At 50.5% G+C, this 55,991-nt stretch overlaps 1 protein-coding gene across 1 annotated transcript; it reads left to right on the top strand.

The window, feature by feature from the left end:
• The first annotated feature begins 5,289 nt into the window (after nucleotides 1–5,289).
• Nucleotides 5,290–55,625, top strand: MEGF9 (multiple EGF like domains 9). The gene is made up of 8 exons (XM_041406697.1): nucleotides 5,290–5,323; nucleotides 6,432–6,629; nucleotides 29,287–29,479; nucleotides 42,022–42,161; nucleotides 45,482–45,625; nucleotides 46,522–46,794; nucleotides 50,366–54,293; nucleotides 54,680–55,625. The coding sequence occupies exons 1-7, from the start codon at nucleotides 5,290–5,292 to the stop codon at nucleotides 50,818–50,820; spliced, it is 1,437 nt and encodes a 478-aa protein (XP_041262631.1). The 3' UTR covers nucleotides 50,821–54,293; nucleotides 54,680–55,625.
• Nucleotides 55,626–55,991: the final 366 nt, after the last annotated feature.

The raw sequence follows: 55,991 nt of genomic DNA, 5'->3' as shown, positions 1-55,991 counted from the left end.
CAGAGCTTTAGGGTGGGTAATAGCAGGAGATTTGTGAAAAGGATCTGGAAGAAAAGCCTCTTTTCAAAGGAATTGTATAATCTCTGGTAGCTCAGTGTTTCACGCTCAAGGATTGCCTTCAGGATCTGCCATCAGAGGAGAGGATTTGCTGCTCTCTTCTGTAGATGAGCACTACAGAAACCTTCCCACACCGCTTTTCTAAATCTTCTTTGAAGGGATGCTCCTCTCCTCCTAGCGAGTGGCAGGGCTGTGCCTGTTTTGTGACACACATTTGCAGAAATATTCAGGAATAAAAAGGGGAGCAGAAATCACCTGCCATGGAGGGATGTCCCTCCAAATCCCAGTGTCCCCAGAGCCAGGGGCTGGGGAGAGGGATCCAGAGCGATGCTGGGAGAGGAAATATGCCCCACTTGTAGATCTGTGGGGTGCTCTCAGCTACAGGCAGAGCTCTTTTGGCAGCAGGAAGGATAGAAAGGGTTTCAGTGGAAATGATCTTTATTGGCAAGTGCAGCTTAGCTGAAATCAACCCATTTTGTGGGAACACATAGGAAACTATTGATGGGAAGAAAAATCAGAACCATTCATTTTGACCTTCAGAGGATCATTTTTTCTTCCAAAGCATTTAATTTCAACAAATTGTTCGGTTTAGTTTTGACATTACCACTCAAATTGATGTCATTTTAATCTTCCATGCGTGTGAGCTGCTGGTTCCTGGCTGTACCCTGGCAGTGCTGGGTACCCACAGCACCTGTCCATGGCACAAAAAAAAGGAATCATCCCCCATCAATCCTTCTGAAAGCCTTCTCCAGCAAATTTGGGATGAACAAGAGGATTTGGAGATGAAAACACCTCTGAAAGCACCACAATTTCCTGTGGAAGAGAAACTGTACTTTCCAAGCACACTGAGTCAGCAGTGCAGAGAGAGCCTTACCCTCCCTGCTCAGCCCTTCTGATCCAGCCTCTCAGAAACAGCAATAAATATATACATTAGGCAATTTATTCCGTGTTTTGCATTTGTAGGACACTTTTGATGTGAAAAGGAGCTTAGCTTTAAATTCGTGTGACCTTGACATGTCTAAAGTTAAGCTGCTCTTTAAATCTGTGTAGAATTGGGACCTGTTAGTGGTCCACACACCCCCACCCTGTCCTGCTGATGTCCCCCTGGCAAGAGAGAGTGGTCTGGCAGCTGACTGCATTGATCTGAGGTGGCAGCAGACCTGTGCCAAGGTAGAGTGGTGGTGGCTGCAGCACACAGCATTTGCAGCCTCGTTCACCAGGTTTGGGACCTCTGCTGCTGTCTGGAAGTTGCAGCAAGGACAACAACTGTTCCCTGTTTCATCCCTGCAGTGCTTTGTGCAGATAAAAAGGTGTGTGAGGCTGCGGGGGGCTCACGGCCAGGCAAAGGCGTGCTCCTTCTCATCCACACCCTGATCCAAGGCTTCTCCTGGGTGGATTTGCAGGGAGCTGGAGGGAGGGATGCTCAGGGCTCACTGCAGTGACAGGGCTCTCCTGGGCTCACCTTTAAAGCAACATCATTATTTCAGGGACATGCACAAGGGCAAACTCCCCGCGAGCACAGTGTGTGAGGGAGCTGGACCCAGTGAAGGAGGAATTTGTCACCTTTGGGTGATGCTGTGGATGCTCTTCCTGCACACTGAGGTGAGGCTCCAGGCCTCTGCCCACCCAGCCCTGCCACCAGCAGCTGTAGGCCTGCAGAGACAACTCCCCGGGCTCCCTTTTTAACTCACTTGCTTTCATTTATATTCAAATCAGAGGATAAATGTAGGCAATGCGTGCGCTCAGCTCAGGCAAGGCTGCTGCTCTAAAGCAACCACAGAGAAGGTGTTTTATTTTTAAAATAGATAAAGCAAGAGATGAAGACAGGGAGTTCTGCACTCTAACTATCACCTTCTTGTTGCTAATGTTGGCCTGGTCATGAAAACAGAAAGATTTGTAAAAAATATTTGTTTTCCAAAACACATGATGTTTACTTGGCTCCAGCAGGGAAAATAAAGCCAAGGCTTCTGCTGGTGCTTTAAGTCAGTTCCTGTGTCTCATGACCAGGTTTGTAGAGATGCACCTGAGGATTTAAAATTCCAATCAGTCTTTATTTGATGATTTAAATAAATGATAAATGTGCATATGGAACAATGAAAATATTCATGGAAGAAGTGCAGCCTAAAGGTTATATTGATCTCCCTTGAATCAGAGCAATGCCTGACAGGGCTCTGCTAAGGGAGTGGAGGGCACCCTGCTCAGGGGCAAGCCCTGCAAAACCCCACTGAGCCAGGCTCTTAAATGAAGGTGGAAAAGTTGCCAGCATTGTGTGTGGCTCAGTCTCCCAGGCTGTGTGCCCTGATAAGGCACATGGGAGCTCACTAACCACCCTCTGCGTTTAGAGCAGAATTTTGCCCTAAAAGATGATCCTGACGTTGTTAAAAGTGACGGTGCCCTTTTGCAGTGTGCTTTAAGCACATGTGTGCTGACACCTCCATGTGTTGGCCAGGCTGGACTCAGCCTTGTGCCTCAGTCCCCACGGCAGAGTTGTGCTGCCTTGTCTTTTCTGGGCTTTGCCCACCCCAGAGCACACAGAACTGTCAAAACCTACTTAATACACATTGACTTAATGGGAGTTGTGCAGCAAAATGCTGCTGGGTGCTTGGAAGGCAAAGTCTGTGCAGAGAATTCATTACTCCTGGATTGCAATTAATGATAATTAAAAAAAAAAAAAAAGAGAGAGAGAGAGAAGGTTTTGTATTGAGAGTTATGCTGGATGTCAGAATTAACATCTCATTGAATTATCAAAGCTTTCAAGTAGTGGGTGGTGGAGAGTGGCTTGGGGCTTGCAAATAGGTCAGAGGAAGAGCTGGTTGCTAAATATCTGATAGAAACTTTCCACTGGGGAAGAAAATCTTGCTGATTTGATGGAATAGGAACAATTCTTGGGAGATTATCTATTCCCTTAAAACTTATGGAAAAAGCAGGCATGGAGGCTGGGCTGCCTGCATGCGACCTGGGCTCCGTGGCTTGCTCCTTGGGGATCCCTCCTGCTCACATATGCATTACTCCCCCTCACACTGCAAAATGAAAACACAAAAAGAAGGGAGGCGTGAATATTTAGTGGCGTGGTGCCAGCCCAGGTCTGCTCTGTGCCTTTGGCAGCTCCAGCTGAACGCCCTTGAAAGCAGCCACTGGTTTTTTGGGCGCTTGTGTTTTTGGGTTCAGCCAGGGATGGTTTGGGTCCGGTGCTCTGGGCTGTGGAGCACTTGCAACTCTGTGTGACATCAACAGGGGGAGCGGCTGGTCCTGTGGAACTGTCCCTGCGCCGGGCATGGGACGAGCCGTCCTCCAGTCCCTCCACCAGCACCCTCCATCCCCTTCATCCAGCATCCTCCATCCCCTTCATCCAGCATCCTCCATCCCCTTCATCCAGCATCCTCCATCCCCTTCATCCAGCATCCTCCATCCCCTTCATCCAGCATCCTCCATCCCCTTCATCCAGCATCCTCCATCCCCTTCATCCAGCATCCTCCATCCCCTTCATCCAGCATCCTCCATCCCCTTCATCCAGCATCCTCCATCCCCTTCATCCAGCATCCTCCATCCCCTTCATCCAGCATCCTCCATCCCCTTCATCCAGCATCCTCCATCCCCTTCATCCAGCATCCTCCATCCCCTTCATCCAGCATCCTCCATCCCCTTCATCCAGCATCCTCCATCCCCTTCATCCAGCATCCTCCATCCCCTTCATCCAGCATCCTCCATCCCCTTCATCCAGCATCCTCCATCCCCTTCATCCAGCATCCTCCATCCCCTTCATCCAGCATCCTCCATCCCCTTCATCCAGCATCCTCCATCCCCTTCATCCAGCATCCTCCATCCCCTTCATCCAGCATCCTCCATCCCCTTCATCCAGCATCCTCCATCCCCTTCATCCAGCATCCTCCATCCCCTTCATCCAGCATCCTCCATCCCCTTCATCCAGCATCCTCCATCCCCTTCATCCAGCATCCTCCATCCCCTTCATCCAGCATCCTCCATCCCCTTCATCCAGCATCCTCCATCCCCTTCATCCAGCATCCTCCATCCCCTTCATCCAGCATCCTCCATCCCCTTCATCCAGCATCCTCCATCCCCTTCATCCAGCATCCTCCATCCCCTTCATCCAGCATCCTCCAACCCCTTCATCCAGCATCCTCCAACGCCTTCATCCAGCATCCTCCATCCTCTTCATCCAGCACCCTCCATCCCCTTCATCCCCTTTTCCCCGTGTCTTCTGGTAGCCTTCTCCTGGCAGCTTGGGGGGCTGGCAGTGGTTTTCACCTAGGTGGAAATTCATGCCTCAGGTTTTCACCTAGGAGGGAATTCATTTTCCACCCCTGCTGCCACTAGGATGTGGCATTACCATGAAGGCTCTGGGTTGTGTGTACCCACAACGTGGCAGAGTCAGTAAATTTTATTGCTGTGGTTCTTTGTACTGATTCTCATAATAAGTCAGCACTGAAATCAGCCAGCTGGGCAGGTGGAGTCTCTGTTTTTGCATGTGATCTCACCTCCAAGGGGTGCCCAGTACTTTTTCATCGGTCCTGCCGGGTTAAAGATGCCCAAGAACCTCTGACACTGCCAGGATCTTCCTGTCTCCCTGCTTTGCTGGGGTGACAGCAGATGATAAAGAGATGAAGGACTGACATGCTTAACCTGCTCCTCCCAAGCAGAGGTGAGAATGTAATATTTTGGGAAGCAGATGAGCAGATCTGGCAGCCTGTGCTGTGTTGGCCCTTGTGGGGAGCAGCCCTGAGCTGAGAGGTGGGCGCAGCATCCATCCTTTGGCTCCTGAGGCTGTGCAACTCCTATTTCAAACTAAGGAATTTCTTTGTTCCAGGCAACTCTTCCCTTAATCTTTCCTCTGCTAGGTTTCTTCATCCTGTTCCCATAGACAACAACCTTGTGTGAACTGCTGGAGGAGACAGTGGCTCAGCAAACCCTCCTGCCTCCCTGCCAGCTGTGTTCCCCCGATCAGAGGGACCCTCTGCTCCCGTGGGGAGTGACAGGCTGGCAGCGATTATGGAAAGCAGATCTCAGAAGGGCTTGTCTCTGTGGGGGAAACGGCACAGCAGAGCTGCTGGGGAATAATAATTATATTATTATGCAGGAATATAGTCCTGTTTATTTCTGAGAAGGGGATGGGTATGGGGGAAGAGCAGTGAGCGATTGCAGAACAATTATCCCATAGCAGCTGTACTGGGCAGCGTTTCCCTTGAAGGCAACTCCTAAATATTGTGCTGGAGAATGACTGGCAGCCTGGACCATGTGGTGGGTGAAGGTGGGGCTGTCCCATCCCAAAAGACAATCCTCAGCATCCATTGTCTCCTGCAGGAACAAGAGATGATGCAAACACTCACCTGGCAGTGCCACACACCTGCGGGCAGGGCCGAGCAGCCAAGAGACACCAAGCTCCCGGTGCCCTGCACCTTCCCGCAGTGGGATGTGCGGGGATGTGGAGGGATGTGTAAGGATGTGCGGGGATGTGCAGGGATGTGCGGGGATGTGTAAGGATGTATAGGGATGTGTAAGGATGTGCAGGGATGTGTAAGGATGTGCGGGGATGTGTAAGGATGTGCGGGGATGTGCAGGGATGTGCGGGGATGTGTAAGGATGTGCGGGGATGTATAGGGATGTGTAGAGATGTGCGGGGATGTGGAGGGATGTGTAAGGATGTGCGGGGATGTGGAGGGATGTGCGGGGATGTGCAGGGATGCTGCTGCTGCTGCCCTGCGGCTCTGCCCGGCCCGCCCAGCTCCTCCAGCACATCCCAGCCTTGCTTCCACGTGCCTTTGTGTTGATCAGAGCGGCGTTTTCCCCCAGCGCCGGACTGGCAGCGCATTCCTGCCTCGCACCACCACGCGTGAGCCGGCGATCACCCACTCGGGCTCCGTGAATTATTAATATCTGTGTCACTGTGCTTCCTCCCCCCGCGGCGCTGCCGATCGCTCCTCCGGGACCGGGGGGTCCGGCCAAGGTCACTGCCGGTGGCGGCCCGGCAGCCTGGGGCCGCAGGTGTCATTGTCCCTGCGGCGGCTCCATCCCCGGCGGAGGAGCAGCACAAAGGGAGCGGCCCCGCCGCGGGCCTGGCGCTGGGCGAGGCGGGCCGGGGATGCAGGTGGCTGCCGGGGGGCCGTGCCGCGGGGCCGTGTCACCCCCCGGCCTGCCGAGCCCTGCAGCGGCACGCAAGGAGCAGCGCTCCTTCCTGAGAGCCGCTTTGTGTCCCGATGCCGTTCACCGGCGCCTTCCTCGTTGTTTCACAAAACTGAAGCCGGGGAGGATGGGGGTAAATTCGATTTTTTTTTAATGAAAATTTTAAACATAACAAAAAGTTAATGCCTTTAAAACCCTGGTTTCTTACAAATCGAGCGCACACACCCCCCCTTAAGAAAGGCAGCCGAGCGCCCGCCCGCCGCCGCTGCCGGGGGCACGGCAGCTCCGGCCCGGTGCCCCTCACGCCCGCGGCACCGCCGCGCCCGCGCGGGGCAGCCCGGCGCCGCCGCCGCCACCGGAGGAGGAGGCGGTGGCGGAGGAGGAGGAAGAGGAGCCGGAGGAGGAGGAGGAGGCTGCGGACGGCGGCCCCGCAGGTGAGCGGCCCGCGCGGGTCCGCGGCGAGGCGGTGTCAGCGGGGCCACCGGCGGGGAGCGGGACGGGGCTGCGCCCCATCCTCCGCGGACAAAGGCGCGGCCGGGGACGGGGCGGCGGCTGCCCGGGCCCCTCCGGCTGCGGCGACCCCCGTGCGGGGCGGGCGAAGGGAGCTCCGCGCTGCGGGACCCCCGGGCATCGCCCGGCCCGGCCTCCCCGCGGGGCCCGGTGCGGGGCTGCCGAGCCCGGGATGCGGTCTGGGGGGGCAGCTGTGCCTAGCCCGTGCCGTGCCGGGGCTGTTAGCGGGGCTGTTAGCGGTGCTTTTCGGGGGCACGGGGCAGGTGTTGGTCCAGGCCACCCGGAGCATCCTTCAGGCAGTGGTCCCTGGCGTGCACTGTGATCCCGGTGGAGGAGATGCAGACAGGTCCTTCCCATCAGTTTCCATCCAGGCAGCATCCAACAGGGTGGGTGCTGGCCTCGGCATCCCCCGATGTGACTTTGTAGGTCGAGTTGCTCCACAACCATCAAGTGTCCCTGGTGTCCTACCTCGACGTGCTGGCAGCAGAGAGAGAGCAGGATTAGTGATGACTTGGTGTCACCAGGGGCTGTGTTTTCCCCGGTGTCAGGAGGTGTATTTGCAGCTCAGTGGGTGCTGGGGTGCTCACATAGTACCTGATGGGTGTGCAAGGGCAGAAATGAGCCCCAGCTTCATCTGTGCTGGGAATGACGTCTCAGTGCAGCCTGTGCGAGGCCTCATCCTGCCCCTGTGGTGGTCGGGGCTTATAGAGAGCTGAGGAAGGTGCTATGGCAACAGGAGTAAGTGGAATTATCATTGTAGGGTGTAAGGAGCAGAGAGGTGAAGGGTGGGTGGGAGGTACTCTCAGGTGAAGCTCCATCTGGGTGTAACACACACTGACAGCACTGGTCACTTGCTGGGAGGTGAAACACTGATGCTCTTCAAAGCTGAGACTTCACTTTACCTATAGATTAAATAGGCATAACTGTGCTGGAGTCCAAGGATGGAGCTTTGTCCACTTATTAACTAGAGAACTTGGCTTCACTCTGCAGCTCCACAGCTATATCTTCAGACACATGCAAATACTATAGCACTGATTCTTTCCTGTTTTATATTTATTTTTTGTCTTTGCCTGGAAGATGTTTAGCTTAAGTGCGTTGAGCTTCCTCTGATGTGAAAGGGATGCAGTCTCTTCTGGTAGTGTTAGCAGTCTGAACAAGGGGATTAATCAACTTTTTTCATTTGGTTAGAAATAAAATCGACTGAAGATCTGGAGTTGCTTGTTTTCCAGACTTTAATTTGCTTTTTTTTTCTGTTGAGTTTTCTCTCTTTGCTTTTCCTGGAAGAAGCAGAATGGCTTAAGATTGGGAATTGCTGATAAAGGTAGGATGAGTTGAGTGTTCTTAAAGCAAAAGCAATTTCTTCTCTTACGCCTGATGAGACAGAATGGACTGAGCAGCTCAGTGCAGCACAGTGTGACCCTCTGAGTGCCAACCAGGGGATCCACATACACATCCCAAGCTTCCTCCAGCACATTTCCCTCTCTGACCCCTGTATTATGTTTGTTTCCATTGGTATCCATTGGCTCTGGGTCTCCCAGCCTGAGCTCCAATGGCTTCATCAAGAACATCCTGCTCCTGCAGGCAGAGTGACAGGTGCATGAGGTGGCTGGTTTAGCAGTGGCTTTGGGATGCTCCCAGATGGAGGATGCTTACATAACATCCTTTATGTCTTCTGCCATTGGAGCTGTCAGGGATGGAAGTCTGGGGAATTTTCTGTCTAATCCCAATGCTCTTACAGGCTGCCCTAACCCCTGTGCTTCAGTTCTCACTTGGGAGAAGGGAGCATCGAGGATGAGCACTCCCCATGCCACCCCTGTGTGTGCTGAGTCTGCATTCTGGAGGCCAGCAGCACCCTTTGAAGTTTTAACGTGCTAATTATTAATGGCTACAGCCACTTAATCACAAAATTGCTCTCTGGTGCCTTTACACTGTGGTGGTGATGGCCAGGGCAGGAGCACATGGGCAGATCATGTCTTCTCCAAGAGGCCAGGTTGTCAGTCCTGAGTGTGACAGGTGGAGATTAGCCCAGGCTGAGGGGGGATTGCTGGTGTGCTCCAGGGCTGGGTGGGTTTTGGGGCACCTGAGGGTGGGCCAGACAGCATCAGGAGCAGATGCTGGGCTTGGCAGCACCCCCTGTGTGACGGGCGAGCCCGGGCTGCTGTTGGGGGTGGAGGGTACAGCCGTGCTCTGTGTGGGAGCTGCTCTCTGTGGGTTTTGTGGGGTTTTCTGTGCTGCCCCATCTGCTGTGAGTTGTGCAGAGGTTTGCTCTCAAAGGCTGTTAAGCACCAAAGCCACAGCAAAGCCAGTGGACATAATGGGCTTAGCTGGAACCCTCCGTTTGCTTTAACTCAAGCATGTTTTCAACATCACTTTTCCAACTCAGTAGGTAATTAATGCATTATGTGCTCTGTTGCATTAATCAAATGGGCCTTTTCTCATGCACATTATTAGGAAGGCTTCCTTAATGTTCATAGCATTATCACTGATAAGAAGTTGGTGTGAGAGGCCTCAGGGCCAGTGGTGTTCAGAGCTACCATTATTTCAGTTCTGATGCACAAACTTTGGTGCATTTCTCATTCTGATTTAAGAAGCACTTCAGTTTTCCTCGAGCTGCCTGCTTGCTCTGTTCTTGTCCTCCTCCTTTTCCCAGTTCCACGATGTTTATTTTTCTTTCCAAGCCTGTGATCATGTTAAAATCCTGGATTTTGCTTCTAAGGGAAGTAAATTGCTAATCCTAATGTTTGTGGAGACAAGCTTAACGTGTCCCCCGCCTTATCACCAAAGCCTTCAGCACCCACCGTTGAGACTCTGCCACTTCCTTTTATCCCCAACAGTCTCATTTTAAGCAGGAGCTGGAGCTTTGCTGGGGAATCTGGCTTAGGAATGGCTGCTGCTCGGGTGGATGCTTGTGTTGGAGCAGAGATGCAGCTGCTGTGGCCAGCATGGTCCTGGTTGGACTTTCCCTGCCTACAGAACAAAAATCCTCAATTCCACATGGTTCTTAGGGCAGCGTTGAGTAACGTGGGTCTCTTTGAAGGACATTTTGTTCTGACTCTCCTCCAGCCCCATGCAGAGCAGGTGGGTGGGCTGAATAACCCAAATATCCTCTCACAGCCTTGCTGTGCTGGGTCAGCAGGAGAGCTGCACCCAAACCCGGGTATGGTGTCTTTACTTCTCTCCTCCACGGTGTTTTGTCCTGCCTCACCTGCCTTCCTGGGTCACCAGCTCCCAGAGGTGACTTTGGGTCTGACTCCTCACCTCTGCACCACGTAGGAGGGGACAATGAGCGATTTCTGCTGCAGCCACAGGGCCGGAAATGCAGGTGGCTTGGAGCAGTAACCACGGGAAGGTGTCACACAGAAATGTGTGAAAGCTGAGTCAGTGACTGATGGGTCCCCAGCCAACAGCGTGGGGCCACCTCGGGCTGGGGCTGCTGCTGCTCGATGGAGGAGGTGCAGCCAGAGCCCCTCCATGCGGGGTGGCTGCAGCTTTGTGTGGGATTAGCTGATGGGTTTAGCTTGTGAAGAGGAGCCTGGCAAATCCCTGGGGGCGTTGGGATGACCTGGGTAATTGGCTGGGCACAGGGGAGGTGACAGGCTGAGGAGGGGACTGGTGAGTGCTGGCTTCATCCAGCTGGAGAGGTGGAAGGTTTTGCTTTTGTGCAGGGCGTGTGGAGAAAGGTCTGTGCATCCCGTTCTGGCAGGAGGAATGGTGAGGGCAGGTTTGGGGGCTCCCCACAGCACTTACAGTATTGTTGTAGAGGAAAGACTGGTCCAGGCCATGGAGCCCTCAGCCGGACCCTGCCACACTGGGGCTGTGCCCCTTGAGGGGTTGGCAGCTCTCAAATCCTCCTAGGACAGAAACAGCCGAGCTGTTGAAGGTAGTTTCAGGATCTTGTGCCATCATCCCTTTTGCAGCTCTGGGTGACTCCTCCTCTCCTCTCATGCAGCCATTAGATCCTTTGGAAGAAGTCTTCCCACGTGTGTATGGGTCCACCTGCCTGAACACCCCTGCTCTGCCTCTGACCCTGTGGGCAACAAAGCAGGAGCAGCCAGGGAGGGTGAGCTGGAGCTTTCCTCCTGTTCATTACTTGGGAAGACAGCTTAAGCCTTCCTTGTTTGAGGGCTCAGGATTGTGTTCCATGTGGTTACAGAGATAACTTGTGTTCAAGGTGCTAGCAGGATTTAAATTTATTTAAAGAAATGGAAATGAAGGCATGGATGTGAAAGCTGAGGATAAGGAGGATGGTCTTGTTCCTCAGGATCAGCACGGGAGCAGCCAGGACAGAGAGTGCCTTTTTTTCAGTCAAATAATAAGTTTGTATCTTTGAGCTTTAAATAAAGACATGTTGCCCAGAGCAGAAAATGTCACTCCCTTGCCTTCCTGCCTGCCTCCACGTTCCCATCTGAATCATTCTTGAATCAGATGCCTCCAACTGTCCTGACTCAAGACTGAGATTCTGGGACTTAGCAATGCTCATGAAAATCAGGATATTTCTTGGAGGATCTGTAGAGAATTGAGGGTCTTGTTTGTTAGCTTCTCTCTGCTGGGATTTTGCTTTTTGTTTTTATTTTAAAAACGGTAGCTAAGATTCAGACATATCATCACTGAGGTGCCACTTGGAAAATGGCAGTACCTCTGTGAGGTGATGTTATTTACCTGGCTGCTGTTGGTCGTACCCAAACGTCAACCTGTGGGGAAGCAAAGGTGCTGGAGCACTGAAACAAATGGTCTGAGGTTGTGTGGTGGCAGATGTCCCAGTCCCTGTGCTCCAGGCCCCGCGAGGGTGGCTGGGACAGGTGGGACACTGCTGTAGTGTCACAAAAAAACTCTTGTGACACAGACTGGGGTTTGCACAGGGTACAAAGGTTGTGCCTGTCCAGACAGCTGGGAAATGTGTGGGTAAGTGTGGGACGGGCTTCCTGGACAGTGGCTGGTTCTGCCCTTGGAGAACCTTCCTGGTGGTGATGCCTGTTACCCCTGAGGCACCCTGCCCCTGCCTGCCTGTGGCACAGGGACAGGACTGCTATGGTCAAGGAGTGATGGTGTCGTGGGCTGCACCGAGGTGTGACCCCATCCCCGAGGGGACTGTGGTCCTTGTGCCACTCCAGTGTGGCCCCGCAGGTGGCTGGGATCCTGGGGTCTGCCCACCTGGGTGGCACTGATGGGCATGGAGCCTGTGGCAGTGATGGTGAGCAGTGTGAGGACAGGGACATCCAGCACATCCCATGCCCCACAGCTGTGGGCACAGGAGCACAGAACAAGCTGTTCCTGAGGAGCTGAGGTCCTGGATGCAAAGCTCTGCTGAAGTCGGGGGAAAGACTCCAGAGGGTTTTGACGAGAGCCCTATGAATACCCAGGGCTGAGGCTCTGTGAGCTGGTGACATTTGTGGAGCTAATGCCAGCTGACTGTCAGAGTGCTGCTGATCTGAGGTGCTGGCTGGTGCTTCCAAGAAGCAGCAGAGCTCTTCGTGGTGGTGTGATGCATCTGTCAGCTTTGGGAATAAACCTGTGCCAAGGCCGGGTGCTGAAGGCTGGGATCCTTTTACAGCCGTCTGGCTGGAAGGGAAGGCTCCTTCTGCTTTACCGCTGACAAGCACTTAAAAAAATCAAACAAAGAAATGATGAGGAGCTGGATTTTTGTACAGCACCTTGACTGCACCTGGGACTTCACTGAGCTCTTGGATGAGGATGGAGCAAGGGCTCGGACTTGCTTTAAAGGTCCTGGAAAGCCACAGGCTGTGTTGCCCTGGCAGGTGCTGCATGTCTGAGCTCAACAGGGCTGCCTTGTGCAGCGAGGCATTGCTGGGTGGGAGTGGGCCCGGAGGGGCAGAGTCTGGCACTTTATAATTGGTTGGGGATATTAATATATTTTATGAGCTAAAGGCTAGATTGCAATCCAGCCATCTGCCCTGCCTTGGGGAGTCGTGTGTCTCCAGCACCCCAGGAAAACAGAACCACTTGCAATTGAGTCTCATTAAACTGGCTAAAACCCAGATTTCTGGTTCGCAGGAAATTATTTGCCTTTTTAAAAATTTATTTTGACTTTTGGGTTGTATCAGACTGAAATGGAATGGTTGTTCTTGCTTTGCTTCTGCTCAAGCTTCCAGTGAGCTCAGTGAGTGTCCTGTGCCTTGAGGCTGCCCTATAAAATTGTTGTGCCTGGGGCTAAATCCATCCCCAGTGAGGGGCTGGGGGCTGCTGGGTCCCTGCCAGGGGGTGCCAGGGGAAAATGCTCCCAAAATCACAGCAGGGCTTGTCTGGAAGGGTCTTTTATTGGATTAAAGCTTGTCAGTCTGGAAGCATTTCCAACAAGACATTCTAGACTTGGAATAATTGAACCTCATTTGTCTGGCAGAACATTTTCCCCCCTGTTCAATAGGAAACTTCCCGATGGCGCTGGTGCTGGCTCGCTGCAGCTGCCACTCCTGGAGGAGCAGGGCAGGCTGTCCCTGTCCTGCCGGGGTCACTGACTCCCCCACGGCTCCCATCCCTGCGTGGAGGGATGCAGGGAACATGGTCCAGCTTCTGCATCCCAGCTGCCTGCTGTCCTGGCAGCAGCTTGGCTGTCTCCTCTTGTTTTCTCCGGCGATTTCATAAAGGCAGGGAGCAGGGAGGGGACTGCTGGATCCGCCTGGTTTCCCGGGATTTCGCCTAGCTGCCTGTGAAGAATAGACCCTCCAAACACTGCCGGGGCTGTAATTGCCTGCGCGGCGATTGAGCTGCCCAGAGCGGCTCTTTTGTTGGAGGCTGAATTCCTCCTCTGCCTGCCGCTCATCTGGATCTTCCCATGCACAATTCCCCTCGCCCTCTGTCCCCAAGGTGCAGCGGGGTCGGGGTGCCATGCAGGCTGCCAGCCCCTGGATTTGGCAGAGCTCTGCTCCAGCCCTTCAGGGCTTTCCCTCCTGCCCCGACTCTGGAAGTGATTTTGGAGGTCTCTGCTCCTCATTCACACACGCGGGTCCTATTTCAGTGAATGAGGAGCTTCCCTGGAGCTGCATGAACTAATGCAAAGCCTCAGTTTGGTCTTGTGCTGCTTAAAGCAGGATTTTTCCTTTTTTAAAAAATGTATTCCTGAACACCTGCTGTATGAATTAAAATTTGCCTTGTAAATGTAACCGATTCAGAGTCTGAGCATGAGCGATGGGCGTTTGCTTTTTGCCTGGAAAAAGAAAAAAGCAAAAAACCTTGAAGGTTTTTTTTAATTCTGGCAACTTGGCTTTAAAGCAGAGAAGCCAAGACACTTCTTTTTAAACCATTTTTAATTCAGTTGCCCCCTGTTCTTATAAGTAAGCCCCCAGAAACATGACAAGGCAAGCATCCCTGCTATTTATAGCTCTGCTCCACATGCCTGTTTTAAAAATCGGGCAGCTAAATGGCTCTGCAGCCTTTCAGCAAAAGGCCTAATGACACAGGCATTTTCTATGCATGGATGGGTGGGTGTTTAAAGGCTGTTGGTGCTGAGCCTTCACCCTGAGCAGGCAGGATGGTTTTTGCAGCAGGGAGTTTTTTCCTGGGCAAAGGGGAGCCCCTTGGCACTGCCCCAAGCCTGGAGAAGGGGCTCTGGTGGGCTGCACCCCATGGCTCACCCCTGCTCCAGCCACTGGGGATGCTCCCCGCAGGGTCAGTCCTCCCACCTGTCCCCCACACCTTGATCCTTCTCGGGGTTACTGCTGGAAAAGATACATTGCTATTCCCCAGGTTGTTTGGGTATTTTTAAAATAATTTGTGGAGGCTGAATTAACCTTTCATTATTTATTTTTTTTCTCCTTTGTGGCATCACCTGCCTCTAATGACGAGGCTGCTGGTAACCTTTACCCGTTTAACTGGTCATGCCACTTCTCAGATGAATCTGCTTTATTCCTGGCAAATTATACAGCCACAGTTTTCAGGCAGCTTTACTCTATTTTGACTGACTGGCTGACTATATTAACTGATAGTGCTGCTTGGGCTGCTTTGATCCTGTATTATTTATGGAAATGATGGCACATAACTCTGTGTAGATGATTAATGCTGCGTGTATTTTTAATATGCTAGTTCTCCTGTTTGATCTGTGCTAAATGATTATTCTCTGATGTGTTCCTGGGTTCATTTTGGCTCTTTATGAAAAGGAGATTGAAATGGACTGTTTGTTTTGTTGCCTTTTTTTTTTTCTCTCAGTGGCCTCATCGTGGGCTGCTTTTTCAGCTTTCACAGGTCGTTTTCCCCAGCAGGGCTCTGCCTGCCACATGGAGCACTTACACTTCATTGCTATTAATTTGAGCACTTTGTTGGTGACATTACTCTACATTCATCCCTGTGTGTGCAGTTGTGGGAAATTTTGAGAAGATACAAGGTGGAAAAACAACCTTTTAGGTGATGCTCAATCCTTTCATACAATTGCTGAGTGAGACTGTGACTGCCACCGAATGGAACTCGGGTCCAGCAACACCTGCATGAGAAGAAAACCAGTCTAAAATGTCAGGGATGTAATGAATATTTTCTGTGCCCTGTCACAGGATGGCTGGGACTGGTTGATATTAGGAAGATGACTTTAATTGCCAGGGATGTGTGTGCTCAACCCACAGCTTCCTCTCCTGCAGTGTGAGATGTGGTCGTGGCTGGGGAGGGATCTGTGGGCAAAGCTGATGTTGCATCCCAGGAAATACCCACTGCATCCCATGGCATGTGCAGTGCTGCTGGTGCTGACGTGCAGGAGGGGGGCTGGTGTCCTTCATGCCTCCTCCAAAATCCACCCCCAGATGTGGCTGATGGGTGGAAACCAGGAGCTTGTTCCAGGAGAACCATCTGTGAGCTGGAGGATCAGCATTTCCCCTTCCCAGGGGCCTAGTGGAAGGGAAGGAAGTTGATGTTTTTTTAAAATATATATTTTTTTTCTCTTGTCTTTTGCAATAACTGCTCATTTTTGAAGATGACTTTAATTGCCAGGGATGTGTGTGCTCAACCCACAGCTTCCTCTCCTGCAGTGTGAGATGTGGTCGTGGCTGGGGAGGGATCTGTGGGCAAAGCTGATGTTGCATCCCAGGAAATACCCACTGCATCCCATGGCATGTGCAGTGCTGCTGGTGCTGACGTGCAGGAGGGGGGCTGATGTCCTTCATGCCTCCTCCAAAATCCACCCCCAGATGTGGCTGATGGGTGGAAACCAGGAGCTTGTTCCAGGAGAACCATCTGTGAGCTGGAGGATCAGCATTTCCCCTTCCCAGGGGCCTAGTGGAAGGGAAGGAAGTTGATGATTTTTTAAAATATATATTTTTTTCTCTTGCCTTTTGCAATAACTGCTCATTTTCATGGCACAGGCAAGGGTTGTCTCCAAAGCCCTGCCCTCACCTTCCATGTGGTCAGATCTACCTTCTCCCTGGGCACGCTGTGTTCCAGCAATAGCAGGTTTGTGAGGATGCTTTCATGAGCAGTACTGTAAAGGTGCAAAAGCAATGCTCAAAATCTTCAAATGAAAGCTGTCCTTCCTCTCCTCTGAACAGTCCTTTTTGTCAAAATCAGCAAAACACATATCTTTCTGCAAAAGTTTCCTTTTCCTTTAATGGGCTTTCATTGAAAGCGGTTTAAACTTGATGTTCTGTTCCTTCCCTCCAAATTTTTCAAAGCTCCTTGGGCTATGAAAACTTCAATGATTCCATTTTAATTCCCTCTATTTAAAAAAAAAAAGTATAGGTATATGTATATATATATATATATATTTCTCCTAGGTAAAACTCTTGCCTTTTATCCCGAAGCAAACATCATAGACTTGGTTTTAGGGTGTTCTTTCTCTGCCCCAAAATAGACACTCTCTCTTGAGCAGTTATTTGGGGGGAAAACCAGGATGAATGCACCATGCTGGGCTCTGAGGGAGCAGGCAGGATTTTGGGATTTTTTCCCCTACAAAGCCAGCTGTCTCCCCAAACCACATCTCGATGGCAGAGGGGTGAATAATGGGGCAGAGGCACCCACACCTTCACAGTGCCAGAGGTTTGGAGCATTCCTGGCTGGGGAAGGGACAGGGAGCTTGCACAGTGCCCCAGCTGGCAGTGCCTGTGGGGTGGGAGGAGGGATTGCCACGCAGCCCTTCTGCCCAAACTGCAGCCTGGCCTGTGGGGAGCCGGGCTGGTGCAATAGGAACCCCAGGAGAGCCCAGGGAGGATGTGCTCCAGTGGTTTGTCCAAGCTGGAAGGTGGTTGGAGTTGAAATGGAGCACACTGACCTGTTGGCTCCTGCCTGGGCTGGGTGTTTGCTCACTTGCTGCCAGCTCAGGTGATGTCTCTGCTGGAGCCTCCCCAGCTTTGTGCTCTGCCCTTCCCTGCCATGGCCAGTGGTTTTTTTCCCAGACCCAGTACTTGAGGAAGGATCTGGGGGGGGGGAATTTGCCATGTTTTCCAGCTCCCCACTTCACTTGGACGTGAGTGCTCCCGGCACTCCCTCCCTGTGAACATCCATGTCACGTTGAGATCTGCCCTGTGGGGTTTTCCAGCAGTGCCCCCCGTTCCCAGGCAGGGCTGGGGTGCCCCAGTTTGGGTTTGGGGAGTTGTTGGGCTGCCTGGCTGGCTCAGCGTCCCCTGGGCCACAGGGCCAGCTGGCACAGGGAGCAGATGGGGAGGTGGAGCTGGGTGCTTGGTCAGGTTTCAGGCTATGATAAAGCAAAATGACGTAGAAAACTAAATACCTGTTATTGGAGAAAGGCAAACAGAGCCTTCACCTGCCTCCAGCCTTGCTGCCTTCAAGGGCAGGCTGCACGCCTGGCATGGAGTTCCCTGGAGAAGATGTTCTCTTATTAATGTGCTTGCTTTGTCTTGTTGATAAATCCAAGTTTGCCTCCAGATAATGAATGGCAAACATTTATCTGGTCTTAACTGTTTTATTCTGAGTGTTTTCTTCCTCCTGGAAGTTTACAGTGAGTTGTTGACAGCATGCCCTTTGATGTGGATTAGTGCTGACACCTGGCAGTTGGATCTTCCCATCCTTTTCACATCTTGGTTGTTCCTTTTTAAGGGAGGCTTTTGTACATGTCTAATCCATTTAAAATGAAAGATAAACAATAAATGGACCAGTCTCTGAAGGGACAGTCAGTTGCAGGGGTGGTACTGACTTCCCTGTGGAAGGCAGCTAGCTCTGTTTGGGATGGATGGAATGACAGGAGAGAGCCTTCCCTCCAGCACCTCAGTTTGGTGTCAGGGGATTGCTGGAGCAGTGGCTCTCCCTGCTTTTTGGTTTGCAGACCCCCTAAAAGCTTTCCAGGAGGTGTGTGGGTGGTGAGTTCAAGTTCAGAGACTGGAGAATTTATGCTCTCCTCTCTGCTTCGCCACCCATGGTTTTGTGGTGCCTGTGAGAGGATCCCCTGTGTCCACTGTCAGGATGTATGTGAGCTTTGTACATGAACTTTGCCTCAGGGCTGGCATCTCTCCCACCTGTACATCTGTAATTCCAGGTGATACATTTATATTTTCAGTGGGTGCAGTATTGACCGTGTCAAAGTAGAGTCTCAGGGCTGTGGCAGCTCCCTGGTTTGGTAGGACTTTGGATGCCTCTTTGCAGGTGGGACTCAGATCCTCCTTTCACCTTGTTTCTTTCTGACAACAGAGCTGGTGGAAGAGGAGACGCTGCTCCTCCTCCTGCAATGCCAAAACAGTCATTATGAAGCCCTCAAAAATGAGGAAATGGTCAAGACAGAAATGTCAACAAACCTCTCCTAGCTGACCCATTGGCTGCAGAGGAAGCTCTGTGGTTTTGAGCATTTCTTTGGCTTGGGATCAGGCTTGGTTTTGCCAGCCCCAGACTGAGTGTGCTGCTGTTGCTGAGGGTAATTCCCCCTTGGTGATGCTGGAGGGCTCAGCTCTGGCTCTGCAAATCACCACTTTGCTTTCAGCATCTTGGCTCAGACTTGGTCTCAGCTCAGTGCCTGAGCTGTGGGTGAGATGGGGAGTGCTGCACAGGGAGCCTGAAACCCTTGTGCCTGGCTGCCTCCATCCTTCCCGTCACACTTTTAGGGATTTTGCCTATTTACAGAGAGAGGATTTGGGTGTTCTGTGGGATAGGGCTGTTGTCTGTTGTACTTCCCTGAGTGACCTGGTATTTATTGTGGAGGCTTCAGACAATTGGCTTAAGCTTTAAGTTACTGTTTGTTTGTGGTTGCTGGACTTGTGCTCTTTAATGGAAACATTTCCCTTTGGTAGGAGAGCTATTACTGGAAATAAAAACAGGTAACAAATACTCGTGGCTGAGGCAGGAGCTGGGACAGGATGGAGCTGCAGTGTCCATCCGCAGTGACTAAGGAGAGGGGAATGAAAAGCTGATTTCTGTCCTGACTGGAGTCATCCATGTGCTGCAGGGCTTAGGGCTCCAGGCAGAGGTGAGGGGGAGGCAGGGGCTGGCAGCTGCCCTCAAAGCAGGTGAGCTCTGCCCCTGCTCTCTGTGCAGGGGGGGATTTATGCTCTTTAAATTCACACCATGGCTGCAGTTGCTGGAGGAAGTTTTGGAGTACAGCTGAGCTGCACCATGCTGGCTGCTCCCCTCAGCAGGTCCTCAGCAGATGATACTGGATCTGCTGCAGTCCCTGTTTCCAGAGATAAGTGATGACTTTCTCCATCCAGGTGTCTTTTTCCATGACGTGTTCTGACCCATATCAGTTCCCTGTTTGAAAGCTTGGCTTCTCTTCTATGGATTTGCCAGCAAATTTTGTCTGGCTGCAGTATCTAGGACCCAGTTTGGCAGGTGTTGGGTGAGAACAAAGGTGTGAAACAAGTTCTGAATGTAGGAATTTAAGTCACTCGCTGTGAGCTGGAGGTAAAGGCATCACTGTGTCCTGTACGAAGTATAGCAGGGCAAGTGCAAGGCTGCATTATAAAATAAGGGAATAAAATGTAAGGAGCAGGAAACTTCTCTTCCCAGCTCAGATGACATTTTCCTTGCTCTGTCCCAGCAGCTCTCCCTGCTTGCAGCACGTTGTAACTTACAACTCCTTGTCTGGCAGGAGTTATGGTAACTCCAAACCAGCCCATAGCACTATGTCATCATAACCTTGAAACAGGACCCAAATGGCAAAACCTGCCCGAAACCAGTTGTGATTACTCATGCTCTGTGCTATCCCTTTCCCCCGCTGGGCTTTCTGCTATGGTAATTCCACTTATTAAGCAAGGAGACAAAACACCTTTATTAAACTTGGAACCAGGCTCGGGAGCAATGAGAGGAGCGGGACTCGCTGGCTGCAGGCTGTCAAAGGGTTTTCTTCTCTTGTCTCCCTTCCTCTGCATGGCCTTTAAAAAGTGAGGGAGAGAGGAACAAAGATACTTTGCTGTTTGTGATGAATAAAAGTCTGCGTTTAAATATGTTTGTTTAGAGTAGAGGAGAATTAGGAATGTGTATTGGGAATGAATCCTGGGATTCGTTGGGGCTTTGCTTCATCTCCAAGCTTGAAAATGCAAAGAGCTGAGACGAACTGGGGTCGTAGCTCAGGCTCTGGAAAGCTTCTTTTTATTAACACTTTCAGTTAGTGTTTATTAACACTGTGGATAAAAGGCTCCTTTGTTAAGGGTCTGTCCCTTTGCTGCTCGACTGGAGGAGCTGAATCTTGAAAGGAACTGCCCTGGGCACCTGCTGGAGTTACTGATGAAAGTTTTCATTCCAGATTTTCACCACAGGCTTAGACATAAAATAGCCTGAAACCCTCCAAAGCAAGTCTTCCTTCTCTTTCTCATTAAAAAAAAAAGGTTAAAAAGTTTGTAAAAATGCCTCTTGCTGTCTGTGTGCCAAGCCATGAACCATGGGCCCCTTCCCTGTGTGGAGAGCATTTCATCTCACAGCAGTGTGACATCCCTCCTTGGTCCATCTTCTACCTCTTGTGGGTGTCCAGAGTCTCCCTTTCAGTGCATCTCTCAGCCTGGGGAATGATTAGAGCAGTTCAAAAAATCAGTCCTGCATGCTTGGAGAGAAACCTGGGCCTGATGTTTGTGCTGCCCCTCAAGGAGAAGACCATCCCCAGAGGCTGTGGCAGCCATCCAGGAGCAGCTGCTGCTTCCAGGAGATGCAGAGCAGTGCTCTGCCTCTGCTAGGGGAGGATACACTTCCAAGCATTTTTATATTGAATTATGGGTTGTGCTGTTGCTGTTGGCATCTCCTTGCTTTTGTTCTGTCTTCCCTCCCGGTGTAAGAGTGCTGTAGATGAGGGAGAAAGGAAGGATAACTTCTTACCACGTTAATCCCAGGTTGGGCTGAGCTTTGGTAGCTCTGCCCAAGGTCAGTGAGGCAAAGGTGCAGCTCCCTCCATACACCAGTGAGGACCTGCTTACACTGTGGCTACACCTGGTGTAAAGAAATTGAATTATGACTTCACAACAAACAAATTGCTGCATTTTACAGTGAGATCAGACGTGTGTGTGTGTGACACCTCCCTGGGAAACCTCCCAAGAGACCCCAGCCCTGCAGCTTGTACATGATGTACCTGCGTGGGGGAGGGAGGCTGTCACTGTCCTCACCACTCCCATCTCCTCAGCAGCTGATGGCACTGAAGCAGATGTGTTACCACCTCCTCTGTGTACTCAGCATAAAATGGCTTTCCAGCAGCCTGGACTTGGCCATTCCTTTCTCTTCTCCCGGGCAGTGTGAGCCATGGCTGAGATGACAAACCCTGCTCAGCAGCACCCGTGGAGCTCTCGGGTTGGGTATTCCATGGGAGCTCAGCCCCAGGCTGGCTCTGGAAGGAGAGGGTTGGAGGTCACATCCATCCCTGCCAAAGCTGAAGCTGACACTGGGAGCATTAGGAGTTGATTGCAGGGACTTGGGAGAGGAGGATCTGTTGTATCTGCAGGCAAGGTCTGGAGGGGAGAAGGCTCTGGAAGGCTGCATGCCTTGCAGCAATGGATTTTGGTTTGGAGTAGCTTAATTGTAGACAAATGTGCAGCTCCTGTCTCTGGGCAGATCCATTCCTTGCAGGCTGGACAAAGTTCCTGCTCTGCTGCATCCCTGGAAGTGTGGAATGGCCAGGAATCTGGGCTGTGCTGCTGCACCTGCTCTTGCCTGGGATCTGCCAGCAGCAGCAGGAACAGAAAGTTTTGCTTCTCAGCAATGAGCGTGAGCAGCAAACCCAGCAGTTGCTCATACAAAAGGTTTGACCCTGTTGTCCCTGGTCTTGCCCAGAGGAGTCTCTGGGGCCCTGCTGGGCAGGGTAGGATGTGATCAAGGGGTGTTACCCGAGCTCATCCCCCAGCTCATCTCTGTTTTCTTGCTGGTTATTCACGCAGCACAACTTTACAGCCCAAACACAAACAGTTGGAAGGATGGTTCCTGCTCTGGGTTTTCTCTGAAGAGCCTTAAATCTCCCGTAAATTAACGTGTTCATTCATTAGTTGCAACTCCCCAAAGCACCGAGCAAAGTTTGTGAGTTTAATTACTTTTTGCAGGAATCGGAGCACGCAGAGCCTTCAGCAGATGATTATAGTTCATATTATTCATGCAGCTCTTCATAATCCCTTTCTCTGCTGGGCCATGGTCGATAGAGACTAAAATTGGAATCTGCTCATAAATTCCCAGCCCCATCCCACGTGAGGTGTCTTGATCTTCCAGTGAAAGCATTTTGCTGACAAAACAATTCAGTTTCCTGAGAGGTGCCACGCAAGTGTATCTGTCAGGAGGGTATGAGCTGCCAGGGTTCTGTGTGCTGGTGGGGAGGTGTTTGCCAAAGTTAGTTTTCACCCTGTTTATCTCTAAACCCGGAGTTAGGCTGGCTGTGTCACACAGTGGGTGGTAAAAAATACAGAGATTTTCAAACAGAAACATGGAATATTTATATGGTTGTAGACGTTTGTGGAAATATTAGTGGTGAAAATTTAATCAACTCAAGTAGAATGCCAACAAAACTATTTTTAAATTAATTAAAAGGCTTGGATTTTTTTTTTTAACTGTGGAGGTTTTAATCCTCAAGTATGTATTTGGTCTGTTTGAAGTTACTGTAGTTTCTTGTATCATAAACATTTTAGGGCCACATTCCTCTTTGTGCACAGTCTGCTTCGTAAGAGACCCCGGAGGGTTTGTCTGCCTGTGGAAACTTATTGTTGTATAGGAATGAATAATTCCTCAGCTGCAGCTGTGTAATCCCCCCTGCACAGCTTTTCTGCCCTATTACCTGGATCTTAATGACTCCAGGACCCCTCCTGCTTCTCCTGACATCTCCTTGTCCCATCCATGGGAGCTCCTCAGGTGTTGTGTTCCAGCAGAGCTGTGAGCTGGGGATCTTCCAGTGCAGGAGGATTACTGAGTTAATCAGAATCCATATTTTTCTTTTTTTTCCCCTTGATGTTTACAGGCCTTTATCCTTTAGTCTCCCAAGACAGCTTTACACCTGTGAGTCTGACTTTTGATGCAGGTTTACTGGGGAACGAGCATGTTCAAAGCTCTCTGCACAGGTTCCTGACTTCTTTAGCATCAAAAAGGAGGAAAAAGCAACAAAATTGCTCTGTGTGGAGGAGCTTTCAGGAGCTCCTCAGAAACCACATGCCTGCAGGTTGCATTGCAGGTGCAGGGAAGGAATAAAAATAAGCAGTCCCAGGGAGTGAGCAGCCTCTGCCTTTGGGGAGGGTCTCAGGGTGCTGGTTTGCTCATGGCTGGGGAGGCAGGAGTGATCTCCATCCCTTTGGAAAGGCGGGGGCTGACACAGTTGAGGCTGAGCTGGAGTTTGGCTGAAGCCCCAAACCTGTCTGCTTCAGGCTGATAAAAAGTGCTTGTGCAGCTGCTGGTGACCCCAAAGTTGGGACCTTGGCTTTGTGCTGATTTCCAAGTGATAAGTGAGAGATTTAATCTGATACCATATTCCTCAACAGATGGGTTTAATCCTCTAATGACATTACAAGTGATGTATATGAATTGAGAAATTGTTGTCTTTTCCCCCCTGTTGACCTGTAAAAGCCTTTTATGGAACAACACAAGTGACTCTAACATTCTTAACAGCATTAATGTGAATGAAGTTCTCTTCACCATCAGCCCCTGACTCTGCAGAGCCTGGAGCTTGATGGAGGCTGTGAGTGCCCAGAATGTGGTGCACTCAGTAATAAAGTGAATGCAAAATAACAGAAGACACTCCTATACATATATAAATTTTTTTGGGAATAGGCAGAGATACTCTTCCTACCACTCTGGCTTTGCATTGTAGCCTCAAGTGAGAGTAAATTACAGGTCTGAGCACTCCAGTGCACCTTCGTGATGCAAGAGTTGACTCTTATTTTGTGCTGAGTGCTGTCTGGGTGGGAATGAGCCCTGGGACTTGGCAGAACTCCTCTCTTTGGGAAGCTGCAGTGCATCAGCTCCTCTCTGGCTTGTTCTTGCAGGAGCTCTTAGCCCATGGCAGATGTTCCCTGGCTCCCTGGGGGAGAGCTCAGCCAGGCTGTGCCCTCTTAGATCTGCTGCAGCTGTGGGGAAGGGTTGGAGGCCAAAACATCCTTGCACTGGGATAACAACTCCTGCACTCAGAGCATCAGTGGAGTTGCATCCAAGTGAGGAGTGATGGAGCTGAACCCAAATTCCAGGACTAGACTGGACCACACTGACATGGTGCGTCAGAGACATGGAAGAGATGGGCTGGAGCTTAGGGAATTGTTTGACAAGAGCTGGGTAGGATGGGGCCTTCCCTTTCAACAGCTGGCTCATGCCTGCTGTCACTATGCCATGCTGGAACAGCACTGTCCTGACCCTCATCCCACTGCTGGGGGAGGTTTGGCACATCAGTGCATCACACTGAGGGGATGAAATGTCTTCTCAGGAGGAAGGGAAAGAGCCTCTGAGAGGCAAGGGGGAAGACACAGCAATGGTGCAACACAGCTATGCCTTTGGCTGTAATGAGGAGAAATTCCCAGTGCAAAGAGCAGTGTCTAACTCTTTAAGGGGGATTGGTGTGTTTGGGGGAAGAGCTGGAGCTGCTGCCATCCGAGCGGTGCACACAAAGAGAAAAGAGAACTGCCAGGCTGGCTCAGAGCAAAGCTTCACCCACCCAAGAAAGGCCAGAAGATGCCAAGAGGACAGGGCATGATCCTGACTTTTCTGGACAGAGTTCCAGGCCTTTCCCATCAGGATGCTTCCTCCAGATCCCCATGTTTAACAGCCACCAGTGGACCTGTCCTCTGTGAGCTTTTCCAGTCCTGCTTTGAAGCCATAGGTATTTCTGGCAGCCAGAACATCCCCTGACAATGAGTTCCACAATTTAATTACAAGGGGAAAGGAAATGACTTTGGATAGATTTTTAAACCTGCTGCCTGATCCCTTTATTCCTGTCTTGTCAGGAGTGGTGCCTGCAGAGGGATTGAGAAGGGGAAATGGAAGAGAAAGTAGGGCTTGAATTTGGAAATGAAGTCTGGGGAAGAGGGAAAACTGCTAAATTAATATAAAACAAAGCCTTTCCAGGGATGGGATGCTGTTGTGTGCAGTGGTTTCAATCCTTTGGGATACCTGGGGAGTATTTGGGAGGTGGGGTTCTTACTGGGCTCTGTTGGCTTCAGAGCTGCAGGTGGCAAACTGGGGCTGCACCTCTGGCTCCCAAAAACCCAACAATACCTCCAGTTTAGAAATATTTTTGGGTTTTTTCCTCTTAATCTAGTCTGGAGAATAGAAAATGTCTGTCTCCTTGGGGATGCTTTTGCAGCAGGACAATAAATAGCATCTGTGGGCCTCCACAGCTTGTTCTTGCAGCTGCATGTTCTTATAACCAAAAATGTGCACCTTGGGTTTTCCAGGTTGGCTCCCAGGTGAGTTCATTCAGGATCTGCACTGGTTCAGGGTGTCCCCAGCTAATGTGGTTTCACAGAGACCTTCGTGCCTTTCACAGTGTTGGCTTCTTTACCCTTTGTAAATATTTCACCTGTTTTCTAAATTATTCATTCATTAAGTGGTTTGGAAGGGAGGAGGAATCACGCTTATAAAATGTGTGAAAACTTAAAACACTGCAAAGCTGAAAGGATGTGAAAAAAATAATTAGAGGAAGGATTTTTACATCAGAACAAACCCTGTTTAAGTACTAGGAGGAGATGGGAGATGAAGGGATATGGGGTCTTGATGGATCTGGCACAGGCTGGGATGTTGCTGGGATTTGCAGAGTTGGGGTTTGCATTAGGATGGGATTTGGAGGCTGAGATCTTTATTAGGAGCGGACAGGGGAGCTGGTACAGAGTTTGAGGTGCCACACTGAGGGGTCACAGTGCACCCTCAGACCTGGAGGTTCCTGGTTGTCTTAGTGCTATCTACAGCCATGGTGTGGATCCAATACAACATAAAAGAGCTATTCTCCAGTTTATTGGTAACTTAGGGCTTTTGCACACTAAAAATGAATCGATTTTAGGTTGGGGCTAACTGAAATTGGATGTTAAATCTGTCTCCACACAGCAGCATGCCCCTTGCTTCCCAAATGAGGAACCTTTCCTTCCACTCCACCTTCCTCCAAGCAACAACCAGTGAAGGTGAAATATTGTTCCTGAATGGAGATGTGTTTGGTTTTTTATGGTGCCTCTATTCTTGGACTTCAAAACATCCTTATGCTGTTAATTAATTAACGCCTGTCCATCCCTTCACAAGCAAAGGTGGTGGGTTTTATCTGTGATAAACATGTAGCTTTGTGGGGAAGGAGGGGAACCTTGATGGTTTAGCAATGGGGAACAGGCAGAGACGAGCAGGGCTTGGAGGCCCTGGGGGGCAGGGGAACACCCTGAGATGGGGAAACTGAGGCAGAGCAAGGATGAGTCAGGACAGCAAACTGAGAAGAGTCAGAGCTTGGACCAGTGCCTCATCCCTGAGAGTCTTTGCCCTTGGCTCCCTTGCTGATGGTATTATCCCAACCTCAACACAACCCTCCAACCATGACTGTGCAGTCTGGAGTGGCACAGCCCTGGGCTCATCCACCCTCTTCATTCCTTTGCCTTCACAAAAGCTCTCAGTGAGGTATTTTTGAAGGTTATCTTCAAAAGCAAAACATCGGCCTGAGACAACTGAATAAAGGCTCCTAAAACCCAGGCTCTGGCCAGAAGCCAGGACAATGTTCCCTAATTTTCTTCTGTAGGGCTCATCCTCTCTGCTGTGTTCCCAGAGCCAGGGCAGATGTTCATTACCAGTTCCTGTTCTGGCTGAGGACCGTTCGCACCTTCTGCCACCCGGCTGCAGTGGGGACAACAAAGTGTCCTTTCAATTAGCCCTCAGGTTTTCATGGCCTGGTACATCCTTGAGTAGCCCTTGATCTCAATGGAGTTCAGATTTCAGTGCTGCTGTCTGAATCTCCTCCACTGCCCAACCCACACAGCTCCGGGGCGTTTTGGGGCTGCATCCATGTGTGAGCAGGGCTGGATGCATTTGGGATGGGCAGGGACCATGTGGGATGCTGTTCCCCTACCTGGGACCACCATCCCTTCCCAAAGGTCTCTGGGGTGGTTGGGGGAGGTAGGGTCTTCAAGGAATTGACCCTTTTGGGAGACAACTTCTGGATCAGTTGAGTTGTGCCTTACCACACCCTTGGGGTGATTTCACAGCAGACAGGCTCAGCTGCTGTCCCCATCACTAGCAGAACCAGGCTCCACCAGCCTTCCAAGCAAAAAGTGTTTTGCCAGTGTTACTTTGGATTATTGCAGCATTTCTCACTCTCCTGGGGCGCTGGCATTGCAGTGGTGTCTGCATTGCAGTTGAATTTGGCAGCTAAGGCAGAGCCTCACCTGAACTGGGGCAATTTTGATGGGCAGGAGTGTTGGATGGAAAGCAGTGGGTGCTACAAAGTCAGATTCAAGTTCAAAGTGTTGCCATCCTGCTGGAGCATAAATGATGGGACAGAGCTCCATTGTGCTGATGGGGATCATCCTGAAGCACTGCCCCACTCCTGCCCTCTCCGTCCTGCTATCCATCTGGAGTGTCAGGATGGTGGCTCTGGCTTTGATGCTCCTGGAGCACAGGGGTGGTCACCACATGGAGCTGCTCATCCCCCTGTGTGGGACCTGCCCTGTCAGTGCCTCCCCTGCCATTAGAATGGACACAATGCTTGTTTTCTTTCCTTGATCAAGTCTGGCAGGTCCAATGGCACCACATGTTGAGTTCTGAAAGGGAAATTTGTTTTGATGCATGTTTGACAAACTCCAGAGTGCTTTTGCTCAACAAGCTTTCGTGGTTTCTGCTCTGGTGGAAGGGAGAAACCCAAGTGCCCAAATCAATATGGTTCTGCTTGGATAATTGAGCTGGGAATTTAGTTCATTATGTGAAGTGGCTGTTGAAGTGGATGATTGTGGATCTTGAGGTGTTTGTCCTATCTGATAGTTTGGATTGAAGAAAATTTGGGTGTAATTTCACAGGTGTATGGGGACAACATGGATTCTGTTGGGATCCTGTGGTGGAGTAATAAAGCTAAATAACTCACATTTCTTTGTATGTTAGAAGAACATGAATGACAAGGAAAAGAGTTTTAAGTCAAGATTTTTTAGGATGGGGACCTGGCCTCTCCCCTCTCCCTAAAGTGCCCTGAATACTGGCTCTTCTCAGGCAATAATAAACACCAGCAGTTGTGTAAAGCCCCTGATGCTTTATGCACTATTTCTGCAAATAATCCTTGTTTATAATTCAGTCTTGGCAGAAGAAGACTTTAAATTATTAAGGCACTAAATATTTTGCAATGAAAGAACAGAGATAAAGCTCTTGGCAGAAACAAATTGCCAGGGAGAAGTTGTTCTCTTCAGTGCTTTTGGGGCTTTAAAGTATTACAAGAAATAACGTGTGGAGAGACTGGGAATTCATCACTTGATCAAAAGATTTGCTTCTCTCCTAAAAAAGCAGCTGTTCAGTGCATGCTTTCCAGCACCCCTGGCAATACAGTGTCCCCAAAGACCATGTTTGGGTCCCCAGAGCCAGCCCCTCTCACCACAGGACTGAGGGTGGTCTGTTTTAGGTGGTGGAGATGTCTGTCCTGACTTCAGCTCTACCACAGCTTTTAAAGTACAGTTTTCATGCACTTGGTGCTCCCCTGAGGGCAGATTTTCAGGGGATTCTGTATCCCTTCCTCAGAAGTGGGAGATGCTGACAGTTTGTCATGTCAATGTATGTTCTGTGGTATCAGGGCTGTTCCAGTGGTGTGGGGTGGAGGCTCTTAGAATTAATGACTTTGCAACCTGTTGCTGATTTTATCCTGATATTACACACTTATTGCTTGTCAGAGGGTGGATAGGTGTGTATTTATACATAAAGTTATTTTGCACAGCTACATATTTTAGGTAGTTATACCCATAATCTTGTAGCTCTTCATTGGAGAGATTTCAAGCATGAGCTGTGGTGGTGTTTCAAACCCCAGGGTGCTCCCATTGTGGTTTTTGTCCATCATCTCAGCATTTTAAAGCAAAAATCATCCTTAAAGTGATGATGGGGGTATGCAGAGAGAGTGGTGATGCCCTGGCACAGGGTGCCCAGAGAAGCTCTGGTTGCCGCATCCCTGGAAGTGACCAAGGCCGGGTTGGACGTGTCTTGGAGCAGCCTGGAAGCTGTCCCAGCCAACAGCAGGGGAGTTGGAATGAGATAGGCTTTAAGGCCCCTTCCAACCCAAACCATTCTGCAGTTCTGTGGTTCCATGCCTCTGTTTCTCTTCCCTTGCAGGAGACCTGTGCAACTGCAGCTCGGTGGGCAGCGCCGGATGCAACCGCACGACGGGGCAGTGCCTCTGCCTGGCCGGCTACGCGGGGCCGCGCTGCCACAGCTGTGCCCACGGCTTCTTCCCCCAGCAGGGTGGCCAGCAGTGCCAGCCCTGCAGCTGCAGCCCTGCTGGAGCCACCAGTGAGCAGTGTGACCAGTGAGTAACGCCGTGTGCCACGTGGCTTCTGCGCGCAAGGCGTCGGGATTTGGTGTGGTTTGGGTTTCGGGCAGGAGCGGGTCTTGTTGTCCGTGCTGGTGTTTAAAAGGAAAAAAAAAAATAAGCAGGAGGGAAGCTGGTCTTATAAAAATTAATGAAGATTGTTCTTCCTCTTTCAAGAGATGAATTATAAAAATACCTGTGGTTGTGGCAAAAGCCCTGGCAGCCCCCAGGGGAGCTGACTTGTGTTTTGGACTCGCATGGAGGCAGAACCTCTCCTAGTGCCTTGTGCATCTCTTAGTCCCTGTTGGGCAGGGCTGCCCTCACGCCTGAGCTGGGAGGGGAGCAGAGGCTGGGGTGGAGCACGGGGGCTTTGGAGGGGTTTATTTTCCAAAGGGATGGGTTTTGTGCCAGAGGCAGGCAAAGCTTTGTGCCCTGCCCTCGCTGAGCATTGGGGTGGAAGCGGCGGCCCAACAGCAGAGTCAGCTCCTGCCTTGCCTGGTGTTTACAGGCACCAGAGCTGATGCTTGGAGCTCTTGTATAATGAATGTGTTCCTCTTCATTTCACCTCACCCACCCTCACATCTTGCCTTGTAAAAGCTGGCACGCAATGATTTTCCAAGCAGCGATCTGTCAGCCGTTAGAGACAGTGGCTGAGCTGAGGGGATCTCTGTTCCTGCAAGGTCAGGCTGAGCAGCAGCCTGGCCCACTGGATCTCCACTTTGTGCTCATGGGGACAGCAAGTTTCAAAGTCTCTCCTTGGAGGAGACCTCAGCAACCACCCTGCAGCAACTTCCAGCCTTCCCAGGCTCCTGCTGCCTTATTGTCTTCTAGGGCTGGGTCTGGGCTCAGCGTGTGTTGAACACCTGCAGTTCCCTGCCAGGACAGAGGCTGAGTCAGAGGCAAAACGCTCTGCAGGGACATGCTGCCTGTAATTATTTTATACATTATCTTTTCCCAAACGCCCAAACCCTCTGTTGATGTCCTTCCTTTTTGTTTCAGTGCTGCATTTTTGTGCTTGCATAAGCTCTGAAATTCGGAACTTAAAAGTAGCTCTCCTCTACTAGAGGAGAGTTCTCTAGTTGAGGAGAACGACCTTCTTACTAAAAGAGGTGATTCTTGAGGGTGGAAAGTATGAAGTTTTATCACTTTTTTTTTTTTTTTTTTTTTTTTTTTTTTTTTTTTTTTTTTTTTTTTTTTTTTTTTTTTTTTTTTTTGGTGGCTCTTCTAGGTATAGGAAGATGTGCCTGGAAGCATCAGGGTTTGCCACAGAATTGAAAGTGGGATTTTGGTCAGATTTATTGGAATAGCGAATTGGGCAGAAAGGCAGATGGGGCAAATCTTATCTTTGGGAACTGGGAGAGGAGAGAAAGTGCTGCTGGAGCAACTGGGTTAACTGGAGGGGAGCATTCTTGCCCCAGCTCTGAGTTACTGGGCAGTGGGTGAAGCACAGACATGTCTGGTGTCTCCCCATGTCTCACTGCATGGGGCGAGCCGAGGAACGCCCTTGGGAGCTTCAGATGAGATGCTCTGAGTTGTGAAGGAGAATGAGGTGGAGTTGGGGCCATCTGTGTGGAGCCAGAAACAGCAGGGACCTCCCCAGCCTCTCCTCAGCACCATTTCACAGCCTGCAGGGATGGGGGAGATGCTCATTCTCAGCCATTCAGAAGAGACAGCACAGGGCAAGACGTGGAGGGAGATTTGGGGAGGGGGGATGTTGCTAACAGAGATCACTCTGTTTCCCTTCCCGGCTCAGAGGGGTTTGCTGCAGACAGAAATGACCTCTGGGTGTTTAAAAAGAGAAAAATAGGTCAGTTGTCTGTGTTACAGGGCTAGGGGCAACAGAAGGGCTGCGAGATGGGCAGCGTGGCCTGGTGATGTGTGTGGGAAAGTGGAGTGGGACACAAAGGCCAGCAGGGCAGGTGCTCCCCTTGCTCCTGCTGTGTCACAGTGGGCACCGGGGCTGGCATGGCTGGGGGCAGGCACCAGGGCTGTGGGGCATCCCTGCAGTGGGATCTGGCCCGATGGGTGGGAGGGCCCATTGCAGGGAAATGGGTGTGTGAATGCAGCAAGGGATTTTTGGCTCTCATGCTGGGAGCCCTGGGTGGCTGCTGAGCAGTCCCTGGAGGAGCAGTAGTGTCCCTCAGGCAATCTGTGCTCAGGGATGAGGCACGCAGGCATTGCCCAATACCAGCAACCAGCTACTGTTTTGTTGACGTGGAAAATCCTGTAAGTTGTACAATTTATTTATTTAATAAAGCACCATCCCAGCTCGACTTGCACAAGCGAATTCCTGTGTGAGGCTTCAGAGGAGAGCCATGGCTGTTCCAGTGGGGCTCTGGGTGAAACAGCAGCAGAGATTTTGGACTCTGACCCTTTCTAAGGGTGGCTGATTGGAGGGGCAGAGTGCCCAAAGGCCGAGCCCTCAGGGCACACAAAGATCCCTCTTAGGTTTCAATCAGCTCGCCCAGGCTTTTGTAAAAGTGCCTTTTAAAGCAGCACCATATGATGATTATTGGTATTATTTCTCAGCACGCTCTTGGGCTGGCCAGATGGCAACCCAAGTCCCCTGTTTGTTAACTAGACCTCAAATGCAGACCATCAAACAAAAATTAAAAAAAATCCCTTTCCTGAGGCACAGAGTTGATTTTGGGAGTGAACATTGACCTGACATGCTGTCGCTATGAATGGGCTCCATGGCTGCTAATCAAAGGTCTGTTTTGGTGGTGGTTTAAATTTGATTATCTAGGAAGATCCACACAGATCCCCCTGTGGGATGGCAGAGCATTTCTGTGCTCTGGTTTGGGTGGGTTTTTTGTTAGATGAAAAGCTGTGTGTGGCTCAGGCTGGAGCTTGCTGAGGGGCTGGATGGAGTCTTGGGCTGCTCAGAGAGGGCTGACACATCTTGGGGAGGGGAGGGAATTGTCCCTGCTGTGGTTAACGCCTAGAAACCTCAGAAAAAAGCACATTTCTTTGGGCTGGATGCGGTGCAGATGCTTGCTAAAGATAGCTGTGGCCTGGAAGTGTTCACAGTCCATGGAGGAAGGGTGGAGAAAGAAGCTGAAGTTTCAAGGGCCATGGTCAAGGTCAGAGTGGTGGAGAACGAGGACGGTGACTCATGTGGGTGCACGGGCTGGGCTGGAAGGGCTGTGTTCCTGCTCTGGGGACAGTGACACGTGGGGACAGTGCCTGGCAGTGGCCTCAGCCCATGGGGATGTAGCCCCAGCCAAGAGCTGCCCCCACCAGCTGCATCTCTCACCATCTTTTGGAGCCCTGGAGCTGAAGGCTGTGCTGTGTGTCCTCTGAGGAAACCAGAACCTCCCAGCCTGGTGGGGAGTGAGAGTGATCAGTGCTGCTGGAGAAGGGCAGGCTGGCCAGCCCACATCTCCCCTGTACAATTATTTTCCCATTTTTCCTTCATGTGAGCAGCAGTCCTGTGCCTGAACTCTCATCTCTGGCTCCCTAAGGCTGGGCAGGGAGCCAAGGCAGAGGCAGCAGGAGTGGGCTGGGGTTGGTGGTCTCCAGTCCCAGGGCAGGGACAGTGGGGCTGTTTCTGGCCCTCTGCACCCTGTGCAGCGTTGCCCAAAGTGCCACCCGTGTCCCCAGCTGAGCCAGGACAGTGTGAGCCAGCGCACAGACCTGGGATGAGCAGGGTGAGGGAAGGAGGTTAGTTTGAGGAAGCCTTTAGCTCTGCAGCCCTTGTGCCCTGGTGTGAGGAGCTGAGCAGGTTCAACTCTTTAAACACACCCTGAGAGAATTCTCCATGTAAACCTGGCCTCTGGCTGCAGGGTGTGAAGGACCAGGGCTGCAGCAGCACCATCCTGGATGAGGCAGCATTCCCCTCCTGGGGACAGGAGATGGCAGATGACTCTGCAGTTTTTGGTTTGTTTATTTTTACCTTGCTGGCAGCGCTGCCCCTCCCCACGTGGCACTGCAGACACTGGCCCAGGGCAGCCCAGTGTGACCCAGCTCGTCTGCAGGAGGGCTGACCTGGATTTACCTCCTTTGAGGTGTTTATCCCAACTTTTCCTAGCCCAGCACTTGGGTGTGTGTGGCTCTTCCTTTCCTGAAGCTGTGGGGGCAGCATGTTTAGCCCACGAGCAGCTGGCCCTGCGTGGGAGCTCCTGTGGGTTTGGGATGTGAACAGGGACTGGAGCTGTGAAGCAGAGATGCTGCTAGGAGATGCTGCTGCCTGGCAGAAGGGTTCAGCCCTCAATTCCCTGTTTCCCTGGGAGGTTTTGTTTTTTAAACTTGTCCTGGTTCTAGGGAAGAAAAGTGATGCAGCAGTACCTGTGCCAGGGAACAAGAGGAGAGCTGTGGCTGCTGGGGGTTTTAAGGATCACAGAATCACAGAATATTCTGAGCTGGAAGAGACCCACAAGGATCATCCAGTCCAAATGCTGACCCTGCACAGACACCCCAACAATCCCACCCTGTGCCTGAGAGTGTTGCCCAAACATTCCTGGAGCTCTGGCAGCCTTGGGGCTGGGACCATTCCCTGGGGAGCCTTTTCCAGTGTTCATCACCCTCTGGGGGAGGAACCTTTTCCTGGTATCCAGCCTCAACCTCCCCTGACACAGCTTTGCCACATGGTTTACCTGAACCCAGGTTAACCATCTAAACTGGGTAAGGTTTTTTCAGTTCCCTTAAAAAGCTCTAAACTAATCATACACATATGCTGCCACTGTCCCTAGAGCAAACAGATGCCTGTTAAACTCAGGTCTGTGGATCAATCTAAGTTGCTCCCTCTGCCTGTGCCTGAGTTTCCCCACAAGTAGAAGGGCAGTGGGAAGCAGAAGCTCCAGCAGACAGCTTGAAGGTGATGTCTGGTCTCCTTTGGTTGCTGTGGGCTGAAACCCCATGCCCAAGGGTGCAGTGCTCTTCTTCTTTGCTGATCCAGCAGCCTTTCCTTCTTGCTGGCTGCAGCCAGCCCTGTGATCCTGATTCCTGCACGGCTTGTGCTGCAGGCTTGGCATAAGTCATGTGAGAGAGAGCGCCTGTCACTCATTTCCAGTGGAAAAAAAAGGGGGGGGAAAAAGATAAATACATATAAATGATCAAGTGTTAATTCAGAGATGCTTTGCCCCCTCAAGGGGATCTCAGGCTTTGTGTTCTTGTTAGAGGAGTGAAGGCAGAGTGTCCCTGGGAGCATCTGGACATGGCTGTCCCCTGGAGCAGGGATGCTGCGAGGCCAGGCAGGGAGGGCAGTGGTCATCCCTGTGTGCTGCCTTTGTGGTGGGATTCTGTGTGGAGAGGCTGATCTTGTGACCCCAGCTCGTGGGGATTTGCAAGATCCTGGCTGCTGAGGGTAAGGTCAGCAGTGCTGGACAAAGTGCTTTGTTGAGGCCTTTGAATAAGGGCTGGGGGTCCTCAGGGACCTTGGGAAGCTGGGCAGGGAGAGCACACACTGGGATTGGGGAGCTGGTGGGATGTGGGAAGGTGCAGAGAGACTGTGGGGGCAGCCTGGTGTGGCACAGTCTGGACACTCCTTGAACCTCATGTGAGGCAGGATTTGCTGGGGTTTTTTCAGTGGTCAGGAAATGCAGGTCCATTGAAATTCAAGGTTTTTGTGGAGCTTCACCAGCCTGCAGGGCTGCTGGCCATCCCAGACCCTGGAGGTTATTTGGGGGAAGTGATGGAGTTCTTGTTTTGCATAGAGAAAGTCTTAATTTTCTGTTTGCAGAGTGTCATCACACTTCTGAAATGTCTCTCTTTTGCGTGGGATCTGTCTTTCCATTCTGCTGTATTTTAGCAGTCCAGTAAACACATCAGGCACTGCTCCCCTTTGGAGATGTGACCTTGGGAGCTTAAATCCACAAGGACTTGTGCTTTAAAGCCCCCCCAAAACCAGACAAACCCCCTTCTTCTCTTTAAAAAGACTGCTCTCCCTTTTATAGATCGGATGAGCACAACTGGTGGCTCATTATCTCCCAGTAATGCCTTGTCAGCATCACTCTGCAGAGAACAGATCTTGTTTTGTAGCGGAAATTATTACATGTGGACGTCAGAAAAGCAGAAGAATACCCTGTTAAAGCCTATTTTTCTGCATGGTTTAATTATCTAAATCTCTCCCCTATTCCAGCCTCTCACATCCTTTACATCTGATTAGCTCTCCTCCTCCTCTCTCCCCCACAGGAAGGTAAAGGCACCTGAACCCATTTTTATTCAGTTGCAGGCAGGAATGGGAAATGAATGAGTGACTGGACACAGCAGCAGGGAAAGGTGGATTGTTATCATCTCCCCTATGGTAATTATGGCTTCTCAGAAATCCTGTTATTTTGTGGATTTTCGAGCAGGCTTTGCCATTCCTGTGTTGTCTGTTGCCAACTTTGCTGCTCTGGCAAACACTGACTGCCCTCAAAAAGAAATACGGGCTCAGCTGTTTAAGCTTTTGTGGCTAAATTGTGGTTGGGGGTGGTGCCCAGCCTGTACTTCAGGCACTGCTTGTGCCCTGAGGCTTCTTCTGCTGTCTGAGCAGAGGTCTGGGGGATGGAGGGACCCTTGGGCATAGTGGATGTGTTCAGTGGAGATCAGCCCCATCTCCCTGGCACCCCCACTGATGTGTCCTTCTCTGCACTGAGGTCCCTGGCCCATCCCTGCACATGATTCCCAGAGGTTACTCTGGGAAACCAGCACCCCCCAGCTGAGGTTGGGACTTTGCTGTGAGTGAGGAACTCACTCATGGAACTGTACAGGAGACTCCATCCAGCCTCCCTCTCCAGGGTCAGCGTGGACTTTCCATTGCCTCCCTCCCCTCCTACAAGGGTGCCTCAGCTGGAGGGGACAGCCCTGCCTGGAGATTCCCGGCTTTCCAGAGCCCTGCCTGGAGATTTCTGGCTTTCCAGAGCCCTGCCTAGAGATTCCTGGCTTTCCAGAGCCCAGCCTGGAGATTCCTGGCTTTCCAGAGCCCTGCCTGGAGATTTCTGGCTTTCCAGAGCCCTGCCTGGAGATTTCTGGCTTTCCAGAGCCCTGCCTAGAGATTCCTGGCTTTCCAGAGCCCTGCCTGGAGATTCCTGGCTTTCCCTGGCTCCTGGGGGAGCTGGGGCTGCGGAGGCGGCGGTGGCCAGACAAGGTGGCCCTTTGACATTTACAGAGTGGCCTTTCAGAGCTGTGAAGTGTCCCTGCTCCTGCCCTACAAAACAGCTGCCGTGCCCCAGCACGGAGCAGGAATGTGGCACACAATGGGCCAGTGTTGGCCCCCATAAAGCTCTGCTTCTTGTGCCCTCCACAAAGGGGCTCAGAGCCCGTGCAGGGCTTGGCCCTGACCCCACTGACTCTCCCACAGAGCCACCTCAGCCACCAGCAGCTTTGGGCTGAGCTGAGGGAGTGGGGAGGAGAAACCCAGTGTGGGGCTTTTTCCTGCTCTCCCCTCCCCCGTGTGCTGATATTCAATAACTGACTGACAGAAAAGGCAGCACGTGTGCTGAGAGGGCTCTTGGTATCCTCAGGATGAGAGGATGTAGCCTCAAGCTGCACCAGGTTGGACATCAGGAAGAATTTTTTCATGGAGAGTGTTGTGAAGCACTGGAAGGGGATGCCCAGGGAGGTGGTGGGGTCCCCATCCCTGAAGGGTTCAGCAGAGTGGACACGGCACTCAGTGCTCTGGTGATGATCAGTCAAAGGTTGGACTCAGTGATCGTGGAGGCCTTTTCCACCTGAATGATTCTGTGATTCTCAGTGTTAACAGCATTGCTTTCCCACCAAAGTGTCTTGGAGCATTTGGCTTTCAAATGTGAACTTTTCCACGTTGCCCAGGAAGGTGTAAGAGAGATTTCTGCCCTGGCTGCTGTCAGACACCACAGAAACTCAGCACTAAAGGAGCCCAGCTCCCTGGAGGAACACACCATTTTTGGAGACATCTCTTCTGAATCCTCCTAATCTTGTACAGAATTCTTTTGTCTTATCCCATCAAAGTGTGACAAAGCCTTTTCATGGTTTTTGTTTTAAAGATGCTCATGGTTCAACGTGATTTCCCTCGTTCCCACGGAGTGCTGTGAATTGCGGCTGTGAATTGTAGCTGTTCCAGGGACACCCATGCTCTGCTGGGACAGCTGATGGCCACTGCTGTCACTGGGGCTTCCCAAGGGGACAGGTGAAGCTGGAGATGCCACCTGGAGATGTCCAAGGCAGGGCTGGTGTAGCTCTCACTTTGCTCTTTCTTAGGGCAGTGTGTCCCTGCCCAGCTCTCCTGGGGCTGCTCGGGGAGATGCTGAGCTGGGCAGGGTGTGGGCCTGTGCTCTGTGCTTCAAGGGGAAAACAGTAAATGGATTTGGAAAAACTCTTGTTGTAGGTTTTGCATGGCTCATCTGCAGGGCATGCCCTGATTTGAGACCCATGGAAGCTCCCTCCTTCTCTGTCTCTGCCCCAAAATCTTACCAATCTCAATGTGTTTTGAAAATAAAGGCACAAGAGCTTGGTGGTGTGCGGTTCTGGCTGGGTCTGACATGGCCAGGGAGTCCCTGGGCTCTGACTGGGGCATCCAGGCTTTTCTGAGTGTCTGGGAATATATTCAAAATTAATTTCTCCATTTCTCCTCCTTGGGGAAAAAAAAAAAAAAAGGAAGAATAGGAATGATTGGAGCTTGCTGAGGGTTTTCTATTAGACCATTAACTGTGCACAGCTTGTCTCCCAACAGTCCCTGAGGCCATGGTCCTTCATCCTCCCATCCATCTTGTGCCTGTCATGTCCCTGCTAGAATCAAGACGTTTCTGTGGAGGAGGAGTGGAGACCCCTTGCAGATGTGGCTGCACATTGTGGTCTGTCTCAGATCACAGATACTTTCATGCTTTTTTCCCCTTGTGATGAGGCCTTGAGTTCCCGTGCAGTCTGTGCAAAGTGAGGGCATTGCCCGAGCTCCCAAGGCCAGCCTCTCACCGTGTCCTCCCCCAGCCACCAGACCTGGCAGGAAATCATCTGCAGGATGCTCTGGGGCTTCAGGGGTGTTCTGTTCTCTGTGCCCTGCTCCTGAGACACTCCCAGGTGGGGTCAAAACTGTCTGCAGTCCTCCTCTTTGCCAGTATCCAGGGCAGGGCTGGGGTGTCTCTGCTGTGTCCCCTTGACTTCTGTACCTGTAAAGCTGCAGTCCTGTGTAAAATCCCACCTCAGGGAACATTTGGTTGCCACCAGTGGCACAAATCTCTTGGCAAGTGACAGGATCCTGTGTCTCTTTCCCCTTGAGAGGAGTGGAAGGGAGCTGTGGGAACTGGGAATAAAACCAGGCAGGCTTTTTGCAGACATAATTTGGGGTCTAGGCTGTCTCCTGCTCCAGTATTTTATTTACAGTGCCGTGCCCATGGACTGTAGGAATGCTGCTGCCTGGGGTGGCTGTGTCCTAGTCCAGCCCCAGGCTGTCTCCTGAGGCAGAACAGGGACCCTGAGGGATGAACCAGCTCCTGCCTTGGGGAGGTCCCAAACCTGCCGTGTGGCCCTTGTCCTCAGAGAGTCACATCATTCCGTCTGGATCCAAGCCTTGCATGTGGCTGTGCCCTGACCAGCAATCCCTGCCTTTTGCCAGTGCCTCATGTGCTGGTGATGGTTTTAATCAGTAGGAAACATCTGTAAGGTTGATGGATGATGTGATGGTGATACACACCACCTACATGGTCTCCAGAGTGAGTGTATTCATAAAAACCTGGTAGAAACCAATGCTGGCAGGAGATTTTGATTACTGCAAGTCTGGTTTTATCCCAACACATATTTGTATCAATTCTTTGTGGGAGCTGAATGTTGGCTGGCTTCAGAGGGGTTAATCATCATCTGAAGTGGAGTTGAGTAATTGATGTTGCTGCATCAAAACGTTTCCCTCTTCCCATCCCCCTCGTTCTCCCCACTTCCCCCCAAAAAGAAATTCTTGGCCGATACTCAAAATCCAGTTCAGTTCTCACTGTGCAAGTATTAAACTGTGGGTCTTTTCTTTCAAATTTCTGGATTTTTATGGGCACAATTGGTCTGTTAACAGGATTTTTTTTTTTTGTGGTTTCAATGCATTTATATCATTGACCTTTGCTTTAAAAAGTGTCTGACAGACTTTGCTGGGCTGGAGCTATAAAAAGGAGTGTTGTAAGGGGGCTTTATTCTGTGGAAGCAATGACCACAGGCAAAGCTTTATATTTGCTGAGTGATTTAATTCTTGCACATGCAGGACTTGGCTCTGTGCCATGTGTAACATGTTGAGAAAAGGTCTGTTCAAGAGCCATTCAAACCAAACTTTCCAAACAGTCTTTTTTCTTTCTTTCTTTTTTAAGCTTTCTTTCCTGTTATTTCTAAACTAACGAGTAAAATCAAGGAACTGTGCCCCAAAATGCTGAATTGAGCTCCAGCAGGGTCATTGGGGAAATAAACCTCCTTGAAAGAAATGAAATGGGAGTCTGTGTGGAAGCAGGGAGGAAGAGGAGGATGTCATTGAGAAAAAGGCTGGAGCAGGGACACGAGGGAGTCAAACAGAGCTCTCAGAACTCCAGGAGGAAGCCAGGGAGGGTGAAGATGATGCAGCTCAAATGCTTGATCCTACAAAACCCTGCTCATATGCTGCATCCCCAAAAGATGTGTTTTCAGGCTAAACTTCAGATTTTCCTCCCCAGAGCACATGCTTTTCCCTGCCTGTCCCTGCCCTCTTACAGGAATAGCAGTTGCAGTCAGGAGCAAATAATAAAAAGCTGCTTTTTGTTTGCGCTTATTTTAAACACTGTGACAACGTTTGGATTAATGTTGGGTCTTGTGAAAAGCTCTTTAAAAGTCAAACATTCTGAGCTGCTTACCAGCCAAACATACTGAGCTGCTTACCAGCATGCCTTTGAATTTTGCATCTGCCCGCTGCACTTCCAGATAATGGCCTGGAGAGCAAGGAAACATCATCTTTCTTTCTTCTTCTTGTAATCAGGCTATTAAATATGCTTGATATTTCAGATTCTGCAAGTATTTAATTGTGTAGCCCCTTGGGCTGAGGGCTGTATTTTGGTGAGTAGTTCCTTTTCCTTTGGCAAACAAACAAACAACAGAAATACTGAATTATGCTAATTTCTAACAGAAGCAATGTCTTGCCCAAAACATCGCAATCTACTGCATTTTAGTTAAAAACAACACATCAACAGTGCATCAAACATCTATTAGTTTTAATCAGCAGATTTTTCTGGAGGCTTTTAGGAGCAAATTGTGCCTTGCTCAGTCTTTCCAGGAGCAGAGAGGGAACAATGGATGAGCTTTGTGCAGGCACAGCGAGCCCTGAAATGCTGATTTTAAAAGGCATTTCAAAGGTGTTTAAAAGCTGGTTGAACAGGGTGGAGGTTACACAGAGGAGAGCTCAGAGGGTGATGCAGCGTGGAAGGGCTGTCCGTGGGTCTGTCTGTATCACCCCCAATGCAGGTAAATCCATCTCCTGGAGGTGACCAGTGCTGTTTATTTGGGTTGCTGTCCTGTTCCTTGCAGCAGGCAGGGCTGGGGTTCCTGCAGGTCCCCCGGGGCTGTCAGGATGTGCAGAGGCACTGGGAGCTCTCTGTCCCTTGGCTTGGCTGTTCCCAGTGTGCAGGTGGGATGAGCCACCTCCAGCAGTGGCTGTGCCCAGGCTGGATGGGAAGGAGCATTTATCCATTCCTGTGATTCCTCTGGGAGTTGAGCTAAATGCTGCCAGTGTATGAAGTCTGTTATGAAAGCAAAGCACTGGAAGCCTCTGTGTGGAGAGAGTGGCACAGAAAGCCAAAGGAATGAGGGTAACCTTTGCTTTTTATAGCTCCTGGTATTTGTTTGCTTATGGCAGCCACCAGCAATGCCCTCTGTGTTCACAGTGCAGAGCTCCACCCTCCCTGCAGTCACACTGTGCCCAAGTAAACAGCTCCTGTCTGGGTCAGCTGGAGTGGAAGCCTCTGCTGGGGAGGGGAAAGCCCTCTCTTGTCTCCCTGGCTTTACTGGGTAGAATTCAGCTGGAGACAGGGGCCTTGCCCGAGTGTCCACGGAGAGATGGGGAAGGGATAAATGGGATCATGGAAGAGAAGAGGAGGGAGTGCAGGTGGCTGACACCTGCCCTGGCTGGAGCCAAGCAGGACACATGAGCTGCTGCCCCAGCTCCCAGGGGAGCCAGCAGAGCAGGTGGTGAGCAGGGAATTGTCTGCTCACACAAAAATCTGGGAGGTGCTGCTCAGCATTACATGGAGGGGAGAGGATGACCCACGTGGCTGCTCTGGGATGGTTCAGGCACAGTGACCATGGGTCCTGCAGGACCCAGGGCTGGTGCAGGTGGAGCAGGGACTCCAGAGGGGCTGTGGGAGCATCTGCTGGGGCTGATGCAAGGGAATGGCTCTGGGCCAAGGCTTTCTGGCATGAGCAATGATTTCTGGTGCCCAGCTGGAAATTGCTGTCAGGGCAACTGGCTTGGCAGACATTCATTCTTTCTTGAAGTCCCCATCACTTTTTGGAAATGGTTGCCCCTGGGTTTCATGTCCTGCTTCTAGCAGAAAGGACAAAAGGGAGTCCAAAACCCTGCCTGCAGGTTTGTACCTTGGATGCCTCCCAGTAGAGCCGGGTCTCACTGTTTGTTTTTCCCTCTGCAGCTCTGGGAAGTGCCAGTGCAAAGTTGGTGTCACGGACCTGAAGTGTGACCGGTGCAGTGAGGGCTACTTCAGGTTCAACGAGACCACGTGTGAGCCCTGCCAGTGCAACAACCTCTCCCACACCTGCGACAGCTCCACAGGTGATGATGTCCTCTTGTCACCATGGGGTGCACACTTCACCTGCCCCCTCTGTCTCTGGCTTTTCTGTTCTCATTCAGCACACTTTGCTCTTATCCCCTTCATCTACATCTTTTTGCCTTGTGTACCCAAAATCTTTATCTTAAAGCTGAAAGGGAAATGCAAGGTTGGGGTTGGTCTCCTTTGAAGGAAGGCAGTGAAGGCTGTGTGCTTTAGCCCAGGCTGCAGTGCAGAGCCCTAACTCAGCAGCCCGTATCAAAAACTGGGGCTCTATTGTTCTCTGCACTTACACAAACACACAACATGAGCTTTTAAAGACCTTTTGTTTAGCTGCTGTTTACCTGGAAACATACCCTGTGCTGGCACTGACGTAAGGGGACTTGCTGCCACAGATAACAGGATCAGAGCTGCTAAAAACTGCCAGCATCTAATTAATACTGCCCACTTTTTATAAATCGGCCTTGTTCATTTCCCTTGATTATTTCTTTGACTGTCTCTCACGCAGATGTTGCTGGAGTGCAAATGTCGAGGCACCTGTGCTTGGACAGCTTATGGGAGGGCAGGGGGAGCCTAATGATTTGCCATCTCACCTGGAAGGAGGGAGCCTGGAGGAGCACTGTTCTGGGGCTGCCTGCACAACCCCCACTTCAGCCACAGCACTCACTTCAGATTCCAAATTCTCCTCAAAACTTCAGGCTGGAAGGCAGTTCTGTAATATTCATCCAGGAGTTTAGGAAGGGGTAGTAATTAAAAGTAGTGTTGCAGAATTTGTTGGTGGAGAGGCAGAGCTCATGAAATCAGGTATTTCTGGGCAATTTGTGCCTGTGTGTTCCCTCATGGGCTGTGTGTTTGCAGCAGAGGAATGCCCTGGTCCGTGGGCACTGGGTCTGTGTTCCCTGGGGGTGAATTCCTGCGTTCCCTTGAGGATGAATTACTGCATTCACTCCCATGCTGGACTGTGTGCTTGTGTCCTAGCAGCACTGAGGGATACAAGGCTGTCACTAAAGCTGTGCACACATCAGCTGTCTGACTGATTTGGAGCTGGGTGTGTGGGTTTTGTGAAGGAGGAGGATAATCTGCTCTTCCTTTTTTTTCCCCTCAGTGTTCCTCCTGCTGTCAGTTTTTCAAAGAAAAGCCAGCACAGACCTTGCTCCTGGGATGGGGCTGCTCTTTCTGCTGGGATTGCCCAGTGCTGCCCACAGCATTGCAATGAAAATCCCTCATTTTGCTTAATGACCTGTTGTTGATTTGACAGCAACTTTATGCTGCTGTGGCTGAGGGAACCAAACAAAACCAGAACAGAGAAGTTGATTAAGAATTAGATCGGACGCCTGCTCTAGAGACTGCACTCTGTGTGACCTCCCCAGCTTTACATCAATTCTGTGTAGCCTTTGTCCAATTTTCAAAGTTTTTTCCTATTAATGCTATACTTTGGGCTCCCTCTGCTGGCTCTGCAGTCAGCTTGGCATCACTGTCACTCTGGCCAGGAGGAATATTTAAAATTACTGGGCATAAATAAATAACTTGGGCAGCAGGAGCTCCCCAGCTGACAGCACTTTCTCTGCCACGACCCTTGTACTCCGTGGTGTGTCTGCACTGAGGTGGGCTGGTGCTTCCCAGCTGGGGTCCTGTGAGGTCTGATCCTTCCTGAGGGCATTATCAGGATGAGAAGTGCTATTAATTATTAAGGCTCTCCACAGTGATACCTGATTGCATGCCTGTGCATGCTCTGCCTGGCTGAGCAACCTGCTGACTCAGGGAAACACAACCATTTGCAGGGCTGGTGGAGATGGATGTGGGTGATTTCTGCTGATGGGAAAGACATTGGTGCTGAGATGACCAAGGCAACACAGGTGTGATTCCAGATTTATGCCCCTGTTAGTGCCTGGGGAGCACTGTCCAAGGCAGCCTTGCTGTGACCAGACAGATGAACTTCCCTGTCCAAGATACCCATCCCACTGAACAGCTGATCCAGGTTTGCAGCTGGAGAAACCAAGCATAGCAGATAATTTTCCCTTCTAAACCTGACATCTCTCCCACAAAAACCACTGGCTCGTGCCTGACAGGCTGCTGAGGGAAGAGCAAACAGTGTGTGGGAGGTGACGCTGAGCAAGGGGTGCTGGCAGGGCCCTGCTGGGTGGGTGAATCAGCCACTTCCTGGGTTTGCTTCCTGCCCTTGGCATCAGGGCTGGCTGCAAGGACATGCCAGGCTGCCTGGGGATGCTTGGCTGTGGAGTCATCACTGTGGGAACTGAGGAGCAGCAGCCGTGTCGGGTTTGTGAGGGAGCCAAACTGTTCTGATATTAATAAGAAAATCTGCTGTGGTCTTTATAACAGTCAGCACAAACCTCAATCAGGATTTTTTCCTGTGGTTGATGTTGATATGAGACTTCCCCATCCCCCAGCAGCACTGCTGGGTCAGCTCAGTGGATCTGTCCCTGCTCTCCCACTGCTCTGGGCCACCCCAGTTTATAGAAAGGGCTGTTGCCTTTGCAGACTCTGGTACATGGGATTTAATCCAATCTTCCCTCAGCTCCCTGCCACCTCACCGAGGAGCCAGCTGAATTACAGCATGTTCCTGGTGATGGATGGGCTTTATATAGAGGCTGTGCTTTTGTAACTAAGGAGATTTTTCTTCTGGGTCACAGTGGTATCAAAATGCAATTTGGAGGCCATTAGGAGACGGCGTTTGTGCAGCCACGGCACGTCGAGTTTCTGATTCAGGGGCTTCCCCAGGAAGGGCAGGTGGCTCCCGTGAGCCCCCACTTCTCTGCTTCTCTGGGAAGGTCACTGACTGCTGCTGCCTTGTCCTGGGGTGCAGGACCTGGAGCCACACTGGTAGGAGGAGCTGTCTGCCCCCAAAGCAGGACAGTGGCATGTCCTCACCCCTGACCAGCCCAGGTGGACAGGAAGAGACTGCACAGAAAAAACTAAAGGCATAAACCTCAGGGACCCCTCATGAGAGTGGGGGACTTTCAGCATCAGTGTTCCATCTCACTTGGTACAAATGCAAACTGAAACTGCTTTGCTTGAGGAGAATTTTAACACTGATAACTCGTGTTTACCTGCAGTGACCTTTTAGTGGTGAGCTGTGGGGCCTCTGCTGGGGCCACCTGCTTTTTCCCATTATGTGTGTATGTGTGGAACAAGGGGATGAGCATCAGAAGGTCATAAGAGGCCAGGATCATGTTTTGGCCAGAGGGCATCCAAAACCACCTGTGAGCTCTGATAATTGAGTGTGTTCCACGTGGATTCTTGCTCTAAATGTTCTGCTCCAGTTCCTGCTGCTGAATGTTTGCTTGTTCTCCTCTCTGTTCCTCAGGCACCTGCCTGGACTGCCAGGAGAACACGGAGGGGAAGCACTGTGAGCTCTGCAAGGAGGGTTTCTATCGGAGCACCCAGCCTGCCCACGGCTGCCAGCACTGCCCCTGCTCCACTGTGGCATCCACTGGCACCTGCCACTTACGTGAGGCTCTTCTTTTGGTCTAATTCCTCATAATGAAGGTTGCTCTCCTCAGTTAAATTGCCCCTCAGAGTGTGTCAGCCCAAGGTGTTTTATAGCCTCTGGAGCGCCTGTTCGTGGGCACTGGAAGCAGCACCTGCTGTGATGGGTCCCTAGTGCTTGTGTTGCCTCTTGTGAGAGCAGCTGTGCAGGGGAGGGATCAGAATCACAAAATGGTTTGGCTTGGAAGGGATCTTAAAGTCTGGTTCCAGCTCTCAGTGTGTTGCTGCAGTCTGCTCTGAAGAGCCTGCAAAGTTTTGCAGAGAAGCTTTGCTGCTGGGCTCGTGGCAGCCAGGAGAGGGGCAGGAGGTGCTCAGCAGTGCCATGTAGCCCTCCATACTTCTGAGCCTGCTTCTGAACATCTCCATGAGACTCCATGCAGAGATTCCCCAACATAACTGAGACAAGTTAGAGCTGTAATAGTCATATCTAAGACTTTTTTTGATATTTCCCTAATCAGTTTTGCAAGCAAGCTGCTTCTGGCTTTGTATAGGCCCAAAAGTTCCTTTGGATTGCAAGCATCCCTGATATAGTTCCAGCTGTTCTCTGAAATTGCCTGTTTGAGATGGAAATGTTCAGGAATAATAATCTATTTCCTTAGCAACGTGCTGAGTTTGCTCTGTGAGGTTGGTACAAGGCATCAGAACTCCTCAAAGCTGTTTTTTTTCTCCTACTAACAGAGAAAATGCTGCAGTTCAGAAGTTGTGTTTTCAGCTCAGAATTCGAGAGTGTCAATACTTGATGGCTGCTGATTTTTGTCAGGGTGCCTTGTGGTCAGTTCCCACAGAACAAACCCCACAGCACGGGTGTCTCTGCAAGGGGCTGCGGCACATCCCTGCTTTGCTTTTTGTGTTCTCCAGAGCCTGGCGAGAGCATCCCGAGGTGTGACAAGTGCAAACCAGGGTACACTGGCCTCAACTGCAACCAGTGTGACAAGGGCTACTACAACTCAGACAGCATCTGCACGAGGTGTGAGTGCAATGGGAACGTGGACCCCGCGCTGTCCCCCAGCGTGTGCCGGCCGGACAGCGGCGAGTGCATCGGCTGCCTGTACCACACCACGGGCTTCCACTGTGAGCTCTGTGAGGAGGGCTACAGCAGGGACTCCGAGGGCACCAACTGCACCAGGAAAGGTAAAAAATGCTGCTCAAGTCAGTGTCAAGGCTCACTGTGCAGCTGGCCAAAGGTTGGAGAGGGAATGGTGTTAATTGTTCATGTTAGTTTAGATTTGTCTGGCCTCTGGTGCAGAGAAGAAAACCAGATCTTTGTAACAGAATCAAAGAATGAACTAGGTTGGAAAAGACCTTAAGGATCATCTAGTCCAACCTATGACCTAACACCTCCTCATCAATTAAAGCATGGCACCGAGTGCCATGTCCAGGCTTTTTTTAAACACATCCAGGGGGACAGGGACTCCACCACCTCCAATTCCAGCACACAGTTGAAGGCCTTGAAGGGTGGTTTAGAGTTAGCTCTGTAACCACCCTGATTCCAGACCCTGGCAGGCACTGCTAGTGACCAAGCTGGAAAAAGCCCAATCCATTTGTAGCGTATTTAATGTAGAATGAGAGAAAATTATTCTGGAGTTGCTCCTTCAGTGGTTATCTGGAGGTTGGTTTTCATGGTGGATGTCTAATACCATGCATGGAAACATTACCAGTGTGATGTATGAGATGAAAGAACCCAGAGTTCAGGGAAGTGTTTAGGCACAAATTTGTCCCTGTCATGGACAGAGATTCAATTCAGATCTTCCATCAGGAGCTAATGTGGTTTTCACTCCTGTGCTGCTCACTGGGTGTGTAATCACAGAGTCCTTCCCTGCTCAGGGAGATGATCACTACAACAAAGTTGCATGCTCATTAGCTGTTACAGGGCTGGAAATGGCACTTTTGCATCAGCTCATCCATTACCTCCCCCTGCACAGCTCTGGCTTTGTGCAAGGATCCACATGACCTTGCTCCATTAAAATCTCTACGTATGGCTTTTCTTGGGTACTTGCAGTTTTCACCATTCCATTTTATTTTAATGGCATTGTTGTAGTCAGTTCCTGATGTGGGGAAAGCCTGTTCACTTTCAAGGGGGCTTGGACATGCTCCTTGAGCTTTCCTCTCTCCCTGACACTTATGTTTTCCCTTTTTTATTGAGCAATTAAAAAGATGTCCAGCTTCTTTCCAGTTCCTTAAACAAAAATTGCCTAAAAACTGACATGCTGAGGTTACTGAGCATTAACTTGTTTTAGGTTAAGATTTTCATAAATCACCTGTGCATTTGAGTGGCTTCTGGAGTGAAATCATCACCCAGGCTCTGTCTCAGTGGTCGCAGGTGAAATGAGCCAGCAGGTTCTGTACAGCCTGGGCAAAGCTCATGTATCCACAGGGGCTGTCCAGAGTCTCAAGCCTGACCAGGACTCTGGTGCTTTCAAGGCAGATAGAGAGGATATTCAAAGGACCAGAGCGAGTGTTTTCAGCCCCAGAGCAGGTGGTGCTCCTGCTGCTGTGGGGAGGCACAGCAGGGACTCAGGCTGGTGCACTGTGGCTCTGTGCCACCCAGCCAAGCACCGCAGCCTCCCTGGGACCGGGCGCGTGGCCTGCTGCCAGAGCTCTCCACTGCAGCAGGCAGCAGCAGCTCTGCAGAGTCGGCGCTTCAATCAAGCAGCTGGATCTGAGGCTCCTGTCAAAGCTGCCAAAGCAGCCCATTGAGTGAGCAGCTGCTGCTCTCAAGGAGCTGCTCTGGGACATCTGGAGAGCTGGCAGGGCCCCGGGAGCGGAACAGGCAGCGCCGTGTCACGGCCCGGAAGCGGCGCGGGGCCAGAGCCGGCACTTCACCGTGACGTTCCTGGGAGCGCCAGGAAATGTCTTCACCCCAGGCCTCCGTGCCAGCCCTGAGCTGATGCTGACTCACACATAAAGCCCAGAAAAGTGCTGTTTCCTTGCTCGTGAATCAGCTATTGTCTTGGTTCTGTTTTTTCCCTACTTACAGCTTTGCCAGGGATTGAGTGTTGGTGAAGGAATTTGGAAATGACTGAATTCCTCATGCCCTTTTCCCAAAGCCAGAGGTTTTCCAGGAACTTTTTGCTCCTGTCATGTTGCTTCCTATTGCAAAATTTTGCCTGTCATGCCATAGAGAAATGCCTTCTGGCATTCAGCATCCTGTGTCCTTATCAGCCTGAGGCAGGAGCTGTAGGGAACAGAGGAGCTGCTGCAGGGAGGAGAGACTGAGCAGAACCTCAGTCAGGTGTGTAGTGCCCCTTTCAGAGGAATTTCTTTCTCTGCCTGAACTGGGAATGTGATAGCCCAAAGTTAACTTGTGGGAGTTCCCCTGAGGGCCCGTGGCAGGACATGTGCTGAATATTTCCAGCTCCTGTTGCCATTGGAGATGCAGCTCAGTGCAAAATTAGTCCTTCGGAAGTGACTCTCCTCCTCAGTCGTAATTAGTAGATGTTCAGGAGAGCTGGAAGCTGGATCTATACAGCATGGCACCATCAGCTGTAATTGCTGCAGCTGTACATGGATTTAAAATGAAGTTGCTTTTCTGTTGGCAGGAAGAGAGTGGGAAAGAGGATGCAGAGTCCTGTGGAGCAATAGGTGCAGAGAACATTCTGGCTGATTGAGCTTCAGCTAGTGGAGTGTTCCTGTTGCCTGAACTTTAGAATCTAAAATAGATCAGGTTATTCATGTGAGGAAATGCTTTATTAGCTACATTTGTGAGCTTAATACTAGAGATTTGTGGTGCTCTCTGAGGTCTGTAGCTCAGCAGGTTTGATGCAGGCATAATGAATTCGCATCCCACTTCTGAGATCTCAAGGTTAACCTGACTCCTGAACTGAGAAGGAAGTTTATCCCACGGCTGCTGGAAGCAAGCAAGGTTCTTGGCTATTTAGGAAAAGCCAGAACACAGTCTGGTAGTTCCCATGTTCTGATCTTTCCTGTGGGCACCTATGCCAGCAGCTGAAGCCAAACCAGGATCCCAGCTGGCCTCTGCTGCGTTCAAAAGCTTCTGAAGGACATGCACAGTGTTTTTTTGTTGTGATTTGGTGATCTCCTGCTTATGGCTGTGTAGACTGGGGATCTCCATGTGGCTTGTGTATGACTTCATTCAAAAGCAGAACTGAGGTTATTTTGCCCTTTTACCTAAAGGGATGCAAACACTGAACGCACTAGTTCATTTTTTCAGTTTTGATCTTCTTGTTTGTACAAGTAGGGCAGAAATAATAATACTGAGAACAAAGTCCTACATCTGGTGCACTGGTTGTAAAGGGTTTAAGCTGCTGGAGTTGCTGTGCTGCTTGGTGTCTGAGTGTGCAGCCCACACAGACACCAAGGGACACGTTGGTTCAGAGTCTAAACTTGCTGAGCTTGGTAAAGCCTCGTTTGCCTGGTCTGAACAGGAGCTGGACTGGGACTTGCTGTCATCATGAGCTCCTGTATTGAACCCTGAATCGTGACTGCTGCACCTGTCCCTCAGCACCAGACTATTCAGAGCAGTCCTGTAGTCCATGGGCACTTAGCACACAGAATTATATTAAAAACCCCCACACACAACCCTGGACAGACATTTTCTAAACTGCTTTGAAAAAATACCAGTTTAGCAGTGTAGCCTTAATTGCCATAATAACTGTGATATAAATGTCAAATCTCTTATGTTTGTGTTTGATTTTCAGCTCAGCAGATTTTTTTATTGATCATTTTTTAATTTGTTTTGTAGAAGCCACTCTTGGCCCAGAACCAAGGGAGTTTACAACTTCAGCTCCAAATACCACCAAGGCCACATCCTTTTCCACGGCAGTGCTAAACAGTACTTTGTCACCAACAACTCTACAGACAATATTTCCTATAAGCTCCTCTGACAACAGCACCTCTGCTTTCGCTGATGTTTCATGGACTCAGTTTAACATCATTATTTTGACAGTGATTATCATTGTTGTGGTCCTACTAATGGGCTTTGTGGGTGCTGTCTACATGTACCGTGAGTATCAGAACCGAAAACTTAATGCTCCCTTTTGGACCATTGAACTCAAAGAGGACAACATCAGTTTCAGCAGCTACCACGACAGCATTCCCAACGCTGACGTGTCGGGGCTGCTGGAAGATGATGGCAATGAGGTGGCCCCCAATGGACAGCTCACGCTGACGACTCCCATGCATAATTATAAAGCTTAGAAGTCATCCAGCTATTCCAAAGTTTGCTTCTCAAAAAGTTACAGGGCTTGTGGAAGGGGTGTCAGGATCCGTGCCAAGGCTCCACGCAGAGGAATTTGCTCTTCAGATGCTCTCTGGTGCAAGGCGTGCTGTAGCTTGCAGGTGAACAGAAGATAGTGTAGTACCCCTGAATTTCAGGTAGTGTGATGAAATGCATTCAGTGTTCTCCATAAAGATCCATAGAATTCACTGTTGTTATAAACTGGATTATTCTGAATTGAAACTTTTTTATGAAGAGATGGTGGGGTGGAGAGAGCAGAACCCAATGAGGAGTCAGAAGCTACTTGGTTTCCAGCCAACCCAACACTTGTGTCTTCATCCTTTAGTTTGAGAAGTAGCTCATGAATTAACAGTGGAATTTCAGGAAACAGATATTTGGAAAGGCATCATCTTCATTCCTAACAAAAACTTATTTGAAAAGGAGAACAAAAAAAAAAAAAAAAAAAAAAAAAAAAGGAAGTCATTGTTCACTGTACTACCAAAAGGCAAGTAGGAGGAGTGAGTTGCACACTGAAAAAGTCACCATTATCTGTTCCCATTAAGCAGGGAAATGGGAAAAAAATCCTAAGAACACTTGAGTTAGGGAAGAGATTAAGCTCTTCCCTTTCTTAGTATTTATACAGGGTGATGATGCTATTAAGACATAGCAATCCATTTTTTTCTAGAAGGAGTTAATGAACTTGTATAGTTTCTGTGCAAGGGAAGACGACAAGACATCTCAGGGTTGCCATGTAAAAATAAAAGCCAGGCTTAATACCCTACCCTGATAGAAATGGTGTGTTCTGTATATAAAATGTAATATATCTTCTTGGAATTGTATTTGTAATTATTTGTAAAAAAGACAAGCAACCAACTGACCAACCAAAAAATCCCCAACAACAAATCCATGAGCCCCTCCCCAACCTTCCCCACTCCCCAGGTCATGTTTTATCCTCTAGGTTTTAATTGTACAGCGGTTAGTGACGTTGTTTAAAAAAGAAAAATCACGAGGATTGTTTAAAATACTGTAAATGAGATGGCAATATTGTTGGAGCTGGGCCTCTGGCAAACACCAACTGCTTAAAGCTTTTCTTCCACTGTCATTGAATACCTTCTTTTTTAGAGAAAATGTGAGTGTTCCCTACTTGTATCTGTCAAATTTTGCCATTCCTTCAAATACAGAGTGAATACCAGTGTTGCCATGACTAGGGCTGAGTAGGTGTCCAAAAATTGGATGCACCAATGTATTCCTTGCTTTTCATTCTCTCTACAAAATGCAAATACACTGTCACAAACACACCGAGAGCTTGGGCTCATTGGCTGAGGTTCTACCAAGTGGGTGCTCATCGTGTGGAGGGATCCCACTGCCATCCCTGCTGAGCTGCCGTGGCAGGGGGGGCATGCTGGAGGGCTGAGCTCAACCCCCATGCCTCCTGAGAGCCAAAGGTCTCCTGGATTTGGGTGGAAACAGCTTTGGGATGAAGAGCTCGCAGGACCCAGTGTGCGCTTTGAGGTAAAAGGGCACAGATGCTTTCAGAATTTAAAGTAGCACAAGGTGGTGATGGGGAATCAGCTGTTAAAAAAACACTGCAGGGAACAGGTTTTACAGATTCCCCTGGTTTTGGTGAGAGGCTGATGGGCTGTCAGCAGAGAGAACAACTCACAGGCAGCACTGCACAGGGAGGTCACAGCGTGGAGCTCCTGGGTTGGTACCTGCAGTGTGTGCCTCAGGGCAGGGGCTGTGCTCCCTGTGCCACCTGTCCCACCCCTGGAAATCAAACTACTGCATGGAAACAGGGCAAGAAGCAAGTATTTCCCCCCACTGCTGCCCAACCTCAGAGCTGCAGCTGCATTGCTGTGTGTGTGGGGCAATGGTGATACGGAAGCTGGTGGATGTATCCTCTGAGCCAGGAAAAAGTGAATATTTCTCCAGATGAGAAATGGTAGAGAGAACATGTTGATTATTTATTTGTTTTTCAGTGCTGTGAGGAGGTTTCTCTTATCTCTGGAAACTTGGCAGGGGGGGAAATAGGTGATTCAAACACATGCTCAAAGATGCCATTTCTGCCTAAAAAACTTGCTGCCTGATTTAAACTTGAGGCATGGCAAGTCAGAATGAAAATTGCTGAGGATGACCAAGGGAAATGGTGAGGGCAGAATATGGAATTGCATATAGGCCCAGGCTGATGGAATAAAGCTGATGGCAGTGGGCCAGGGTGAGGTCCCATACTTCAGGTAACAAATCTGGCTCGTGTCATTCAGAGCAGTGTCACTTTTAGCTATAAAATGGGGGAGGACTGGAGGAGAAAATCTGGATATTGCTAATCCTTGAGTTACTCATCAAACTTTTAAAGAGCGGGGTGGTGCCAAACCAGAAAATTTCCTGGAAGTTGTAATTATTGCTGATCTAGCGATACAGTTGCACTTGGTCACTTCATGGGGTGAGGAAAAGTAATTTAGGAAGTGTTGGCTTCTGAGACTGATGCTAGCAAGCAAATCAAAGGACAGGTTGTTCACTTTAATGTTTCTAAAATACTTTAGCAGATTTTTTAATCTCTGCCACAAAACACCTCTTCCTTAAATTCTGCTGTGACTGTGGGCTGCTTTGTAAGAGGAACAGGCTTGGATTTTGTCTCACTGTAGAACTAGGGACCATCTGCTCAAGCAGAGCGTGGGCTCAGGTGCTGAGCCCTCCTAGTCCCTGCCTGCCACAGCACAGGAGGTGTTGGCTCCTGGGCTGCTTCTGACCTCCAAAGTAATCCAGAGGCTTTGTGTTTGGGAAGAGGAGGAGTCAGGATGCCCTGCAGGGTGGGACAGCTGCTGCCTGTGGCTTGCACAGCTGGATGAAGGGATGGAGACAGCCTGGAAACGTGATGGGAAGCTTGGCTGGGCAGGGGCAACCTGGCTGCCCAGATTTGGAAGGCACAGGATGTTCCTGAACAGGGAGCACAGTGAGGATGTGGCACTGGCGCCGTGCTTGTCAAATGGCAGAATGACACAGCAGCCACCTCCTGCCACCCAGGCCTTGGCACACAGGAGCAACAGTAAGAAAAGGAGATCAGTGCTTCAGCAGGGAAAGAATAAACAGCTTCATGTTTGCCTTTGGTGATGTGAGATCAGATTGCTCATGCTCTTACCAGTTCCCCTGCCACCACAGGAGGGGAGGAAGAAGCTGAGCTGGTTCTGTCTCCAGTCACCTTGGGTTGGGTTGTACCTGGAGGGATGGCAGAGCTCAAACACTTGTGCCAGGTACTGGGGCCACCAGCACCATGCTGCGTGTCATCGCTTGTCGTGAGGCTCCCCTGGTGCAGAGGTTTGTCCTGAGGGTGGGGTAAGGGCAGGAGAACCACAAGTGGACTCTCAGGGCTGTCTTGAGGCCCAGCTGAGCAGCCAGTGACGCCAGGGGAGGGCATCTTGGTGACTGTGGGGCTGAGGTGGCCATCCAGGTACACGAGGTGTTCCTGATGGGCACATGTAGCACCTTGTGCCTGGGAATGCTGCCCAGCTGCAGGGCTGGGCTGTCACAGAGAAGGGCACTCATGGCATGGGACAGCAGCTGCAGAGCAGAGGGGGTGTGACAGGGCAGGGGGACTGGTGGATGTGGGAAAGCAGCTCCAGGCACTGTCCTTGGCAGGGTGAGGGCCCAGCTGGCCTGGCTGGGGCGAGCCCAGCCTGGCAGTAAAGGCAAAGGGACAGAAGGAGCAGATGAAGGGCACAGAGCTGGGGTGGGGCAGGGCTCGGGGCAGCCTGCAGGGCTCTCAGCTCGGGGGAGCACTTGGAGTGCAACAAACATGCAGAAAAGTGGCTGGGCTCATGAGGAGAGATGATCTCCAACCTCGAGGTGTTCCTGATGGGCACATGTAGCACCTTGTGCCTGGGAATGCTGCCCAGCTGCAGGGCTGGGCTGTCACAGAGAAGGGCACTCATGGCATGGGACAGCAGCTGCAGAGCAGAGGGGGTGTGACAGGGCAGGGGGACTGGTGGATGTGGGAAAGCAGCTCCAGGCACTGTCCTTGGCAGGGTGAGGGCCCAGCTGGCCTGGCTGGGGCGAGCCCAGCCTGGCAGTAAAGGCAAAGGGACAGAAGGAGCAGATGAAGGGCACAGAGCTGGGGTGGGGCAGGGCTCGGGGCAGCCTGCAGGGCTCTCAGCTCGGGGAGCACTTGGTGTGCAACAGTCATGCAGAAAAGTGGTTGGGTTCATGAGGAGAGATGATCTCCAACCTTGTGGACCACTGTAGCTGGAAATAGCTATGAGGAGCACTAGCCCTGGGGAGCTGTCAGGAGATGTCAGCCACTGGAATGATAATTCCCTTGGACCAGGCTGAGCAAACTTAGCAGGCATTTAGGAAAGAGGAGGAGATCTATCCAGCATCCTTCAGGTATCCTGGGCCAGTTAACCACTGCTGTGCAGCATCATCCTCTTCAGTGTTACAGGCAATGTAAATGTGGCAGAAAGTTTGCACAGTCTCCTTTAAATAAAGGATATAAAAATAGTTTTCTCTTTAAAATGAAGTTTTAGAGTGAGCTCCCACAGGACTCTGCTCTTTATGTGTCACAGGAATGGATTAAAATAAGAAAAATGTGGGCCTTAAAAGTTGTACTTGCTCCCATCTGAAACCCATCAGTCTCACTCTACATCCAAATACGGCATCTCCCAAGCTTATGCTATGCTTACAAATGCATTTCTAAAAAGAAAAAAAAAAGTGTATGATTTGAATATATGTCAGAATTTATACAGAAGAATGTTATTTAAAATGAATAAAAATAAATGTATATAATTTGTATCTATGCCACTTGGATTTTTGCATTTGTGTTTTTGTTCATTGAATTTCAGCAGGAGTCTTCCCAGTGACAGAAAGGATTGAATCCAATCTCATCCCAGTAATAACATTTGTTCCAAGAGAATTATTTCTTCATTATGCCCCTGTATGCAAGATGAGAACCAAGGCACAAAAATGTTTCTATCACAGATATTCATAAGCACAGTTGACATTCTGTGTCGGAAAATCCAGCTGAAAAACGAGCTCTCTGATCTCTTGTGTCTGCTATGAACCATCCCAGCCCTCAGCTGTGTTTGGGAGCTCCACAGGCAATGACTGTTTTCCCACTGTTTTCTGTATCATTCACATCGACACATTTTGTCAGAGATGTGAA

The sequence above is a fragment of the Onychostruthus taczanowskii genome, unplaced genomic scaffold, assembly GCF_017590055.1.
Source record: "Onychostruthus taczanowskii isolate IOZ18803 unplaced genomic scaffold, ASM1759005v1 scaffold25, whole genome shotgun sequence".
NCBI lineage: Eukaryota > Metazoa > Chordata > Aves > Passeriformes > Passeridae > Onychostruthus > Onychostruthus taczanowskii.
This window is presented reverse-complemented; position numbering and strand designations above follow the sequence as displayed.

Excerpts from the sequence above, each read along its gene's own strand:
- MEGF9 (XM_041406697.1), top strand. The coding sequence starts at position 5,290 with ATGACTGGCAGCCTGGACCATGTGGTGGGTGAAG. Across the intron at positions 6,630-29,286 it reads TGCGGACGGCGGCCCCGCAG|GAGACCTGTGCAACTGCAGC; the intron begins GTGAGCGGCCCG and ends CTTCCCTTGCAG. Across the intron at positions 42,162-45,481 it reads CACCTGCGACAGCTCCACAG|GCACCTGCCTGGACTGCCAG; the intron begins GTGATGATGTCC and ends TCTGTTCCTCAG.